General features: G+C 34.8%; 1 protein-coding gene across 1 annotated transcript; it reads left to right on the top strand.

Moving 5' to 3' along the window:
* The first annotated feature begins 37,901 nt into the window (after positions 1-37,901).
* Positions 37,902-60,032, top strand: LOC112735057 (uncharacterized). The gene is made up of 4 exons (XM_025784628.1): positions 37,902-38,508; positions 38,709-39,138; positions 39,283-39,574; positions 59,700-60,032. Exons 1-4 carry the CDS (start codon positions 37,902-37,904, stop codon positions 60,030-60,032), a joined length of 1,662 nt encoding a protein of 553 aa, XP_025640413.1.
* The last annotated feature ends 12,057 nt before the right edge of the window (positions 60,033-72,089 follow it).

Raw genomic sequence — 72,089 nt, forward strand, 5'->3', positions numbered from 1 at the left:
ATTTTCCTAATTTAAATAAAAGAATTTAATCATATAATATAAAAATTAAAAAATAAAAAATTTGGTTTTTTAAGATTTTTTATTTTTTTAAAATATTTTTTATTTTTTTATTCACCGAAAAAAGCTACACCTGTACAATTGACTTTTTTTTGCTGCACTTGTTCACAAATTAAGAATAAATTAATTAAAAAAATTAAAACTTCTCAATTTTTTTTATGTTTTGAATATTGTTAGAATTTTTTATTTTTCTACTGTTAGAAAAAAATTATTTTTTTGGTTTAAAAATTAAAAAAGATAATAAATTTAAAGATCTGTTGGTTACTAGATATTGTTGGACTTTATTTTAGTTTTCTAATTATTATAAAAAACATTTAATAATATAATTTAAAAATTAAAAAATAAAAAACTTAGTTTTTTAAAATTTTTTCTTTTTTAAAAAATATTTTTCTATCTTTTTATTTACCGGATAATACTACACACGGACAGTTAACTTTTTTTGCTCCAATTGTTCACAAATTAAGAATAAATTAATTTAAAAAATTTAAAATTTTCAATTTTTTATTTTTTGGATATTGTTAGAATTTTTTATTTTTCTAATGTTGAAAAAAAATTATTTTTTAGCTTAAAAAAAAAAAGAATTTACAGATCTGTTGATTACTCGATATTGTTGGACTTTATTTTATTTTCCTAATTTAAATAAAAGAATTTAATCATATAATATAAAAATTAAAAAATAAAAAATTTGGTTTTTTAAGATTTTTTATTTTTTTTAAATATTTTTTATTTTTTTATTCACCGAAAAAAGCTAGACCTGTACAATTGACTTTTTTTTGCTGCACTTGTTCACAAATTAAGAATAAATTCATTTAAAAAATTTAAAACTTCTCAATTTTTTTTATTTTTTGAATATTCTTAGAATTTTTTATTTTTCTACTATTAGAAAAAAATTACTTTTTTGGTTTAAAAAATAAAAAAGATAGTAAATTTACAGATCCGTTGGTTACTAGATATTGTTGGACTTTATTTTAATTTTCTAATTATTATAAAAAAATTTAATAATATAATTTAAAAATTCAAAAATAAAAAACTTAGTTTTTTAAAATTTTTTATTTTTTAAAAAATATTTTTCTATCTTTTTATTTACCGGATAATACTACACACGGATAGTTGACTTTTTCTTGCTGCAATTGTTCACAAATTAAGAATAAATTAATTTAAAAATTTAAAATTTTCAATTTTTTATTTTTTGGATATTGTTAGAATTTTTTATTTTTCTAATGTTGAAAAAAAATTATTATTTGAGCTTAAAAAAAAGAAATTTATAGATCTGTTGATTACTCGATATTGTTGGACTTTATTTTATTTTTCTAATTTAAATAAAAGAATTTAATCATATAATATAAAAATTAAAAAATAAAAAATTTGGTTTTTTAAGATTTTTTATTTTTTTTAAATATTTTTTATTTTTTTATTCACCGAAAAAAGCTAGACCTGTACAATTGACTTTTTTTTGCTGCACTTGTTCACAAATTAAGAATAAATTCATTTAAAAAATTTAAAACTTCTCAATTTTTTTTTATTTTTTGAATATTCTTAGAATTTTTTATTTTTCTACTATTAGAAAAAATTTATTTTTTTGGTTTAAAAATTAAAAAAGATAATAAATTTAAAGATCTGTTGGTTACTAGATATTGTTGGACTTTATTTTAGTTTTCTAATTATTATAAAAAACATTTAATAATATAATTTAAAAATTCAAAAATAAAAAACTTAGTTTTTTAAAATTTTTTATTTTTTAAAAAATATTTTTCTATCTTTTTATTTACCGGATAATACTACACACGGATAGTTGACTTTTTCTTGCTGCAATTGTTCACAAATTAAGAATAAATTAATTTAAAAATTTAAAATTTTCAATTTTTTATTTTTTGGATATTGTTAGAATTTTTTATTTTTCTAATGTTGAAAAAAAATTATTGTTTGAGCTTAAAAAAAAGAAATTTATAGATCTGTTGATTACTCGATATTGTTGGACTTTATTTTATTTTTCTAATTTAAATAAAAGAATTTAATCATATAATATAAAAATTAAAAAATAAAAAATTTGGTTTTTTAAGATTTTTTATTTTTTTTAAATATTTTTTATTTTTTTATTCACCGAAAAAAGCTAGACCTGTACAATTGACTTTTTTTTGCTGCACTTGTTCACAAATTAAGAATAAATTCATTTAAAAAATTTAAAACTTCTCAATTTTTTTTATTTTTTGAATATTCTTAGAATTTTTTATTTTTCTACTATTAGAAAAAATTTATTTTTTTGGTTTAAAAATTAAAAAAGATAATAAATTTAAAGATCTGTTGGTTACTAGATATTGTTGGACTTTATTTTAGTTTTCTAATTATTATAAAAAACATTTAATAATATAATTTAAAAATTCAAAAATAAAAAACTTAGTTTTTTAAAATTTTTCTTTTTTAAAAAATATTTTTCTATCTTTTTATTTACCGGATAATACTACACCCGGACAGTTGACTTTTTTTTGCTGCAATTGTTCACAAATTAAGAATAAATTAATTTAAAAAATTTAAAATTTAAAATTTTTTATTTTTTGGATATTGTTAGAATTTTTTATTTTTCTAATGTTGAAAAAAAATTATTTTTTTAGCTTAAAAAAAAGAGAAATTTACAGATCTGTTGATTACTCGATATTGTTGGACTTTATTTTGTTTTCCTAATTTAAATAAAATAATTTAATCATATAATATAAAAATTAAAAAATAAAAAATTTGGTTTTTTAAGATTTTTTATTTTTTTAAAATATTTTTTATTTTTTTATTCACCGAAAAAAGCTAGACCTGTACAATTGACTTTTTTTTGCTGCACTTGTTCACAAATTAAGAATAAATTAATTTAAAAAATTTAAAACTTCTCAATTTTTTTATTTTTTGAATATTCTTAGAATTTTTTATTTTTCTACTGTTAGAAAAAAATTATTTTTTTGCTTTAAAAATTAAAAAAGATAATAAATTTACAGATCTATTGGTTACTAGATATTGATGGACTTTATTTTAATTTTCTAATTATTATAAAAAAATTTAATAATATAATTTAAAAATTCAAAAATAAAAAACTTAGTTTTTTAAAGTTTTTTATTTTTTAAAAAATATTTTTCTATCTTTTTATTCACCGGATAATGCTACACCCGGACAATTGACTTTTTTTGCTGCAATTGTTCCCAAATTAAGAATAAATTAATTTAAAAATTCAAAAATTTTAATTTTTTATTTTTTGGATATTTTTGAAATTTTTTGTTTTTGTACTATTAGAAAAAAATTTATTTTTTTAGTTTAAAAATTCAAAAAAATTTACAGATTTGTTATTTACTAGATATTGTTGGACTTTATCTTATTTTTCTAATTTAAATAAAAGAATTAATCATATAATTTAAAAATTCAAAAATAAAAAAATTAGTTTTTTTTATATTTTTAATTTTTTTACAAAATATTTTTTTTACCTTTTTATTCACCGGATAATGCTACACCCGGATTGTTGACTTTTCTTGTTGCACTTGTTCACAAATTAAGAAAAAAATTAATTTAAAAAATTTAAAATGTTTAAATTTTTTATTTTTTGGATTTTTTTAGAATTTTTTATTTTTCTACTTTTGGAAAAAAATTGTTTTTTCGATTAAAAATTAAAAAATAATAAATTTACAGATCTGTTATTTACTAGATATTGTTAGTCTTTATATTATTTTCCTAATTTAAATAAAAGAATTTAATATTATAATTTAAAAATTCAAAAAAAAATTTGGTATTTTAAATTTTTTATTTTTTAAAAATATTTTTTTATTTTTTTATTTACCGAATAATGCTACACCTGTACAGTTAACTTTCTTTGCAGCACTTGTTCACAAATTAAGAATAAATTAATTTAAAAAATTTAAAATTTTTCAATTTTTTATTTTTTGGATATTTTTAGAATTTTTTATTTTTTTACCGTTGGAAAAAAAATTATTTTTTTAGTTTAAAAATAAAAAAATAATAAATTTACAGATCTGTTGTTTACTAGATATTGTTGGATTTTATTTTATTTTCGTAATTTAAATAAAAGAATTTAATCATATAATTTAAAAATTCAGAAATAAAAAACTTAGTTTTTTAAAATTTTTTCTTTTTTAAAAAATATTTTTCTATCTTTTTATTTACCGGATAATACTACACCTGTACAATTAACTTTTTTTTGCTGCACTTGTTCACAAATTAAGAATAAATTAATTAAAAAAATTTAAAACTTCTCAATTTTTTTATGTTTTGAATATTGTTAGAATTTTTTATTTTTCTACTATTAGAAAAATTTTTTTTTTGTTTTAAAAATTAAAAAAGATAATAAATTTAAAGATCTGTTGGTTACTAGATATTGTTGGACTTTATTTTAATTTTCTAATTATTATAAAAAACATTTAATAATATAATTTAAAAATTCAAAAATAAAAAACTTAGTTTTTAAAAATTTTTTCTTTTTTAAAAAATATTTTTCTATCTTTTTATTTACCGGATAATACTACACCCGGACAGTTGACTTTTTTTTGCTGCAATTGTTCACAAATTAAGAATAAATTAATTTAAAAAATTTAAAATTTAAAATTTTTTATTTTTTGGATATTGTTAGAATTTTTTATTTTTCTAATGTTGAAAAAAAATTATTTTTTTAGCTTAAAAAAAAGAGAAATTTACAGATCTGTTGATTACTCGATATTGTTGGACTTTATTTTGTTTTCCTAATTTAAATAAAAGAATTTAATCATATAATATAAAAATAAAAAATTTGGTTTTTTAAGATTTTTTATTTTTTTAAAATATTTTTTATTTTTTTATTCACCGAAAAAAGCTAGACCTGTACAATTGACTTTTTTTGCTGCACTTGTTCACAAATTAAGAATAAATTAATTTAAAAAATTTAAAACTTCTCAATTTTTTTTTATTTTTTGAATATTCCTAGAATTTTTTATTTTTCTACTATTAGAAAAAAATAATTTTTTTGGTTTAAAAATTAAAAAAGATAATAAATTTACAGATCTGTTGGTTACTAGATATTGCTGGACTTTATTTTAATTTTCTAATTATTATAAAAAAAATTTAATAATATAATTTAAAAATTCAAAAATAAAAAGTGATGCATTTGCATCTTTGCTATATTAGCTAGTTAGTTTAAGTAATTTTAGCTTAATTTCATTCACTTTCTTTGAAATAAACAAGCATTTGTGTGAGTTTTCTCTCCATGCATTCATGAACCAAGAACTAGTGTAATTTGGCCATATTTGGGCAAAGAATTCAAGGAGTTGACAAATGAATTAGCATGAATGAATCTCTTGAAAATTGTTGCATAGAATGGCAAAACTTTGAAGCAAATTCTTTGGTTAATGATAGGTAATGAAGCAAGAAGGTCAAGCTAGTAAGAATTAGAGCAAGAAAGATTGGGGACATAGCAAGCTTGGCAAGGAGGAAGAGACTTGGGAGTTGCCAACGTGCATTATCACTTGAGTGTTTGGCAATAACGCCAAGTAGTCCTGGAAGGTGAATTTGAAGCCCCAAGCAAGTTACCAACTTGAATTTACAATGGCGTGTTTGAGGACAACTCCAACAATCCAAAGCAAGCCAAGAAGAGCGGGTTGGCACGTTGCCAACTCCCCAAACTAATAGCGTGTTCCATAGCAACGCCAGAGAGCAAAAACCTGGAAGGAAGTAGCTCCCTAGCACGTTGCTAATGCCACCAACAAGGGCGTGTTTGGTGACAACGCCAGCAGCAAGAAGGCTTGGGTAGGAAGGGTGTGAAGCACGTTGCCAACGCCAAATTCTGAAGGCGTATTCCTTGGCAACGCAGCAAGCAACCTTGGGAAGCTAGTCCAAAGCCTCGAGCACGTTGCCAGCCTAGAGATGAGGGGCGTGTTTGAGGACAACGCAGGCAAACAACGCTGAATATAAAGACTTGGCCCAGGAAAGGGAGATGCACGTTGCCAACGCCAAATTCTGAAGGCGTGTTCCTTGGCAACGTAGCAAGCAAAGCTTGGTGCCATAGGGAAGGCTCGAGCACGTTGTTGGGCTGGGAGAGCATAGGCGTGTTCCAAGGCAACTCCAAGCAAGGAAGCAGCCCTGGAGAAGTCATCGAGCGTTGCCAACTTGGAAGAAAGGGTGCGTGTTCAGCAATAACTCCAGCAAACCTGGCAGCATGACCTTGCCTCCTTCAAGGATGCATAACTCGAGCTACAAATCTCTAAAGGAGGTGATTTCAGTGGAATTGGAAAGTAGACATCAAGAGCTTTCCAACCATATATCATAGTATGGAGTTAGCATTCATTCGAAGCTTCAAAAGCTGGCTTCATTTGGAGCCTCAGAAAGGAGCACGTTGCCAACGTGGTTTCTATAGGCATGTTTAATGGCAACGTGGGAAGCAATGTTTGGAGCCAGGAAAGAGCATCGAGCACGTTGCCAACTCAAGAAAGCATTGGTGTGTTTGGAAACAACGCTGAGAAGCTTTGGATGGTGAAGAATGAAGGTAGCACGTTGGCAACTTAGAAATACAAGGGAGTGTTTGCCAAAAACGCTGGTGAGCTTGGTAGCCTGACCTTACCTCCTTCAATGGAGTATATCTTGAGCTACAAAGCTCCAAATGAGGTGATTCCAATGGCATTTGAAAGTAGACATCCAGAGCTTTCCAATGATATATCATGGTATGGGTTTGACATTTGTTTGAAGCTTTAAAATCGGGCTTCATTTGGAGCCTCAAAAACTGAACACATTGGCAACTTGGAAGAGCAAAGGCGTGTTTGCTAACAACGCCCGCGATTTTGGCAGCCTGACCCTGTCTTCTTCAAACAAGAATAACTTGAACTACAGAGATCCAATTTGAGTGCTTCTAAGTGCATTGGAAAGAAGACATTATGAGCTTTCCAATGATTTATAATAGTCGATATTGAAGCAAAGGATTGAAGCTCAAAGTTTAGGCAACATTAAGCATGAAAAGTGAAACCAAGAAGAAGAAGAGCCAAGTGTTTGACAACAACTTGGGCTAGCAACGCCCATCACCAAACCTCAGCCCAGGGGGGACTAACACACACGTTGCCAACTTGCTACAACACTAGCGTGTTTGCCAGTAACGCCACTCAATGGGCCAGAATTGATGACAACTTGCTCTGCTTCCTCTGTTCCTCACAAAGGCCAGCAACACTTCTTCCGTGGAGCCAGGAATTCACAAGGATAAAGCCCACATTGCTAGCCCAATTAAAGATCTCTGAAGGAGTTTTAAGAGTAGTATAAATAGAGAAGAGTTTGATACTTTGAAGATTTTTTTGGGAACTTATTTTTGGGACTTTTGGACACTTAGACATTTTTCTATTACACTAGCATTTTTACTCTTTACTTTTTCTCACCGGTCTTCTATTTTGTTTTTCTTGCAACTTTGAATTTCAGTTTTAAGAACTTCTTCTTCTTCTTCATTCTTCTCTACACTTAGTTTAATTTTCATCTTTGCAATTGTTGTTGAAATTGGAGCTATGATTCACTAAACCCCATTTTCATTAGGGGGAGGAGCTCTGCTCATTTGAATGGATTGATAACTTTTCTTTTCCTTCTCAATTCAAGTGGTTCATCTAAGAGGAAACTCTTGTTCTTCACAGATTCAATCACCATTGAGAGAGGGATTAATCTATATGAATTATGTGGTAAGTTTGAGAAATGAGTCACATAATTCAATTTAGAGTTCATTCTTTCATGATTTCCTTAATCAATACACTTTGGTTGGTATGTGAGATGTGATGTGTATTTTCGGAAAACAAATTCCAAACACACAAAACTCACTGGCAAGTGCACCGGGTCGTATCAAGTAATAATAACTCATGTGAGTGAGGTCGATCCCACAGGGATTGAAGGATTGAGCAATTTCAGTTTAGTGGTTGATTTAGTCAAGCGAATCAAGATTTGGTTGAGTGATTTGTGATTAACAGAATTTAAATTGCATGGAAAGTAAAGGGAATGGGTAAATTGCATGAAATTAAAGAGAACAGAAAATAAAGTGCTGAATCTTAAAGAACAAGAAATTAAATGGCAGAAACTTAGAACGCAAGAAATGTAAATTGAAGAATCTTAAAGTGCAAGAAATGTAAATGGCTTGAATTGTAAAGAGAATTGGGAATTGGATTTGCAGAAATTAAACAAGGAAAAGAAAAATTTAACAAACAGGAATGTAAAAGCTGGATTCAATTAAACCGGATCTTAAATGAAAATGAGAACAAGCTTGGTGTGACAACGAAACAAGGAAATTGAAATTGAAAGCTATAGATCTCAGGACTCAAGAGACTAGATAGCCAAGTCTAGATCTCACTGCCTTCCTAGATCCAGCAAGAACAATTGCAAAGGAAATGAAGAAATGTAAATTGCAGAAGAGTAGAAGCCGAAGCAGTTAACTGAAATGGAAATTCAATTATGCAGAAAATTAATCGAGATCTCAAGGTGAGATTGAAACAGAAGTTCTTCAATTCTCCACCCAAGATCCGAAACAAGAAAAGTAAAAAGTGCTCAAACAAGAACAAGGAAGAAGAGAGATCAATTCTCCTCCCTAATTCTCTTGAATTCTAAAAACAACAATGCAAAAATATCCAGGTGCTCTCCACTGTAAGTGTTCTCAAAATTTTCTAAGGAAAAAGCTCCCTTTAAAACTTAAATCCTAAGCTATTTATACACTTTCTTCAAATGGTCTTCAAGCCTTGAATTGGGCCTTTGCTCTTGATGGAATTGGGTTGATAAGAGTCTCTGTTGATTGCTCTTGGAGTTGGAGAGAAACCCATTGTGAACCGGGTCAAGAATTGTAAAAGTTTGAGGCAAACTTTTACTCAAACTTTTTATACCAAATGGCTTCACTTGCTGCTACCAACGTTTGGGCTAAAGTTTGAGGTCAAACTTTTGCTCAAACGTTGGTTCCCTTGTGTATATGTGTGGCGCCAACGTTTGCCAAAAAGTTTGAGGCAAACGTTGGCGCAAGCTTTTCTCCTCCAGGGTGTAGGTTTTGTGATGCCAACGTTTGCCAAAAAGTTTGAGGCAAACGTTGGCTCAAGCTTTTTTTCCAAAAGTTTGAGCTAAAGTTTGAGGCAAACTTTGGCTCAAGCTTTTTTCCTCTGGGGTATTTTCAATTCTTCCAAAAGTTTGAGCTAAAGTTTGAGGCAAACTTTGGCTCAAACTTTTTTCCTCTGGGATGTTTTCAACTCTTCCAAAAGTTTGAGCTAAAGTTTGAGGCAAACTTTGGCTCAAACTTTTTGTTCTCTCTTGCTCCTAGCCATTCCTTCTTCCTTCAACCTTCTTCAAAACTCTTTTCACCTATCATCAATCAATCAAAACAATCAAAGCTATGCCCCAAATCATAAGATTGTGTTTCTTTCATAATATATGACAATTATAGCATAAAATCTCATGAAAGTGCATGAATTCATCCATGGTTGATTGAATCAAAGGAAACATGGAAATCTACCCAATTGGCTTGCTTATGGCTTAAGAAAGTGCATAAAATCAATTGAAAACAAAAGAAAAAGGCTAGTGAAACTAGGCTAAGATGACTTGTCATCACAACACCAAACTTAAAGCTTGCTTGTCCCCAAGCAAGAAAAGAATTATTGAGAAGAAAGAATGAAATGGAAGAGGATGTTCATGCTAGCAGAGTATTATTGGTAGTTCATGGGGTTTTATGTGGATAAGTAAACACTCACTTCTTATTGACTTTTAGGCCTAGAAAGTCTCCTTCAAGCATCAAGCAACACACTGCTATGACCTCTCATTATTCCTTTGTCCTTGACTATTGTTTTTCTCTATAAGCTTTAGTTCAGTGTCATGTGTAACAAGTTCTTTTCTTTCCTTATACTTGACACATTATTCACTATAGACACTTGGCTCACATTCCTTCTTAAAACATTGATGCCCAACACCTCTTTGGGTTACTAAATGCCTTGTAGTTAGGTTGCTCTTGATAGTGGACTTTCAGCTGATGATCCCGGGTTAGTTAACCTAAGTCACCGAGTGTTGATGCACTCCAAAGAACTTAATAATCCAAGCAGATCCTAGTACAAAGACACCACAGGCATATATTCTAAGGTTCAAGCTATTGGTGTCTAGCTTTACTTTTTTTTTTCTTTTATTCTATTGCCAATTTTTGGCCTTTTCTGTTCTCTGTTTGTTTTTCTTTTTAACCAAGGACTTTTATTTGATTGAGATTCATAGACAGTAGGCCACTTTCTACTTAGAAGGAGACATCCTAGTTCTCTTATTCACTAAAAGTGAGCTATCATACAATCACACATACATACCACGACTTACTTTTATTGTACTTCTATCTAACAGAGAACTGTCTCACTTCATATTCAAACATTTCTTTTATTGAATTAAAGATGCAGGGGACAAAGCATGCTTTTTGTTAAGTGAAAGTAAACACACAAGCATACACTTAGACTAGCTTACTTATTTTAAGGGAAATAAACATAATGCAAAGACTATTTTAAACAGATAAGATGCATGCTTCTTTTTTTTTTGTTTTGATGAACAAGGAGCAAGTCCACCTTTCATTTGTCATGCTTTTTCTTTCTTCTTTCATACACTTGGTTGTTGGTGTTCTCTGTGTCCATGTCTGTTGTTTGTTGACCCTGCCAGAACCCAGCTCTATTCATCGCCTCCTCTACTCTATCTTCAAGTTTCATAGCATTGCTCACTTCTATCTCACTTCTCCCTTTGAAGAATTCATCGAAAGTTGGAAATGCTTGATCCATGTTGTGCAGATGCTCTCCAATATAGTTCAGTTTGATTTGACTATTTATGTTGTAGTCAGCTTGGACTTCATATCTTGCATCTTGGAGGGTTGTGAACTCTTTGAGAGCCCTCAAATTTTCGGCTTGCATTTGTGCCATCTTTCCAAATGATTCGTGAGATTGAAAGGCATGCTCCTCTTGCATCACGAAGAATTTTGACTCAAACTCACTTTGTCTGTTCATCATTCTTAGTTGCCGTTCCTCTTGCTCTTGTTGGTTTTTCATGTACAGTGAATGGTATTCCTCTTGCCTTTCTTGAATTCTCATGTACTGTTGTGATAATCTTCCAATTGCTTCCTGCATCTGAGTCATATCCAGAGTGTTATGTGGTGGAATGTGTTGCTGTTCCTCTTCCTCTTGTGGCTCTTCTTCCTCTTGTAACTCTTCTTCCTCCATTGGTTCTTCTCTTTGCCTTCTTCCATGTGGTCTTCGGCCTTGATGTGCTTCAGTAACCATCATCATTCCTTCAATGGTTATAGGCATGCCCTGGTTCAACCATGTTGGGTTCTCGTTCTCCATTGGCACTTTAGCTTTTGCGCACAACCTCATAATGGTGCTTGGGTAGTACAACCAAGACCCGGCCGAGTTCTTCTCTGCAAGTTTTTGAATGTCTTTTGCAAGGATTTCATGAACCTTCACTTCTCCTCCCTCCATGATGCAATGCAACATAACAGCTCTCTTCCTGTTGACTTCTGAGGTGTTTACTGTGCCCAGAATTGACCTTTTTAATAGCTCATACCATCCCTTTGCTTCAGGGATAAGATCTCCTCTCCTCAGGTATTTATATTTGTTTTTGGCATCTCCTTCCCACGATGAGTTCTCCATACAAATATCTCTAGAAATTCTATCATAATCCGGATCTCCATTTACCCTTTGGTGGTATCCCAGTTCACCAAAGCGGACTGATTTTAGTCCCAAGACTTTCTTGATGGCATCTGAACTAAAGTCTACTTCCATCCTCCGTACATAACTCTTGTACGTTGGGGCTTCATCTGTGTTGAGTCTTGGGATGTTGGCATAGAACTCTCTTATGATATTTGCATTGACCCGAGTGATAGGTGAGATGAGTTCTTCCCATTTCCTCTTTCTAATCTTGTCCTTCATTTCTTGGCACCCTTCATCTGGTAGCAAGAGTGGAACCTCTGGATATATCTTCTTCTCATTCATCCATTGAAGTTGTAATTGATGGTACCAAGATCTAAATCTCCATCGGTCATATTCAGGTGTACTTGATGCGTATTTTCGGAAAATGAAAAATGAATTCCAAACACACAAAAACTAACCGGCAAGTGCACCGGGTCGTATCAAGTAATAAAACTCACGGGAGTGAGGTCGATCCCACAGGGATTGAAGGATTGAGCAATTTTAGTTTAGTGGTTGATTTAGTCAAGCGAATCAAGAGTTGATTTGAGTGGTTTGTATTCGACAGAAGCTAAATTGCATGAAATAAAAAGGGAGAAGGGTAGATTGCAGAAAATTAAAGAGCAAAGAAAGTAAATAAGCTGAATCTTAAAGAACAAGTAATGTAAATTTCAGAAACTTAGATTGCAAGAAATGTAAATTGCAGAATCTTAAAGTGCAAGAAATGTAAATGGCTTGAATGGTAAAGGGAATTGGGAAGTGGATTTGCAGAAATTAAACAAGGAACAATAAATTGCAACAAACAGGAATGTAGAAGATGGATTCAATTGAACCGGATCTTGACAAAAATGGAAATCAGCTTGGTGTAGCAACGAAACAGGGAAATTGAAATTTAAAGCTGTAGATCTCAGGACCCAAGAGACTAGATAACCAAGTCTAGATCTCACTGCCTTCCTAGATCCAGCAAGAACAATTGCAAGGGAAATGTAAATTGCAGAGAGAATAGAAGAAGAAGCAATGAACAGAAATTGAAATTTGATTATGCAGAAAATTAAACAAGATCCAAAGGTGAGATTGAAACAGAAGTTCTTCAATTCTCCACTTGAGATCCCAAGCAAGAAAAGTAAAGAGTGCTCAATAAGAACCAGGAAGAAGAGAGGTCAATTCTCCTCCCTAATTCTCTAGAATTCTAAAACAACAATTCAAAAATGTAAAGTGAATTCTCTACTGTAAGTGTTATGAAAATTCTAAAAGGAAGCTCTCTAAAAACTTAAATCCTAAGCTATTTATACACTTTCTTCAAATGGTCTTCAAGCCTTCAATTGAGTCTTTGTTCTTGATGGAATTGGGTTGATAAAGGCCTTGGTTGATTGCTCTTGGAGTTGGAGAAAGATCCATTGTGAACCGGGTTGAAAAACATAAAAGCTTGAGTAAAAGTTTGAGTAAAAGTTTGAGGTCAAACTTTTACTCAAGCTTTTTATACCAGCTGCCCCATTCTTGCTGCTACCAACGTTTGAGCCAAAGTTTGGGGTCAAACTTTTGCTCAAACGTTGGCCCTCTTGTAAAAGTGTGTTGCGCCAACGTTTGAGCAAAAGTTTGACCTCAAACGTTGGCGCAAGCTTTTTCCTCCAGGGTGTGCAAGAGTGGCGCCAACGTTTGAGCAAAAGTTTGACCTCAAACGTTGGCGCAAGCTTTTTCCTCCAGGGTATTGATTTTGTGATGCCAACGTTTGCCAAAAAGTTTGAGGCAAACGTTGGCTCAAGCTTTTCTCCCAAAAGTTTGAGCTAAAGTTTGAGGTCAAACTTTTGCTCAAGCTTTTTTCCTCTGGAATGTTTTTCAATTCTTCCAAAAGTTTGAGCTAAAGTTTAAGGTCAAACTTTTGCTCAAGCTTTTTGTTCTCTCTTGCTCCTAGCCATTCCTTCCTTCTTCAACCTTCTTCAAAACTCTTTTCACCTATCATCAATCAACCAAACACATCAAAGCTTTGCTTAAAATCATGAGTTTGTTATTCTTTTATAATATATGACAATTATAGCATAAAATCTCATGAAATTGCATTAATTCATACATGGTTGATTGAATCAAAGGAAACATGGAAATCTACCCAATTGGCTTGCTTATGGCTCAAGAAAGTGCATAAATCAATCGAAAACAAAAGAAAAAGGCTAGTGAAACTAGGCTAAGATGACTTGTCATCACAACACCAAACTTAAAGCTTGCTTGTCCCCAAGCAAGAAAAGAATTATTGAGAAGAAAGAATGAAATGGAAGAGGATGTTCATGCTAGCAGAGTATTATTGGTAGTTCATGGGATTTTCTGTGGATATGTAAACACTCACTTCTTATTGACTTTTAGGCCTAGAAAGTCTCCTTCAAGCATCAAGCAACACACTGCTATGACCTCTCATTATTCCTTTGTCCTTGACTATTATTTTTTTTTCTCTAAAAGCTTTAGTTCAGTGTCATGTGTAACAAGTTCTTTTCTTTCTTTATACTTGACACATTATTCACTATAGACACTTGGCTCACATTCCTTCTTAAAACATTGATGCCCAGTGATGACAAGTCATCCTAGCCTATTTTAGCTAGTCTTTTTCTTTTGTTTTCATTAGAATTATGCACTTTCTTGAGCTACAAGCAAGCTAATTGAGTAGATTTTCATGTTTCCCTTGATTGAACCAACCATATATGAATTTATGCCATTTCATGAGGTTTTATGCTATATTTGTTGCATATTATGAAAGATTGAATATCTCATGATTTTGAGCATAGCTTTGATGAGTTTGGTTGATTAATGATAGGTGAAGAAAGCTTGGAGAAAGGTTGAAGCAAAGAGGAATGGCTAGGAGTGAAGAGAGGACAATGGAATAAGTGAAATTGAACCAGGAAGTAAGAAGTTAGCCCCAACGTTAGCCCCCTAACTTGGAGGCTAACTTTGGAACTTGAAATTTCCTCCCTGGCCATCCCACGTTTGCGCCAATGTTAGCCCCCTAACTTGGAGGCTAACGTTGGCACATGAATTACAAAGGGAGAAGGGCCAACGTTAGCCCCAACGTTAGCCCCCTAACTTGGAGGCTAACGTTGGAACTTGAGAAGATCTCCCCTGGGCACCACGTTTGCGCCAACGTTAGCCCCCTAACTTGGAGGCTAACGTTGGCACATGAATTACAAAGGGAGAAGGGCCAACGTTAGCCCCAACGTTAGCCCCCTAACTTGGAGGCTAACGTTGGAACTTGAGAAGATCTCCCCTGGGCACCAACGTTTGCGCCAACGTTAGCCCCCTAACTTGGAGGCTAACGTTGGCACATGAATTACAAAGGGAGAAGGGCCAACGTTTGCGCCAACGTTAGCCCCCTAACTTGGAGGCTAACGTTGGCGCCACTAGCACACAAAGCATTGCCAACGTTAGGGTCAAAGTTAGACTCCTAACGTTGGCACCAACGTCCATACCAGTAAATTATGGTTGCTGCTATGAAAAGTTGGAGCCAAAGTTAGACCCCTAACTTTGGCTCAAACTTTTGGTCCAACTTTGGCTAACTTCAAAACCGGTTCAATTGGTTCACTTTGGTTCTTCTTCAAACTTCAAGAGCAATCAACCAAGGCCTCTTTCAACCCAATTCCACCAAGAGCAAAGGCCCAACTCAAGGCTTTAAGATCATTTGAAGAAAGTGTATAAATAGTATAGAATTCAAGTTATTCGGGGAGCTTTCCTTTTGGAATTTTCATAATAGTTTTCGGAGAAGCTTTTGAACTTTAATTTCTTTGTTTCCATTGCTTTCAATTTCATTTTTACTTTTGTCTTGGATCTTGGATTAGAGAATTGAAGAAATTCTGTTTCAATCTCAATCTTGGATCTCTCTGTTTATTTACTGCTTAATTGAATTTCCGTTTCTGTTACTTACTTCTCATCTAATTCCTTTGCAATTTACAATTCCCTTGCAATTGTTCTTGTTGGATCTAGGAAGGCATTGAGATCTAGACTTGGTTTTCTAGTCTCTGGGTCATGAGATCTAAATTTCCATTTCAATTCCCTGTTTACTGCTTCTTATGTTCATTTACTTTTCTGCTTCATTTCCGGTTCAATCCCAATTCCCTTTTACTCTTCTGTTTGATGCAATTTAATTTTTCCTTGTTTAATTTCTGCAAATCCACATCCCAATCCCCTTTACATTTCAAGCAATTTACATTCCTTGCACTTTAAGATTCCGCAATTTACATTTCTTGCACTTTAAGTTTCTGTCATTTAATTTCGTGTTCTTTAAGTTTCAGCAATTTATTTCTTGTTCTTTTTACTTCAATGCAATTTAATTCTGCAAGTCACAAAACCATCAACCAAATCATGATTCGCTTGACTAAATCAACCACTAAACTAAAATTGCTCAATCCTTCAATCCTTGTGGGATCGACCTCACTCCCGTGAGTTTTTATTACTTGATGCGACCCGGTGCACTTGCCGGTTAGATTTGTGGTGTTTTGGAAGAGATTTATTTTTCCTCCAAAATATCTCATCAAGTTTTTGGCGCCGTTGCCGGGGATTGATTAGATTGACAATGACTAAGTGAGGTGGTAATCTAGATCAAGCACTTTTTCTTTATTTTTCTCTAATTTTGACTAACCCACTAATTGTTTGAATTTTTGCTTAAGCTAACTAAAACTTCATTCTAGCAGTAGATTGAAGTGTCACTGGTTTGTGTGCTCTTATGTTCTGCTTGTATGTCAGGTACAAGAAGAGCCATACCCAATTTTCATGAACAAGACGAAAGAACTCTCAGGAGGTTAAGGAGAGCTGAAAGAGTGAAAAGTATTGTTGGAGAAGAAGAATCAGACGAAGAATTCCAAGAGATGGATGAACATTTAACCAATCCACCAGGTGGAGAAGACAACAACAATGGCAACCCACCCCAGAGGAGAGTTTTGGCTTCCTATACCTTTGCAAATCCTAGACATTGTGGGAGCAGCATCTTGGCTCCAAATGTCAATGCTAACAATTTTGAACTCAAGCCACAACTCATCACTTTGGTTCAGAACAACTGCTCTTTTGGTGGAGGACCACTTGAGGACCCACACCAACATTTGTCCACTTTCTTAAGGATATGCAACACTGTCAAAACTAATGGAGTGCCCCCTGACAGTTACAAGCTGATGCTATTCCCATTTTCTCTCAGGGACAAGGCCACTCAATGGTTGGAATCCTTTCCAAGGGACAGCATCAACAACTGGGATGATTTGGTAACTAAGTTTCTTGCCAAATTTTATCCACCTCAGAGGATTATAAGGTTAAAGGCTGAGGTACAAATATTTACACAAATGGAGACCGAACCCATCTATGAGGCATGGGAAAGGTACAAGGCTCTGATCAGGAAATGTCCCCCTGCCATGTTCAATGAGTGGGAAAAGCTTCAAAACTTCTATGAAGGCTTAACACTGAAATCCCAGGAAGCTTTGGATCATTCAGCTGGAGGTTCCTTGCAACTCATGAAAACTGCAGAAGAGGCTCAAGAACTCATTGATATGGTGTCCAACAACCAATATTTCTTTGCTCATCAAAGAAGCCGCCAACCATCACAAAGAAGAGGAGTAATGGAACTAGAAGGAGTGGATTCAATCCTAGCTCAAAACAAGATGATGCAGCAGCAAATTCAACAACAATTTGAGCAAATGGCCAAGAGGATTGATAGTCTCCAAGTTGCAGCAGTTAACACTAGCCAACCATCAACCACATGGGGACAGAGTGAAGAAACTCAAGAAGAACAACAACAAGAGCAAGTACAGTATATGCACAACCAAGGACCAAATGAAGTGTATGGTGATACATACAATCCATCCTGGAAAAACCACCCAAACCTCAGATGGGGAGATAACCATACCCAAAACCAACAACCATGGCAGAGGAACTCAAACCAACACAACCCAAGAAGCAACCAAAATCATAACCAGCAGCAGACTAACCAAAACCCCTACAGAAACCCTCAAAACAACTACCCCAACCTCAACCAATACCAATCTAATAACCAATCCACCAACCAAAATGCCTACCATCCACCACCCACATCTCATAACCCACCTCAAATATCACCTGAAGCCCAAAGAATCACTCACTTGGAGGCCATGATAGACAAAATGTTGAAATACCAAGAAATGGTGGCCAAGAATCAGGAAGCCTCTATGAAGAGCCTAGAGAGACAGATGGGGCAACTCTCCAAGCAAGTATCTGTTGAGAGACCTTCAAACTCACTGCCCAGTGACACAATTCCAAATCCCAAGGAGGAATGCAAGGCAATACAATTGAGGAGTGGGAGAACATTGATAAGCAACAATGACACTACAAAGAAGCAAGCAGAGAACATCAAAGAACCAACGGAGGATGAGAAGCAAACAAAGGCAGATGAGGATGAGAAGCAAGTTGTGATGCCAAACAAAGGCACTGAGAAACTTAAAGAGAAGGACAACCAGCCACATAGCTCAAAGGAAGTAGCTCAGGGGCAGCAGCAAATAGGAAAAAGCATCACACCTCCACTGCCTTACCCTCAGAGGTTCAACAAAGAGGTTAAAGACCAGCATTTTCACAAATTCCTTGAGATTTTTAAGAAGCTGGAAATCAATATTCCCTTGGCTGAAGCACTTGAGCAAATGCCTCTATATTCCAAGTTTCTGAAGGATCTTATCAACAAGAAAAGAAGTTGGCTTGAAAGGGAAACCATATTACTCACCGAGGAATGCAGTGCTGTGATTCAACGGGGTATTCCACCAAAACTTAAGGATCCGGGAAGCTTTGTAGTCTCATGCACTATTGGCAAGATAATTCTCAACAAGGCTCTCTGTGACCTGGGTGCCAGCATCAATTTAATGCCTCTCTCAATGATGAGAAAACTTGCCATAGAAGAACTCAAACCCACCAGGATGTCACTAGTCATGGCTGACAGATCAATCAAGACACCTAATGGAATTGTGGAGAATCTGTTGGTGAAGATTGGGGAGTTTATTTTCCCAGCAGATTTTGTAATTTTGGACACTGAAGAAGAAGGAAACGACTCAATCATTCTGGGAAGGCCATTTCTACACACAGCAAGGGCCATCATTGATGTAGAAAAAGGAGAAATGACCTTCAGGGTCCATAATGAACAAATGATCATAAATGTGTTCAAATCAATGCAAAATGCTCCTGAGCAAGAGGATTACGTGAGAGTGGATATGATAGACAGTTTGGTGGAAGAAACATTGGAAGAAAATTTTCAAGAGCAAGAAGGAAATCAAGGGGCAACAGAGGAACAAGTGGCTGAGACCTCTACTGAGCAAAATGAAAGGCAAGATAAGAAAGAAGATATACCAAGACAAGAACTGAAACATTTACCCACCCATCTCAAATATGCATTCCTTGGCACATCGGAGAGTTTCCCAGTAATCATTAATTCATCCCTAACAAAGAAGGAAGAAGGAGAACTTCTTGACGTACTCAAAGCTCACAAAGATGCTTTAGGATGGACCATTGATGACCAGAAGGGAATCAGCCCTACAGTATGTATGCATAAGATCCTCTTGGAAGATAATTCCAAACCAGTGGTTCAACCGCAAAGAAGATTAAATCCCACAATGAAGGAAGTTGTCCAGAAGGAAGTCATGAAGTTGTGGAATGCAGGGATAATCTTCCCAATATCTGACAGCCCATGGGTAAGCCCGGTTCAAGTTGTACCAAAGAAGGGAGGGATGACGGTCATCACTAATGAGAAGAATGAGTTGATTCCTACTAGAACAGTGACTGGGTGGATAATGTGCATAGACTATAGAAGATTAAATGATGCCACCAGGAAGGATCATTTCCCTCTCCCATTCATTGATCAGATGCTGGAAAGGCTAGCCGGCCATGCCTATTACTGCTTTTTGGACGGATATTCTGGGTATAATCAAATCGTGGTGGACCCCAAGGACCAAGAGAAAACTGCCTTTACATGTACATTTGGAGTTTTTGCATATCGGAGGATGCCCTTTGGGCTCTGCAACGCCCCTGCCACATTTCAAAGGTGTATGCTCTCCATTTTCTTTGATATGGTCGAAAAATTTTTAGAAGTTTTCATGGATGACTTCTCTGTTTTTGGTGATAATTTCAATGCTTGCCTAAACCATTTAACCCTTGTCTTGAAACGGTGCCAAGAAACCAATTTGGTTTTAAACTGGGAGAAATGCCATTTCATGGTACCTGAAGGGATTGTTCTTGGCCATAAAGTTTCAAAAAAGGGGATAGAGGTTGATAAGGCAAAGGTTGAGATCATAGAAAAACTCCCTCCACCAATTAATGTGAAATCTGTTAGAAGTTTCTTGGGGCATGCCGGATTTTACAGAAGGTTTATCAAGGACTTTTCAAAAATAGCCAAACCTTTGAGTAATCTGTTAATGCTTGATAACCCTTTTGTTTTTGATGAAAACTGCCAGCATGCCTTTGAAACTTTAAAAAATAGACTCACAACAGCACCAATCATCACACCTCCAGATTGGGAATTACCTTTTGAACTCATGTGTGATGCAAGTGATCTTGCAATTGGTGCTGTACTTGGGCAAAAAAAGGGAAATTTGCATCATGTCATATATTATGCAAGTAAAGTGTTGAATGAGGCCCAAAGAAATTACACCACAACAGAAAAGGAATTGCTAGCTGTAGTCTATGCATTTGATAAGTTTAGATCATATCTAGTAGGATCCAAGGTTGTGGTTTACACTGATCATGCTGCACTTAAGTATTTGATGTCAAAGCAGGATGCTAAACCAAGACTCATCAGATGGATACTGCTCCTACAAGAATTTGACATAGAGATAAGAGATAGGAAGGGCACTGAAAATCAGGTCGCTGATCATCTATCGAGGTTACCACATGAAACAAATAAAAAAGCATCCCAGCCCATAAATGAAAGCTTCCCAGATGAGTACCTTCTGCAAATCCAGCAAGCACCTTGGTTTGCTGACATAGCAAATTACAAAGTGGGAAGGAAGATACCGCAAGAGTTCTCTAAGCAACAGGTGAAGAAGTTGATCAACGAAGCAAGGAAATTTTCATGGGATGAACCCTTCTTGTTCAAAAGATGCTCTGATGGAGTAATCAGAAGGTGTGTTCCCGAAAGTGAAATTAGGGACATCTTGTGGCATTGTCATGGTTCAGCTTATGGTGGACACTTTGGCCCAGAAAAAACAGCCGCAAAAATACTGCAGAGTGGCTTCTATTGGCCAACTATCTTCAAGGATGCCAGAGAATATGTACACCAATGTAATGAATGCCAGAAAGCAGGAGGATTAACAAAAAGGAATGAGATGCTTCAAAATTTTATCTTAGAATTAGAATTGTTCGATCTATGGGGAATTGATTTTATGGGGCCTTTTCCTCCTTCTTATTCTTTTAGATATATCTTGGTAGCAGTGGAGTATGTTTCAAAGTGGGTGGAAGCCATAGCCACAACCACCTGTGATGCACAGATTGTCCTCCAATTCCTAAAAAAACACATTTTCACTAGGTATGGAGTGCCAAAGGGTCTTATTAGTGATGGCGGTAGTCACTTTTGCAACAAACAAATGGAGAAACTTCTCCACAAGTATGGAGTAATTCACAAAGTAGCCACACCTTACCATCCTCAGACTAATGGCCAAGCTGAACTTGCAAATAGAGAATTAAAGAAGATTCTAGAGAAAACAGTGGGAATCACAAGGAAAGATTGGGCTAGAAAGCTAGAGGATGCATTGTGGGCATATAGGATAGCTTTTAAAACTCCTATTGGCAAGTCACCCTTTCAGCTATTGTATGGCAAATCCTGCCACCTCCCTGTAGAGCTTGAACACAGAGCTTTTTGGGCCACTAAACTCCTCAACCTTGATCCCCAAGCTGCAGGAGAAAAAAGGCTGTTACAACTAAATGAGTTGGATGAATTCAGACTGGAAGCTTATGAAAATGCAAAGATATACAAGGAGAGAGCTAAGAAGTGGCATGACAAGAAGATCACAAAGAAGGAATTCAAGCCAGGATAGCAAGTGCTCCTGTATAATTCAAGGCTTAAAATCTTCCCTGGCAAACTGAAGTCTAAGTGGACTGGCCCATACTTGGTGACAAAGATTTTTCCCTATGGGAATATTGAACTACTAGATGAGGCAACGAAGAATCAATTCACTGTAAATGGTCACAGAGCAAAGTTGTATTTGGGAGGACAATGGGTTAAGGAAAAAGAGGTTCAACACCTACAGCCCTCTTAAAAAGAATTGAAAGGTGTCAAGCTAGTGACAATAAAAGAGCGCTTGTTAGGAGGCAACCCAACCTGAGGTAGTTTTCTTTTCATAGTTATTTCAATAAAAAGGTTAAATGATTGGTATGTATTGCAAGGAGCTAAGTTTGGTGTTTCACACCAAAACAAATTAAGGGAGAATAAAGGATTCTAAGTTTGGTGTTCCACCAAAATCTCACTTAAAAGCACATTCTCACCTTCTACACAAAGGGTTACTAGCTCTAAGCAATCTGATAAATCATTTAATCATTGTCTGTTTCTAGTTTTTAGTGAAGACTTAGGCTTTCTCATATGGTTATGCATAAGAAACATGGCAAGGGACTAAGTTTGGTGTTCACACACCAAAGTAAGTTCAAACGCCTACAAGAAAGTCTTGCACACTAACCAGTCATCTAAGGGCTTGAGAAACAAGCAACTTCCATTAACACTGCAGGAATTCAATCACTCTCTTGGGAGGACTACACACCATTAGCCAAGAGAAAGAAAAAGAAGCCACCAAGAGGTTGTATTGTCACTTAACTCCATCAGCATTGAATTGCTCTAAATTTGAAGTGTGAATATGCCCATCTTAACAGTGACTGTTAGTATAGTAGTCTGTACAGCATGTTTGTTTCTTTTAAAATAAGTAGGCTAGTTTATGTGTGTGCTTGTGTGTTTATTTTCACTTGACAAGAAGCATGTGTTGTCCCCTGCATCTTTAAATTCAATAAAAAGAACAGTTTGAATGTGAAGTAAAATAGTCTCTGTTAGTTAGAAGTGGAATAAAAGTAAGTGGTGGTATATGTGTGATTGTATAATAGCTCACTTTTAGTGAATAAAGAGCTAGGATATCTCCTTCTAAGTAAAGAAGTGGCCTACTGTCTAGGAATCTCAATTGAATTAAATTCCTTGGTTAGAAAGAAAAATAAAAAGAAGGAAAGAAGAAAAAGATAGCAAAAAAAAAAAAGTGGCAAAACAAAAGAAAAACAAAAAGGAACAAAGCGGGACACCAATAGCTTGAACCTTAAAATATATGCCTGTGATGTCTTTGTACTAGGATCTGCTTGGATTAGTAAGCTCTTAGGAGTGCCTCAACACTTGGTGACTTGGGTTAACTAACCCGGGATCATCAGCTGAAAGTCCACCATCAAGAGCAACCTAACTACAAGGCATTTAGTAGCCCAAAGAGGTGCTGGGCATCAATGTTTTAAGAAGGAATGTGAGCCAAGTGTCTATGGTGAATAATGTGTCAAGTATAAAGAAAAGAAAATGAACTTACTACACATGACACTCAAATAAAGCTTATGAACAAAGTAATAGCCAAGGATAAAGGAATAATGAGAAGTCATAGCAGTATGTCACTTGAAGCTTGAAGGAGACTTTCTAGGCCTAGGAGTCAATAAGAAGTGAGTTTTTGCATATCCACACAAAACCCCATGAACTATTAATAATACTCTGCTAGCATGAACATCCTCTTCCATTTCATTCTTTCTTTAAATCTTTTCTTGCTTGGGGACAAGCAAGCTTTAAGTTTGGTGTTGTGATGACAAGTCATCCTAGCCTATTTTAGCTAGTCTTTTTCTTTTGTTTTCATTAGAATTATGCACTTTCTTGAGCTACAAGCAAGCTAATTGAGTAGATTTTCATGTTTCCCTTGATTGAACCAACCATATATGAATTCATGCCATTTCATGAGGTTTTATGCTATATTTGTTGCATATTATGAAAGATTGAATATCTCATGATTTTGAGCATAGCTTTGATGAGTTTGGTTGATTAATGATAGGTGAAGAAAGCTTGGAGAAAGGTTGAAGCAAAGAGGAATGGCTAGGAGTGAAGAGAGGACAATGGAATAAGTGAAATTGAACCAGGAAGCAAGAAGTTAGCCCCAACGTTAGCCCCTAACTTGGAGGCTAACGTTGGAACTTGAAATTTCCTCCCTGGCCATCCCACGTTTGCGCCAACGTTAGCCCCCTAACTTGGAGGCTAACGTTGGCACATGAATTACAAAGGGAGAAGGGCCAACGTTAGCCCCAACGTTAGCCCCCTAACTTGGAGGCTAACGTTGGAACTTGAGAAGATCTCCCCTGGGCACCACGTTTGCGCCAACGTTAGCCCCCTAACTTGGAGGCTAACGTTGGCACATGAATTACAAAGGGAGAAGGGCCAACGTTAGCCCCAACGTTAGCCCCCTAACTTGGAGGCTAACGTTGGAACTTGAGAAGATCTCCCCTGGGCACCAACGTTTGCGCCAACGTTAGCCCCCTAACTTGGAGGCTAACGTTGGCACATGAATTACAAAGGGAGAAGGGCCAACGTTTGCGCCAACGTTAGCCCCCTAACTTGGAGGCTAACGTTGGCGCCACTAGCACACAAAGCATTGCCAACGTTAGGGTCAAAGTTAGACCCCTAACGTTGGCACCAACGTCCATACCAGTAAATTATGTTTGCTGCTATGAAAAGTTGGAGACTTTGGCTCAAACTTTTGGTCCAACTTTGGCTAACTTCAAAACCAGTTCAATTGGTTCACTTTGGTTCTTCTTCAAACTTCAAGAGCAATCAACCAAGGCCTCTTTCAACCCAATTCCACCAAGAGCAAAGGCCCAACTCAAGGCTTTAAGATCATTTGAAGAAAGTGTATAAATAGTATAGAATTCAAGTTATTCGGGGAGCTTTCCTTTTGGAATTTTCATAATAGTTTTCGGAGAAGCTTTTGAACTTTAATTTCTTTGTTTCCATTGCTTTCAATTTCATTTTTACTTTTGTCTTGGATCTTGGATTGGAGAATTGAAGAAATTCTGTTTCAATCTCAATCTTGGATCTCTCTGTTTATTTACTGCTTAATTGAATTTCCGTTTCTGTTACTTACTTCTCATCTAATTCCTTTGCAATTTACAATTCCCTTGCAATTGTTCTTGTTGGATCTAGGAAGGCATTGAGATCTAGACTTGGTTTTCTAGTCTCTAGGTCATGAGATCTAAATTTCCATTTCAATTCCCTGTTTACTGCTTCTTATGTTCATTTACTTTTCTGCTTCATTTCCGGTTCAATCCCAATTCCCTTTTACTCTTCTGTTTGATGCAATTTAATTTTTCCTTGTTTAATTTCTGCAAATCCACATCCCAATCCCCTTTACATTTCAAGCAATTTACATTCCTTGCACTTTAAGATTCCGCAATTTACATTTCTTGCACTTTAAGTTTCTGTCATTTAATTTCGTGTTCTTTAAGTTTCAGCAATTTATTTCTTGTTCTTTTTACTTCAATGCAATTTAATTCTGCAAGTCACAAAACCATCAACCAAATCGTGATTCGCTTGACTAAATCAACCACTAAACTAAAATTGCTCAATCCTTCAATCCTTGTGGGATCGACCTCACTCCCGTGAGTTTTTATTACTTGATGCGACCCGGTGCACTTGCCGGTTAGATTTGTGGTGTTTTGGAAGAGATTTATTTTTCCTCCAAAATATCTCATCACCCAGCACCTCTTTGGGTTACTAAATGCCTTGTAGTTAGGTTGCTCTTGATAGTGGACTTTCAGTTGATGATCCCGGGTTAGTTAACCCAAGTCACCAAGTGTTGATGCACTCCAAAAGAACTTAATAATCCAAGCAGATCCTAGTACAAAGACACCACAGGCATATATTCTAAGGTTCAAGCTATTGGTGTCTAGCCTTGTTTCTTTTTTTTTTCTTTTATTCTATTGCCCATTTTTGGCTTTTTCTTTTCTCTGTTTGTTTTTCTTTTTAACCAAGGACTTTTATTTGATTGAGATTCATAGACAGTAGGCCACTTTCTACTTAGAAGGAGACATCCTAGTTCTCTTATTCACTAAAAGTGAGCTATCATATAATCACACACACATACCACCACTTACTTTTATTGTACTTCTATCTAACAGAGAACTATCTTACTTCACATTCAAACATTTTTTTTATTGAATTAAAGATGCAGGGGACAAAGCATGCAGTTAGTTAAGTGAAAGTAAACATACAAGCACACACTTGGACTAGATTACTTATTGCAAAAGAAAATTGAATCTACTTGAACTAGATGAACACTTTAGCAAGACATAAATCAAAGCATTTCTCAACAGCAGAAGTTAAGTATAAATACAACCTATTGGTTTGCAGTTCTTTTGTTCTTCCTTCTGTTGTGCCCCTTTTGAGTCATGATGCATAATGTCTTCAAATGGTGGTTCATTCCCTACACAATTCTCAAAAGTTGCTTGCTTCTCAAGCCCTTAGGTGACTGGTTAGTATGCATGAATTGAGTGTGGCTTTTTGGATTCAATTTGGTGTGAGAACACCAAACTTAATTCCTTGCCACTGTCTCTAATGCAACAGGTTGTACATTTATAAATTCTTTTGGCCTTGCTAAAGGTTACGGAACCAAACTAAGAAGCAGTTAACTGGTTGAATAATTTGTCTGATTGCTTGGAGCTATCATTATGCAAGAGGTGAGAGTATGCTTTTAAATGAGATTTTGGTGGAACACCAAACTTAGAATCCTTCATTCTCCCTTAAATTATTTTGGTGTGCAACACCAAACTTAGATCCTTGCAATACAGACAAAACTACTCAACCTTTTTATTGAAACAGCTATGAAAAGAAAACTACCTCAGGTTAGGTTGCCTCCCAACAAGCGCTTCTTTATTGTCACTAGCTTGACATCTCGTTCTTTGATCATGGAGGCTGAAAAGCATAGTGCCTCAGCTTTTCTCCTCTTACTGTGAACTTCCTTCCGGTCTCCTTTTTGATGATCTCTAGGTGTTCAAGTGAAAGGACCCGGTTCACAGTGTAGTATTCAGATGATTGTGGGGACACCTTCATTGGTTGGGTGTTTAACACTACTTTATCCCCTGGTGAAAAGCCTTCAGTAGGGATCTTCTTGTTTCTCTACCCTCTTGGCCTCTTCTTCTTTTCTTTCTCAAAAGATACTCCCTGCCTTGGTGGTTCCTTATCTGAGATGTTGAATTTCTCATCTGGAGGTTTTGGATCTAGTTCCTCCTTGATTTCTTTGGTCTGTTGCACCATCTCTACTTCTTTCAAGCATGGATTTGGAAGTCTTGGAGCTAACTCATTGACTACCTCCTTCAAACTTTGATCTCTGGCCTTATCCTCCGTACACTCTTCTTCTTGAGTGGGCTCATGTGGGGTTTTAAAAACATGGAATGCTAGGTGCTCATCATGCACTCTCAGCAACAATTCCCCTTTTTCAACATCTATCAGTGCTCTGCCCGTAGCAAGAAAAGGCCTCCCTAGGATGATGGGGGTGTTAGGGTCCTCCTCCATATCCAGAATGACAAAATCAGCTGGGAGAAGGAATTTTTCCACTTTTACCAGTACATTCTCTACAACTCCAACTGCTTGCTGGATGGATTTGTCAGCCATTTGAAGGAGTATTCGTGTGGATTTCAGCTCACAAATTCGAAGTTTCCTCATTAGAGACAAAGGCATCAAGTTTATGCTTGCACCAAGGTCACAGAATGACTTTTCAATTGTTATGTCTCCTATGGTGCAAGGTATATAAAAACTCCCAGGATCATCTTTTTTCTCTGGTAACTCTCTTTGGAGAATAGCACTACATTCTATTGTCATCTCAACAATCTGTCCTTCCTTCAGGGATCTTTTCTTTGTGAGTACTTCTTTCATAAATTTGGCATATAATGGCATCTGTTCAAGTGCTTCTAAGAAAGGAATATTGATACTGAGAGTCTTGAATATATCCAGGAATTTTGAGTATTGCTTATCCTCGTTTTCTTTTTTGAACCTCTGAGGGTACGGAAGTTTGGGGACATCTGGCTTCACTCCTTCCTTCTTCTCTTGTAGCTGTGTTTCAAGGATGTCCTCATCCTTCCTTGAGCTTTTTGCATTCTTGGTCTTTTTCTCCTCTTCACTTCTCTCTTCTGTCTCTTCTTGTGGAACTTTTCTGTTGTGTTCTTCTTGATTGATGGCTTTCTTTTCCCTAGTCTTTTCACTTCCCACTATGATTGCTTTGCACTCCTCCCACTTTGTAGCTTTTCCTTTGTCTCTTTCAGTGACATTGGGGGAGGTAATTGCTCTCTTCTCATCCCTTTCTGAAATTTGCTTAGCCATTTGCTCCATATGCCTCTCAAGGTTTCTGATTGATGCTTCTTAGTTTTTCATGAGTTTCTCCATCATCATCTCCAGATTAGAGATTCTTTGAGAGTCTGGATTTGGTTGTGGTTGTGTAATGTGAGATGGTTGTGGCTGGAAGTTGTTTGAACTATTTGTGGAGTTATTTTGTGGGTGGAATATGGATGTGGAAGGTGGATGATGGTTGTTTTGGTTAGTGACTGAATTATTGGGTGGATAATAGCTAGAATTTGGGTGATCATTTTGGGGTTTTCTATATGGATTGTGGGTTATGTTTTGCTGGTTGTTGTTCTGGTTGCTTCTTGAGTTGTTTTGGTTTGAATTCCTTTGCCATGGTTGTTAGTTTTGAGTGTGGTTATCTCCCCATCTGAGATTTGGATGGTTCTTCCAGGATGGATTGTAGGTGTCACCATAAACCTCATTTTGGCCTGAACCTTGGTTGTGCACATATTGAGGTTGTTCCTGCTGCTGGACTTCTTGGTTTTCTTTATTTTGCCCCATGTGGTTGATGGTTGGCTTGTATTCACTGCTGCAACTTGCAAGCTATCAATCTTTTTAGCCATCTGCTCAAATTGTTGTTGAATCTGCTCCTGCATTATCTTGTTTTGAGCTAGGAGGGTGTCAACCCCTTCCATTTCTAACACTCCTTTCCTTAGTGATGGTTGGCGTTGTCTCTGATGAGCAAAGAAATATTGATTGTTTGCCACCATATCAATGAGGTTTTGGGCCTCTTCAGCTGTCTTCATGAGTTGCATTGAGCCTCCTGCTGAATAGTCAAGTGCCTCTTGAGCTTTCATTGTCAGTCCTTCATAGAAATTTTGGAGTTTATCCCATTCATTAAACATCTCAGGAGGGCACTTCCTGATTAGAGCTTTGTATCGTTCCCATGCCTCATACAAGGATTCAGCATCCATTTGTGTGAATGTTTGTACTTCAGTCTTCAATCTAATAACTCTTTGAGGTGGGTAAAACTTGGCAAGAAACTTGGTTACTAGATCATCCCAGTTGTTGATGCTATCTCTTGGAAATGACTCCAACCATTGAGTGGCTTTGTCTTTGAGGGAAAATGGAAATAGCAACAATTTGTAACTGTCAGGATGCATACCATTTGGTCTTCACTATGTTACATATCCTCAGGAAGGTGGATAGGTGCTGGTTTGGATCTTCCAAGGGGCCTCCTCCATAGGAACAATTGTTCTGCACCAAGGTGATGAGTTGGGGCTTCAATTCAAAGTTATTTGCATCGATATTTGGGGTAAGAATGCTACTCCCACAATGCCTTAGATTAGCAAGTGTATATGAAGCCAAGACTCTCCTCTGGGGTTGACCATTGTTGTTGGCCATTCTCACTGGTGGATTTGTTGGATTTGTTGAGTGTTCCTCCAATTCATGATATTCTTCATCTGATTCTTCCTCTCCAGCAACATTTTTTCTCTTGCTTCTCTTCTTAGCCTTCGGAGGATTCTTTCGTCAGTTTCATGAAAGGTAGGGATCTCTCTTCTTGTAACTGACATACAAGCAAAACATAAGAATCACACAACACCAGAAAGGCAATAACACTTCAATCCAGGGCTGAAGTGAAATATTAGTTAGCTTAAGCAAAAATTCAAACAGTTAGCGGGTTAGCAACAAAAATAAAGAAACAGAAAAGAAAAAGTGCTTGATCTAGATCTCCACTTCACTTAATCATTGTCAATCTATTTCAATCCCCGGCAACGGCGCCAAAAACTTGATGGTGTTTTTGCGGAAAATGAAAAACGAATTCCAAACACACAAAACTAACCGGCAAGTGCACCGGGTCGTATCAAGTAATAAAACTCACGGGAGTGAGGTCGATCCCACAGGGATTGAAGGATTGAGAAATTTTAGTTTAGTGGTTGATTTAGTCAAGCGAATCAAGAGTTGATTTGAGTGGTTTGTATTCGAAAGAAGCTAAATTGCATGAAATAAAAAGGGAGAAGGGTAGATTGCAGAAAATTAAAGAGCAAAGAAAGTAAATAAGCTGAATCTTAAAGAACAAGTAATGTAAATTTCAGAAACTTAGATTGCAAGAAATGTAAATTGCAGAATCTTAAAGTGCAAGAAATGTAAATGGCTTGAATGGTAAAGGGAATTGGGAAGTGGATTTGCAGAAATTAAACAAGGAACAATAGATTACAACAAACAGGAATGTAGAAGATGGATTCAATTGAACCGGATCTTGACAAAAATGGAAATCAGCTTGGTGTAACAACGAAACAGGGAAATTGAAATTTAAAGCTGTAGATCTCAGGACCCAAGAGACTAGATAACCAAGTCTAGATCTCACTGCCTTCCTAGATCCAGCAAGAACAATTGCAAGGGAAATGTAAATTGCAGAGAGAATAGAAGAAGAAGCAATGAACAGAAATTGAAATTTGATTATGCAGAAAATTAAACAAGATCCAAAGGTGAGATTGAAACAGAAGTTCTTCAATTCTCCACTTGAGATCCCAAGCAAGAAAAGTAAAGAGTGCTCAATAAGAACCAGGAAGAAGAGAGGTCAATTCTCCTCCCCAATTCTCTAGAATTCTAAAACAACAATTCAAAAATGTAAAGTGAATTCTCTACTGTAAGTGTTATGAAAATTCTAAAAGGAAGCTCTCTAAAAACTTAAATCCTAAGCTATTTATACACTTTCTTCAAATGGTCTTCAAGCCTTCAATTGGGCCTTTGTTCTTGATGGAATTGGGTTGATAAAGGCCTTGGTTGATTGCTCTTGGAGTTGGAGAAAGATCCATTGTGAACCGGGTTGAAAAACATAAAAGCTTGAGTAAAAGTTTGAGTAAAAATTTGAGGTCAAACTTTTACTCAAGCTTTTTATACCAGCTGCCCCATTCTTGCTGCTACCAACGTTTGAGCCAAAGTTTGGGGTCAAACTTTTGCTCAAACGTTGGCCCCCTTGTAAATGTGTGTTGCGCCAACGTTTGAGCAAAAGTTTGACCTCAAACGTTGGCGCAAGCTTTTTCCTCCAGGGTGTGCAAGAGTGGCGCCAACGTTTGAGCAAAAGTTTGACCTCAAACGTTGGCGCAAGCTTTTTCCTCCAGGGTATTGATTTTGTGATGCCAACGTTTGCCAAAAAGTTTGAGGCAAACGTTGGCTCAAGCTTTTCTCCCAAAAGTTTGAGCTAAAGTTTGAGGTCAAACTTTTGCTCAAGCTTTTTTCCTCTGGAGTGTTTTTCAATTCTTCCAAAAGTTTGAGCTAAAGTTTAAGGTCAAACTTTTGCTCAAGCTTTTTGTTCTCTCTTGCTCCTAGCCATTCCTTCCTTCTTCAACCTTCTTCAAAACTCTTTTCACCTATCATCAATCAACCAAACACATCAAAGCTTTGCTTAAAATCATGAGTTTGTTATTCTTTCATAATATATGACAATTATAGCATAAAATCTCATGAAATTGTATTAATTCATACATGGTTGATTGAATCAAAGGAAACATGGAAATCTACCCAATTGGCTTGCTTATGGCTCAAGAAAGTGCATAAATCAATCGAAAACAAAAGAAAAAGGCTAGTGAAACTAGGCTAAGATGACTTGTCATCAGTACTTTCTTCCACCATGGGATCTTTTCCTTTTCTTCGTTTGGTTCTTGAGGAAGAGGCCATGATTACTTGGTTGGTTGATCTCTTTGGGGTTAAAGGGAGTGTGAGGAAAGTTGGAGATTTTGACAAGAAAAGTAATTGAGGCTGAGCTTATATGATGAAGAATGATGATGGGAATGGAGTTTGAATGGTTAGAGTGTAGGGAGTGTGCAACTCTTCGGTTATGTGCATGGCTTGAAGGTGGTGTGTTATTTAAATGAACAATGGAAGGCTAGGATGCAATTGGATACTATATGAATCAAAGGTGTGCATGTGAGGGTGAATGAAGACAAAACTTGCTTCTTCAATGGTCTTTAACGTGATCATTCCAAGGAGTGGCAGATTCACTTTTTTTGAGACATGTGATGGGATTTTGTCCTCATGCTATGCTCTCCCTTTGTCTTGTGTCTTTCATTGAGTGTTCTTTGACCACCTAGTCATCACAACAAGACATCAAAGATCAACATTATCAAACCGTGGCAAGAATGCTTCCTTTATTCACAACTATATGAACTCTTATTTCTTATATCCATTCTAACCGTGACTTTTCTTGGAGGACACCAAACTTAATGTTTGGTCATATAGTTTAAAAATGTTTCTTCCTCCAACTAGTGTTCTTGAAATCCCAATGTCACTCTTGGTTAAATGTTTATAAGAAATGCTTTTCATTATAATTTTTCTTTTTCTCTTTTTTTTTTCATGAAGGATCAATTGTGTCCCTTAATCAGTGCATCAAGGTTTGATGAACACTAAACTTGTCTCTTGTTAAGGGGTAAATGTGAGATGCCAGTAATTACTCACAATTGATGCCTTCATCACAGAATATGATTTCTTTTCAATTGAAAAGTCTCAGAAAGTGACAACGTATGATCATTGGTGCATGATTTTTAATTTTCATGAAAAGAGAAACACCAAACTTAGTGTTTGGTCATATGCTTCATCAGGATAACTAAGCATATGGTATGAAAATATTTGTAACACTGGTTTGGTGTGCTTGAAGGCACACCAAACTTTAGAAGTCTTAGCATATGTTTCAAAACAATGCATGCATTCATTAAGTACGTTCATGAAAAGAACAAATCATGCTCAGGTGATCATAGCTTATTAAATTTAAAATGACATAAATCTTAAATCATGGGTTGCCTCCCTGATGGGATATTTTCATGGAAAAACGAATTTCTCCAAAACACCCAAACTTAACCGGCAAGTGCACCGGGTCGCATCAAGTAATAATAACTCACGGGAGTGAGGTCGATCCCACAGGGATTGAAGGATTGAGCAATTTTAGTTTAGTGGTTGATTTAGTCAAGCGAATCAAGATTTGGTTGAGAGATTTGTGATTTGCAGAATTTAAATTGCATAGAAAGTAAAGGGAATGGGTAATTGGCATGAAATTAAAGAGAACAGGAATTAAAGTGCTGAATCTTAAAGAACAAGAAATTAAATGGCAGAAACTTAGAACGCAAGAAATGTAAATTGCAAAATCTTAAAGTGCAAGAAATGTAAATGGCTTGAATTGTAAAGGGAATGGGGAGTTGGATTTGCAGAAATTAAACAAGGAAATGTAAAATTGCAACAAACAGAGAAGTAAAGGATGTCTTGAATCAAACTGGATCTTAAAACAGAAATGTAAATAAGCATGAAAACAGTAAACAGGGAATGGGAAATGGGAAATCCGGATCTCAGGACCCAAGAGACTAGAAAACCAAGTCTAGATCTTAATGCCTTCCTAGATCCAACAAGCACAATTGCAAAGGAAATTGTAAATTTCAAAGAAATTAGATGAAGAAGCAAGTAACCGAAACTGAAATTCAATTAAATAGAAAATTAAACAAGCTCCCAAGGTGAGATTGAAACAGAATTTCTTCAATTCTCCACCCAAAATCCAAGACAAGAAAAGTAAAGAGTGCTGAGCAAGAACAAGGAAGAAGAGAGATCAATTCTCCTCCCAAATTCTCTTGAATTAAACAACAATGCTAAGAAATGTAAAAGTGAGCTCCAAGCAAAACCGAAAAAGAAAGCTATTCTGAAAAACTAAAAGGGAAGCTCCCTTTAAAACTTAAATCCTATGCTATTTATACACTTTCTTCAAATGGTCTTCAAGCCTTCAATTGGGCCTTTGCTCTTGATGGAATTGGGTTGATAGAGGCCTTGGTTGATTGCTCTTGGAGTTTGGAGAAGAACCGAATTGAACCGGGTTGGAATCATGAAAGCTTGAGTAAAAGTTGGAGTAAAAGTTAGGGGCTAACTTTTGCTCCAACTTTTCACATCAGCACCCTTGTTTTGTGATGCATTTGCATCTTTGCTATATTAGCTAGTTAGTTGAAGTAGTTTTAGCTTAATTTCATTTATTTTCTTTGAAATAAACAAGCATTTTAATGAGTTTCATCTCCATGCACTCAAGTACCAAGAACTAGGTGGAATTTGGCCATACTTGTGCAAATGATTCAAGGAATGCATAAATGAATGATTATGAATGAATCCCATGTAATTGATTGCATGAATTGGTAAGACTTTGAAGCAATTTCCTTTGTCAATGATAGGTGATGAAACAATAAAGTATGGAAGCAAGAATGAAGCAAGCAAGTGGCCAACAATCCATTCAAGAATAGCAACTAGCACGTTGGCAACTTGGAATTCAAGTTGCCAACGCCAATGAAGCATCACTTGAGGAAGAGCACAAGCAACCTTGCAAGAAAGTGGTTTCCTATGAAGACTATGCACGTTGCTAACTTGGAGTTACATTGGAGTGTTTGGTAATAACTCAAGAAGCAAGTTGGGCAAGAAGAAGAGCAAATGTTGGCGTTGCCAACTTGGAGAAAGGGTGAGTTGTTGAAGGCAACGCCAAGCACCCTGGAGAGTAGATGTTGACGTTGCCAACTTGAGAGAAAGGGTGAGTTATTCAAGACAACGCTGAGCTAGAAGAATTTGGCCAAGGAGAAAGTGTCGAGGGCGTTGCCAACGCCAGAAACAAGGGGCGTGTTCCTTGGCAACGCACACAAGCAAGGCTTGGCCCTGGAGGAAGGGGAGCTGGCGTTGCCAACGCCAGGAACCATAGGCGTTATCCAAGGCAACGCCAAGCAACAAGAATGAAGCCTGGAGGAGTAGTCAAGCACATTGCCAACTCCAGGAAGAGCTGGAGTGTTTGGTGACAACGCCCAAGCATGGAGAATGCCCAGAAAAAGGAGCCAACGTTGCCAACTTGGAGATATAGGGGCGTTATCCACAACAACTCCAGAAAGCTGGCAGCCTGACCTTACCTCCTTCAATAGAGTATATCTTGAGCTACAAAACTTCAAATGAGGTGATTCCAACGGCATTTGAAAGTAGACATCCAGAACTTTCCAACCATATATCATAGTATGGAGTTGGCATTCATTTTGAAGCTTCAAGAGCTGGCGTTACCAACGCTGGAAACAAGGGCGTTTTCACCAAAAACGTGTGCGATTTTGGCAGCCTGACCATGTCTACTTCAAACGAGCATAACTTGAGTTATAGAGATCCAAATTGAGTGATTCCAGTTGCATTGGAAAGCTGACATTCAGAGCTTTCCAACCATATATAATAGTCTATAGTGGAGCACGAAATGGAAGCTCGAATCAGAGTCATCTTTAGGCCCCAAAAACAAGAAAATGAGGTTGGAATTGAAGGAAGCTACAAGGCAACCCTGGAGAAGAGTCGAGCACGTTGGTAACGTGCTGTAAAGGGAGCGTTGTTAGCAATAACGCCAGCCCATTGTTGCAGCCTTGGGAGGCTTGGCACGTTGCAAACTTGGGAGAAAGGGGGCGTTATCCACAACAACTTGGCAGCTTGACCTTACCTTCTTTGAGGAAACATAACTTGAGCTAGAAAAATCCAATTGAGATGATTCCAAGTGCATTAGAAAGAAGACACTCTGAGCTTTCCAATGATGTATGATAGTCCATATTGAAGCAGAGGATTGACACTCAAATTCTGGGCAACATTAGGCATGAGAGAAGAGTCAAGAAGAAGAAGAGCAAGTTGTTAGCAACAACTTGGGCCAACAACGCCCAAGTCTCAAAGCTCACTCCCAGGAAAACCACATGCACGTTGCCAACGTGCATTAAGCCTGGAGTTATTGCCAACAACGCCCCTCAATGGGCCAGAATTGATGACAACTTGCTCTGCTTCCTCTGTTCCTCACAAAGGCCAGCAACTTCTTCCATTGAACCAGGAATTCAACAAAGAGAAAGCCCACATTGCTAGCCCAAATTAAAGATCTCTAAAGGAGTTCTAGGAGTAGTATAAATAGAGAAAAGTTTGAGACTTTTGGGGACTTTTATTTTTTTAGCAAATTTTACTCTTAGACACTTTTACTTTTACACTTAGAGTTTTTTTTGTTTTTCACTTTTTCTCACCGGTTTGCTATTTTGTTTTTCTTGCAACTTTGAATTTCAGTTTTCTTCTTCATCTTCTTCATTCTTCTCTACTCAATTCTCATGTTTACTTTTGCATTTTGTTGTTGAATTTAGAGCTATGATTCACTAAACCCCACTTTCATTAGGGGGAGGAGCTCTGTTTATTGGATTGAATTGATGAACTCCTCTTTTCCTTCTCAATTCAAGTGGTTAATCCAAAGAGGAAACTCTTGTTCTTCAAAGATTCAATCACCATCGAGAGAGGGGTTAATCTATATGAATTGTGTGGTGAATTTGAGGAATGAGCCACATTATTCAGTTTAGAGTTCATCCTTTCATGATTTCCTTAATCAATACACCTTGGTTGGTATGTGAGATGTAACCTTCCTTGGTTGAGATTATGGGAGTTGTGTGGCTTGGATTAGAAATTGAGCTTCATCTCTTCTCATGAACAATTAGATCACGAGAGTGGCAATTGGTTATGTTGAGAGAAATTAGATCACCAAGAGATTGGGATCCAATTACCCACAACTTGCCATGGATCTATACCCATGATTGAGAAGGAATTGATCAACATCAATTCATGAAAATTTGCATCTCCAATCCCTAATGATCTCCCCATCATTAAGTCTCATCTCTTTTGTTCTTTAGTTATTTCGAATACCCATTACCCAATTCCCTTTTACATTCTTGCAATTTACTTCCCTGCTCTCTATAATTCAGCACTCTACTTTCTTGCAATTTACTTTTGATGTCATTTAAGTTTCTTGCACTTTAAGTTTTAGTCATTTACTTTTATTTTCTTTCTTCATTGCAATTCTTTAGATTCCTTGTTATTTAATTTTTGCAATTAAGTTCAAAAATCACAAATCTCATGAAATCAAAACCATGTTTGCTTGACTAAATCTACCATTTAACTAAAGTTGCTTAATCTACCAATCTCCGTGGGATCGACCTCACTCTTAGTGAGTTTTATTACTTGATACGACCCGGTATACTTGCCGGTAATTACGTGAAATTAGATTTTTACGTATCAAGTTTTTGGCGCCGTTGCCGGGGATTGAAAAAGATTGACAATGATTAAGTGAAATGAAGATCTAGATCTAGCATTTTTTTTTGTGTTCTCTAGCTTTTTACTAACACACTAACTGTTTGAATTTTTGCTTAAACCAACTAACATTTCACTCCAGCCATGGATTGAAGTGTTGTTGCCTTTCTGGAGTTGTGTGATTCTTATACTTTGGTTGTATGTCAGGTACAAGGAGAACTATACCCACTTTCTGTGAACAAGACGAAAGAACCCTCAGGAGATTAAGAAGAGCTGAAAGAGGGAAATACATTGTTGGAGAAGAGGATTCAGAAGAAGAAGAACAAGTCATGGAGGGCACTTCACATAATCATGCTGAGGGAGTTGCCAACAAGAACAACCCAGAAGGAGTTGCCAACAATAACAACCCACCTCAAAGGAGAGTTCTAGCTTCTTACACCCTCCCAAATCCAAGACACTGTGGGAGTAGCATACTTGCCCCCAATGTTCATGCAAACAATTTTGAATTGAAGCCTCAACTCATCACTCTTGTGCAAAACAATTGTTCCTATGGAGGAGGCCCACTTGAGGACCCAAATCAGCACTTATCTGTCTTCCTAAGAATTTGTGAAACTGTCAAGACAAATGGTGTGCCTCCAGATGTTTACAAGCTACTATTGTTCCCATTCTCTTTGAGAGACAAGGCATTTCAATGGCTAGAAACATTTCCCAAGGAGAGTATCAACACTTGGGATGACCTGGTGAATAAATTCCTATCCAAATTTTATCCACCTCAGAGGATCATAAGGTTAAAAACAGAGGTGCAAACGTTCACTCAAATGGATGGGGAAACATTGTATGAGGCATGGGAAAGATACAAAGCTCTGCTTAGAAAATGTCCACCTGAGATGTTCAGTGAATGTGATAAGCTTCAAAATTTCTATGAAGGGTTGACTGAAAAATCTCAAGAGTCTTTGGATTACTCTGCAGGAGGCTCACTACAATTGATGAATACAGCCGAAGAAGCTCAGAATCTCATAGACATGGTGACAAATAACCAATACTTCTTTGCTCATCAAAGGCAACGCCAACCTATGCAAAAGAAGGGTGTATTGGAACTAGAAGGAGTGGACACTATCTTGGCACAGAACAAGTTGATGCACCAACAGATCCAGCAACAAATGGAAATGATGGCTAAGAGAATAGATAGCCTCCAACTAGCTTCAGTGAGCACAACAAATCAAGCTTCAATTGAATGGGGTCAAAATGAAGCAGGCAATATTGAGCAGCAACAAGAACAAGTTCAATACATGCAAAATACCTCAAATCCTTCTCAAAATGACTTCCATGGTGACACATACAACTCATCTTGGAGGAATCACCCCAACCTGAGATGGGGTGACAATCAAAATTCATGGCAGAGAAACCACAATTTCAACAACTCCCGTAACACAAACAACCAAAATCATTCACCCAGTAACACTAACCAATACAAAAACTCACAAAACACATATCATCCACCTCATAACAACTCACAACTCACCAAAATAACTTTTCCACACTTCCATTCAACTCACAAAATAACCACCTCAATGCTCCAAACAACCTCCACCAGCAACCATCACCTACCATACAACCGCATCCAGATTCCCAGAGGATCTCTAACTTAGAGATGTTAATGGAGAAACTCATCAAGACTCAAGAGATGGCAAGACAAGATCAAGCTCTGACACTCAAAAACCAAGATGCATCTATGAAAAATCTTGAAAGACAAATGGGACAAATGGCCAAACATATCACAGAGATAGGTGAGAAGCGAGCACTCCCTAGTACCACTGAAGACAACCCAAGGGACACAGGAAAAGCCATAAAATGGGAGGAGTGCAAAGCAATCACTCTGAGAAGTGGGAAGAAGGTGGAGACAGAAGCCATCACTAAAGAAGAGCACAACAAAGAAGGCTTAAAAGAGGAGGTGAGGGAACAAAAGCAGGAGCAAGAAACCTCTACACAAAGTGATAAATTAGCTAAGAAGGAGGAAATGAAATCATATCAACCAATGATTCCATACCCTCAAAGGTTCAAGGGAGAGAACAAAGAGAAGCAATACTCCAAATTCTTGGAGATATTCAAGACACTACACATCAACATCCCTTTCATAGAAGCACTTGAACAAATGCCATTGTATGCAAAGTTCATGAAGGAATTGTTAACAAAGAAAAGATCCTTGAAGGAGGGACAAATGGTTGTAATGACCACGGAGTGTAGTGCCATCATCCAGAAAGGATTACCAAGGAAGAGGAAGGACCCAGGGAGCTTTCATATCCCCTGCACCATAGGCAACATAACAATTGAGAGAGCATTTTGTGACCTTAGTGCAAGCATAAATCTGATGCCTCTATCTTTGATGAGGAAGCTTCAGATTCATGAATTGAAACCCACAAAAATAGCCCTTCAAATGGCGGACAAATCCATTCAGCAAGCACTTGGGGTTGTGGAGAATGTATTGGTGAAGGTGGACAAATTTTTCCTCCCAGTTGACTTCGTCATTCTAGACATAGAGGAAGATGACAACACTCCCATCATCCTAGGGAGACCTTTCTTAGCTACTGCCAGGGCATTGATAGATGTTGAAAAAGGAGAATTGATGCTAAGGGTGCATGAAGAGCATATAGTATTCCATGTCTTCAAGAATTTGCAAGATTCCACCCAAGAGGAGGAGTGTATGAAGATTGATTCCATAGACCCAAACATAAAAGAGGCACCTGATGAAACGCTTCCAATGCACCTAAGCTCATGCTGGAAAAGAAAGGAAGAGGTAGAAGTGCTGCAACAAGCTCAAAGAATAGAGGAGAAGCTACAATCAAAGTGTGCATTTGAGACTCTCAGCAAGGACATTCTAAAAATTGAGGCCCCAAAACCTGAACAGCCTCCTGAAAAAGAAAAGAGCCCCAAGAAGAAAGTGCCAAGAGGATGGAGAAACAAGAAAATCCCCACTGAAGATTTCTCACCAGGGGATAAAGTGATGCTAACTTACCAACCAATGGAAACATCTCCACACTTTTCTGGATATTACACAGTGAACAAAATCCTCTCACTTGAACATGTGGAAATCATCAAGAGAGACACTGGAAGGAAGCTCACGGTGAGAGGGGAAGGATTAAGGCACTATGATCATCATCCTCCCTAAAGAGGGACAACCGTCAAGCTAATGACGATAAAGAAGCGCTTGTTGGGAGGCAACCCAACCTGAGGTAGTTTTCTTTTCATAGCTAGTTTAATAAAAAGGTTAATTAGTTTTATCCATGTTGTAAGAAGCTAAGTTTGGTGTTGCACACCAAAACAATATAAGGGAGAATGAAGGATTCTAAGTTTGGTGTTCCACCAAAATCTCATCATAAAACATATTCTCACCTTCTGCATAATGCTAGCTTCAAGCATTTAGATAAACTAGTTAACTATTTTACTGTTTCCTAGTTTTTAGTTCTATTACCTTTGGCAAAGAAAAAGAAGTTCCATATATGGTTGATTTGATGCATGAGAACCATCGGCAAGGTACTAAGTTTGGTGTTCCCACACCAAAGTAAGTTCAAAAGCCCACAAATAATTCATGCATGCTAACCATTCTTCAAGTGCTTGGGGACAAGCAACTTTCAAAGTTCATTGTAGGCAGTCACTTCAATCTTGGGAAGGATTAAGCATCATCAATCAAAGAGACAAAGAAGGATGTAAAGACTAACAATGATGATGATAAGGAGTAAAGCAAGTGAACTCCAAAAGGTTGTATTGTTAAGTGATTGTCTTTTACTTAAAACTGTTATGATTGAAAGTGATATTGTACCCCTGTTTATCTGCTTAGTATGACTTTTTTTGTAGTTCAATAACTAAGATGTTTGATATTTCATAACACCATACTCTTGAAATTGCTTGCACTCAATATCTATAAGAATGCAAACAGAAAACATTTCTTTGAAAAAGAATGATTGAGGAATCAAAAATTTTGTTTTGAGGCAAGCAAAAGATTAAGAGAAGTGGTGGTTCTAGTTGTATGAATGTGTATTGAGGTTGCATGTTTGTGAAAACCTGCATGGGAGCTCATAGGCAGGAAATAGAGTTCAAAGAAGTATTGTGGAGATTCTCAAACATCTTTTGATCCAAGAAGCAGCAAAAAAAAAAAAAGGACATGGCAAAAGGCTCTGAGCATCAATTACTAGGAAGAAAAAGAAAGAAATAAGAACTCAAAGAGTTATTATCCTAGTTAAATGCTTGTGGTAGAATTGTGTCAAAGAGAGAGGCTTGAGCAAGTAAATCCTAAGGGGTGCTTCAACACCTAATACCTTAAAACCAACTGGTTTGGGAGTATTGATTGAAAGCTTATCTAAAGAGCCGCTTTGAGACATGACACTTAGAGTCAAGGCCAAGACACAAAAACTATAAGCTGCTTCAAGGTGATTACCTATAGAGAGATTTCCATGATATCATTTGAATGAAAGTCCTAAGATCTAAGACTTCCGAAATGTAGGGACTAATAAGCACTGAAATCCTTGCATGAGCATATAATTCAGAGTTCACCCCACTATCACTTAATCACTTCACTCACCAAGGCATTACAAGCTATCCCTCAACTTGTTCCAATTAAAAGAAACCTTTGTGCATAGTTCTTTTCTTGCTTGAGGACAAGCAAGGTTTAAGTTTGGTGTTGTGATGCATTTGCATCTTTGCTATATTAGCTAGTTAGTTGAAGTAGTTTTAGCTTAATTTCATTTATTTTCTTTGAAATAAACAAGCATTTTAATGAGTTTCATCTCCATGCACTCAAGTACCAAGAACTAGGTGGAATTTGGCCATACTTGTGCAAAGATTCAAGGAATGCATAAATGAATGATTATGAATGAATCCCATGTAATTGATTGCATGAATTGGTAAGACTTTGAAGCAATTTCCTTTGTCAATGATAGGTGATGAAACAATAAAGTATGGAAGCAAGAATGAAGCAAGCAAGTGGCCAACAATCCATTCAAGAATAGCAACTAGCACGTTGGCAACTTGGAATTCAAGTTGCCAACGCCAATGAAGCATCACTTGAGGAAGAGCACAAGCAACCTTGCAAGAAAGTGGTTTCCTATGAAGACTATGCACGTTGCTAACTTGGAGTTACATTGGAGTGTTTGGTAATAACTCAAGAAGCAAGTTGGGCAAGAAGAAGAGCAAATGTTGGCGTTGCCAACTTGGAGAAAGGGTGAGTTGTTGAAGGCAACGCCAAGCACCCTGGAGAGTAGATGTTGACGTTGCCAACTTGAGAGAAAGGGTGAGTTATTCAAGACAACGCTGAGCTAGAAGAATTTGGCCAAGGAGAAAGTGTCGAGGGCGTTGCCAACGCCAGAAACAAGGGGCGTGTTCCTTGGCAACGCACACAAGCAAGGCTTGGCCCTGGAGGAAGGGGAGCTGGCGTTGCCAACGCCAGGAACCATAGGCGTTATCCAAGGCAACGCCAAGCAACAAGAATGAAGCCTGGAGGAGTAGTCAAGCACATTGCCAACTCCAGGAAGAGCTGGAGTGTTTGGTGACAACGCCCAAGCATGGAGAATGCCCAGAAAAAGGAGCCAACGTTGCCAACTTGGAGATATAGGGGCGTTATCCACAACAACTCCAGAAAGCTGGCAGCCTGACCTTACCTCCTTCAATAGAGTATATCTTGAGCTACAAAACTTCAAATGAGGTGATTCCAACGGCATTTGAAAGTAGACATCCAGAACTTTCCAACCATATATCATAGTATGGAGTTGGCATTCATTTTGAAGCTTCAAGAGCTGGCGTTACCAACGCTGGAAACAAGGGCGTTTTCACCAAAAACGTGTGCGATTTTGGCAGCCTGACCATGTCTACTTCAAACGAGCATAACTTGAGTTATAGAGATCCAAATTGAGTGATTCCAGTTGCATTGGAAAGCTGACATTCAGAGCTTTCCAACCATATATAATAGTCTATAGTGGAGCACGAAATGAAAGCTCGAATCAGAGTCATCTTTAGGCCCCAAAAACAAGAAAATGAGGTTGGAATTGAAGGAAGCTACAAGGCAACCCTGGAGAAGAGTCGAGCACGTTGGTAACGTGCTGTAAAGGGAGCGTTGTTAGCAATAACGCCAGCCCATTGTTGCAGCCTTGGGAGGCTTGGCACGTTGCAAACTTGGGAGAAAGGGGGCGTTATCCACAACAACTTGGCAGCTTGACCTTACCTTCTTTGAGGAAGCATAACTTGAGCTAGAAAAATCCAATTGAGATGATTCCAAGTGCATTAGAAAGAAGACACTCTGAGCTTTCCAATGATGTATGATAGTCCATATTGAAGCAGAGGATTGACACTCAAATTCTGGGCAACATTAGGCATGAGAGAAGAGTCAAGAAGAAGAAGAGCAAGTTGTTAGCAACAACTTGGGCCAACAACGCCCAAGTCTCAAAGCTCACTCCCAGGAAAACCACATGCACGTTGCCAACATGCATTAAGCCTGGAGTTATTGCCAACAACGCCCCTCAATGGGCCAGAATTGATGACAACTTGCTCTGCTTCCTCTGTTCCTCACAAAGGCCAGCAACTTCTTCCATTGAACCAGGAATTCAACAAAGAGAAAGCCCACATTGCTAGCCCAAATTAAAGATCTCTAAAGGAGTTCTAGGAGTAGTATAAATAGAGAAAAGTTTGAGACTTTTGGGGACTTTTATTTTTTTAGCAAATTTTACTCTTAGACACTTTTACTTTTACACTTAGAGTTTTTTTTGTTTTTCACTTTTTCTCACCGGTTTGCTATTTTGTTTTTCTTGCAACTTTGAATTTCAGTTTTCTTCTTCATCTTCTTCATTCTTCTCTACTCAATTCTCATGTTTACTTTTGCATTTTGTTGTTGAATTTAGAGCTATGATTCACTAAACCCCACTTTCATTAGGGGGAGGAGCTCTGTTTATTGGATTGAATTGATGAACTCCTCTTTTCCTTCTCAATTCAAGTGGTTAATCCAAAGAGGAAACTCTTGTTCTTCAAAGATTCAATCACCATCGAGAGAGGGGTTAATCTATATGAATTGTGTGGTGAATTTGAGGAATGAGCCACATTATTCAGTTTAGAGTTCATCCTTTCATGATTTCCTTAATCAATACACCTTGGTTGGTATGTGAGATGTAACCTTCCTTGGTTGAGATTATGGGAGTTGTGTGGCTTGGATTAGAAATTGAGCTTCATCTCTTCTCATGAACAATTAGATCACGAGAGTGGCAATTGGTTATGTTGAGAGAAATTAGATCACCAAGAGATTGGGATCCAATTACCCACAACTTGCCATGGATCTATACCCATGATTGAGAAGGAATTGATCAACATCAATTCATGAAAATTTGCATCTCCAATCCCTAATGATCTCCCCATCATTAAGTCTCATCTCTTTTGTTCTTTAGTTATTTCGAATACCCATTACCCAATTCCCTTTTACATTCTTGCAATTTACTTCCCTGCTCTCTATAATTCAGCACTCTACTTTCTTGCAATTTACTTTTGATGTCATTTAAGTTTCTTGCACTTTAAGTTTTAGTCATTTACTTTTATTTTCTTTCTTCATTGCAATTCTTTAGATTCCTTGTTATTTAATTTTTGCAATTAAGTTCAAAAATCACAAATCTCATGAAATCAAAACCATGTTTGCTTGACTAAATCTACCATTTAACTAAAGTTGCTTAATCTACCAATCTCCGTGGGATCGACCTCACTCTTAGTGAGTTTTATTACTTGATACGACCCGGTATACTTGCCGATAATTGCGTGAAATTAGATTTTTACGTATCATTTTGCTGATACCAATGTTGGGGCAAAAGTTAGGGGTCTAACTTTTGCTCCAACGTTGGCCTCCCCTTGCATATTCATGGCGCCAACGTTAGCCAAAAAGTTAGGGGCTAACGTTGGCGTAAACGTTTGCTAGTCCAGGGAGAGTTTTTCATGCGCCAACGTTAGCCAAAAAGTTAGGGGCTAACGTTGGCGCAAACTTTTTGTGCATCCAGGGAGTGTTTTTCATGCCAAAAGTTAGCCAAAAAGTTAGGGGCTAACTTTTGGTCCAGCTTTTGCCCAAAAGTTAGCCAAAAAGTTAGGGGCTAACTTTTGCTCTAGCTTTTGCTTCCTGGTTCATAATTAATCCAAAAGTTTGAGGCAAACTTTTGCTCAAGCTTTTTGTTCTCTCTTCCTCCTAACCCTTCCTTCTTGCATCAACCTTTCTCCAAGCTTTCTTCACCTATCATTAATCAACCAAACACATCAAAGCTATGCTCAAAATCATGAGATATTCATTCTTTTATAATATGTGACAATTATAGCATAAAACCTCATGAAATAGCATGAATTCATACATGGTTGATTAAATCAAAGGAAACATGAAAATCTACCCAATTGGCTTGCTTTTGGCTCAAGAAAGTGCATAATTCAATTGAAAACAAAAGAAAAAGGCTAGTGAAACTAGGCTAAGATGACTTGTCATCACAACACCAAACTTAAAGCTTGCTTGTCCCCAAGCAAGAAATGATTTATTGAGAAGAAAGAATGAAATGGAAGAGGATGTTCATGCTAGTAGAGTGTTATTGGTAGTTCATGGGGTTTTATGTGGATATGCACACACTCACCTCTTATTGATTCTTAAGCCTAGAAAGCCTCCTTCAAGCTTCAAGTTCATACTGCTATTATTTTGTTCATAAGCTTTATTTGAGTGTCATGTGTAGCAAGTTCATTTCCTTTTCTTTATACTTGACACATTATTCACTATAGACACTTGGCTCACATTCCTTCTTAGAACATTGATGCCCAGCACCTCTTTGGGCTACTAAATGCCTCGTAGTTAGGTTGCTCTTGATAGTGGACTTTCAGCTGATGATCCCAGGTTAGTTAACCCAAGTCACCGAGTGTTGATGCACTCCAAAGAACTTAGTAGTCCAAGCAGATCCTAATACAAAGACACCACAGGCATATATTCTAAGGTTCAAGCTATTGGTGTCCTGCTTTGTTTCTTTTTGTTTTTCTTTTGTTCTGCCACTCTTTGGCTATTTCTTTTTCTCCCCTTTTTTTTTTCTTTCTTTTTGTTTTTCCGTCTAACCAAGGACTTTTATTTGATTGAGATTCATAGACAGTAGGCCACTTTATACTTAGAAGGAGACATCCTAGTTCTTTTATTCACTAAAAGTGAGCTATTATACAATCACACACACACACACACCACTTACTTTTATTATACTTCTATCTAACAGAGAACTATCTCACTTCACATTCAAACATTTCTTTTATTGAATTGAAATTGCAGGGGACAAAGCATGCATTTTTGTTAAGTGAAAGTAAACACACAAGCACACACTTAGACTAGCTTACTTATTTTAAGAAAATTGATTCTACTTGTACTAGATGAACACTTTAGCAAGATATAAATCATAGCATCTCTCAACAACTGAAGTTAAGTATAGATACAACCTATTGGTTTGCAGTTCTTTTGTCCTTCTTTTTGTTGATCCCCTTTTGAGTCATGGTGCATTATGTCTTCAATTGGTGGTTAGTTCCATGCACAATTCTCAAAAGTTGCTTGCTTCTCAAGCCCTTAGGTGACTGGTTAGTATGCATGAATTGAGTGTGGCTTTTGGATTTAATTTCGTGTGGGAACACCAAACTTAATTCCTTGCCACTGTCTCTAATGCAACAGGTTGTCTTAACAACAATTCTCAGGATTTTAAAAACATGGAATGCTAGGTGCTCATCATGCACTCTTAACAACAATTCTCCTTTTTCAACATCTATCAATGCTCTGCCCGTAGCCAGGAAAGGCCTCCCCAGGATGATGGGAGTGTTAGGGTCTTCATCCATATCCAGGATGACAAAATCAGCTGGGAGAAAGAATTTTCCCACTTTTACCAACACATTCTCCACAACTCCCAGTGCTTGCTTAATGGATTTGTCAGCCATTTGGAGAACTATTCGTGTGGACTTCAGCTCAGAAATTTGAAGTTTCCTCATTAGAGACAAAGGCATCAAGTTTATACCTGCACCGAGGTCACAAAATGACTTCTCAATTGTTATGTTTCCTATGGTGCAAGGTATGTAAAAACTCCCAGGATCATCTTTCTTCTCTGGCAACTCTCTTTGGAGGATAGCACTACATTCCTTTGTCATCTCAACAATCTGTCCTTCCTTCAGGGATCTTTTCTTTGTGAGTACTTCTTTCATAAATTTGGCATATAATGGCATCTGTTCAAGTGCTTCTAAGAAAGGAATATTGATGCTGAGAGTCTTGAATATATCCAAGAATTTTGAGTATTGCCTATCCTCGTTTTCTTTTTTTAACCTCTGAGGGTACGGAAGTTTGGGGACATCTGGCTTCACCCCTTCCTTCTTCTCTTGTAGCTGTGTTTCAAGGATGTCCACATCTTTCTTTGAGCTTTTTGCATTCTTGGTCTTTCTCTCCTCTTCACTTCTCTCTTCTGTCTCTTCTCTGTTGTGTTCTTCTTGATTGATGGCTTCCTTCTCCCTAGTCTTTTCACTTCCCACTATGATTGCTTTGCACTCCTCCCACTTTGTAGCTTTTCCTTTGTCCTTTGGATTGGAGATTGTATCACTTGGGATAACATTGGTTAGCCGTTCAGCTTGTTTGGCCAATTGTCCCACTTGTCGTTCAAGGCTCTTCATGGTAGCTTCATTTCTCTCTTGCATTTTGACCAAGCTTTGAGTGGACTGAGCAATTGCTTGTATGGCTGCCTCAAGACTTGAAATTCTACTTTCATGTAGGGGTAGTGTGGTAGTTTTGGGGGTTAGATGTTGGTGCGGAAATGCTATTTTGATGAGTTTGTGGATTATGGTGGGGTGGTTGATATGTATTTTGTGGTTTCTTGTATTGATTATTATTAGCGTTTTGCTGGTCGTGGTTTGAGTAAGTTGTGTTTCTTGAGTTGTTTTGGTTTGAGTTTTTCTGCCACGGTTGCTGGCTGTGGGTGTGGTTATCTCCCCATTTGAGATTTGGATGGTTCTTCCAGGATGGATTGTAGGTGTCACCATAAACCTCATTTTGGCATGAGCCTTGGTTGTGCACATATTGAGGTTGTTCCTGCTGCTGATTTTCTTGGTTTTCTTCATTTTGTCCCCATGTGGTTGATGGTTGGCTTGTATTCACTGCTGCAACTTGTAAACTATCAATCTTTTTAGCCATCTGCTCAAATTGTTCTTGAATCTGCTGCTGCATTATCTTGTTTTGAGCTAGGAGGGTGTCAACCCCTTCCATTTCTAACACTCCTTTCCTTAGTGATGGTTGGTGTTGTCTCTGATGGCCAAAGAAATATTGGTTGTTAGCCACCATGTCAATGAGGTTCTGAGCTTCTTCAGCTGTCTTCATGAGTTGCATTGAGCCTCCTGCTGAATAGTCAAGTGCCTCTTGAGCTTTCATTGTCAGTCCTTCATAGAAATTTTGGAGTTTATCCCATTCATTAAACATCTCAGGAGGGCACTTCCTGATTAGAGCTTTGTATCATTCCCATGCCTCATACAAGGGTTCAGCATCCATTTGTGTGAATGTTTGTACTTCAGTCTTCAATCTAATAACTCTTTGAGGTGGGTAAAACTTGGCAAGAAACTTGGTTACTAGATCATCCCAGTTGTTGATGCTATCTCTTGGAAATGACACCAACCATTGAGTGGCTTTGTCTTTGAGGGAAAATGGAAATAGCAGCAATTTGTAACTGTCAGGATGCACACCATTGGTCTTCACTGTGTTACATATCCTCAGGAAGGTGGATAGGTGCTGGTTTGGATCTTCCAAGGGGCCTCCTCCATAGGAACAATTGTTCTGCACCAAGGTGATGAGTTGGGGCTTCAATTCAAAGTTGTTTGCATCGACATTTGGGGTAAGAATGCTACTCCCACAATGCCTTGGATTAGCAAGTGTATATGAAGCCAAGACTCTCCTCTGGGGTTGACCATTGTTGTTGGCCATTCTCACTGGTGGATTTGTTGGATTTGTTGAGTGTTCCTCCAATTCATGATATTCTTCATCTGATTCTTCCTCTCCAGCAACATTTTTTTCTCTTGCTTCTCTTCTTAGCCTTCGGAGGATTCTTTCGTCTTGTTCATGAAAGGTGGGTGTGGGTCTTCTTGTACCTGACATACAAGCAGAACATAAGAAACACACAAACCAGTGACACTTCAATCTACTGCTAGAATGAAGTTTTAGTTAGCTTAAGCAAAAATTCAAACAGTTAGTGGGTTAGTTGAAAATTAGAGAAACAGAAAATAAAAATACTAGATCTAGATCTCCACTTCACTTAATCATTGTCAATCTAATCAATCCCCGGCAACGGCGCCAAAAACTTGATGGGATATTTTCGTGGAAAAACGAATTTCTCCAAAACATCCAAACTTAACCGGCAAGTGCACCGGGTCGCATCAAGTAATAATAACTCACGGGAGTGAGGTCGATCCCACAGGGATTGAAGGATTGAGCAATTTTAGTTTAGTGGTTGATTTAGTCAAGCGAATCAAGATTTGGTTGAGAGATTTGTGATTTGCAGAATTTAAATTGCATAGAAAGTAAAGGGAATGGGTAATTGGCATGAAATTAAAGAGAACAGGAATTAAAGTGCTGAATCTTAAAGAACAAGAAATTAAATGGCAGAAACTTAGAACGCAAGAAATGTAAATTGCAAAATCTTAAAGTGCAAGAAATGTAAATGGCTTGAATTGTAAAGGGAATGGGGAGTTGGATTTGCAGAAATTAAACAAGGAAATGTAAAATTGCAACAAACAGAGAAGTAAAGGATGTCTTGAATCAAACTGGATCTTAAAACAGAAATGTAAATAAGCATGAAAACAGTAAACAGGGAATGGGAAATGGGAAATCCGGATCTCAGGACCCAAGAGACAAGAAAACCAAGTCTAGATCTCAATGCCTTCCTAGATCCAACAAGCACAATTGCAAAGGAAATTGTAAATTGCAAAGAAATTAGATGAAGAAGCAAGTAACCGAAACTGAAATTCAATTAAACAGAAAATTAAACAAGCTCCCAAGGTGAGATTGAAACAGAATTTCTTCAATTCTCCACCCAAAATCCAAGACAAGAAAAGTAAAGAGTGCTGGGCAAGAACAAGGAAGAAGAGAGATCAATTCTCCTCCCAGATTCTCTTGAATTAAACAACAATGCTAAGAAATGTAAAAGTGAGCTCCAAGCAAAACCGAAAAGAAAGCTATTCTGAAAAACTAAAAGGGAAGCTCCCTTTAAAACTTAAATCCTATGCTATTTATACACTTTCTTCAAATGGTCTTCAAGCCTTCAATTGGGCCTTTGCTCTTGATGGAATTGGGTTGATAGAGGCCTTGGTTGATTGCTCTTGGAGTTTGGAGAAGAACCGAATTGAACCGGGTTGGAATCATGAAAGCTTGAGTAAAAGTTGGAGTAAAAGTTAGGGGCTAACTTTTGCTCCAACTTTTCACATCAGCACCCTTGTTTTGCTGATACCAACGTTGGGGCAAAAGTTAGGGGTCTAACTTTTGCTCCAACGTTGGCCTCCCCTTGCATATTCATGGCGCCAACGTTAGCCAAAAAGTTAGGGGCTAACGTTGGCGCAAACTTTTGCTAGTCCAGGGAGAGTTTTTCATGCGCCAACGTTAGCCAAAAAGTTAGGGGCTAACGTTGGCGCAAACTTTTTGTGCATCCAGGGAGTGTTTTTCATGCCAAAAGTTAGCCAAAAAGTTAGGGGCTAACTTTTGGTCCAGCTTTTGCCCAAAAGTTAGCCAAAAAGTTAGGGGCTAACTTTTGCTCCAGCTTTTGCTTCCTGGTTCATAATTAATCCAAAAGTTTGAGCTAAAGTTTGAGGCAAACTTTTGCTCAAGCTTTTTGTTCTCTCTTCCTCCTAACCCTTCCTTCTTGCATCAACCTTTCTCCAAGCTTTCTTCACCTATCATTATTCAACCAAACACATCAAAGCTATGCTCAAAATCATGAGATATTCATTCTTTTATAATATGTGACAATTATAGCATAAAACCTCATGAAATAGCATGAATTCATACATGGTTGATTAAATCAAAGTAAACATGAAAATCTACCCAATTGGCTTGCTTTTGGCTCAAGAAAGTGCATAATTCAATTGAAAACAAAAGAAAAAGGCTAGTGAAACTAGGCTAAGATGACTTGTCATCACTCCCATGGAGCGCTCTTTTATTGTCATTAGCTTGACACTGGGGCTTTCTTTTATGGTGGTTGATGATTGTAGTGCCTCAACTTATCTCCCCTGACTGCGATCCTCCTCTTTGTTCCTTGGTGTTCAATTTCAGCATGCTCTAATGAGAGTATATTGCTGACAGTGTAGTAATCATCAGTCTGTTGGCTTGCTCCTAGTTGTTGATAAATCAATTGCACTTTATCACCTTTAGAAAGCCCTTCTATTGGAATCTTTCTGTTCTTCCAACCTCTTTTTATTTTGTTTCTGTGTTTCTTCCTTTCTTTTGTTGATCTTTCTTCTCTGGCCGTAGGTTTACTTTGGAAATCTCTCTTCTTAGTGGCTAATATTCCAATATCCTCTTGAACTTCTTCATCCTTCTGCACAATCTTTTGCCTTGGGATGTTGCTGTGAATTGCCTTGTTGCTTTCTTCCTTTAACTGTGATTCTTCCTTGTCGAGTTCCATATAGTCTTTCTTCTCATTACTGAACTGCGCTTCTGGTAATACTTTCAGAGTGACACTCTTATCATGCATTCTGAGAGTTAATTCTCCTTGCTCTACGTCTATGATAGCCCTGGCAGTGGCCAAGAACGGTCTCCCAAGTATGATGGAGTCACTTTCATCCTCATCTGAATCTAGAACCACAAAATCTGCAGGGTATATGAATTTGTCCACCTTGACTAGAAGATTTTCAATTACACCCCTGGGGTATACCATTGACTTATCTACCAGCTCTAGAGACATCTGTACCAGTTTAACTTCCTCTATACGCAGCTTTTTCACCAAAGAGGAGGGAATTAAGTTAATACTTGCTCCTAGATCGCACATTGCCTTAGTGATGGTTAATTCCCCAACGGTGCAAGGCAGCAAAAAGCTCTTAGGGTCTTCAAGCTTAGGAGGAAGCCCTTTTTGAATCAAAGCCATGCATTCCTCAGTAAGCAGTATGGTCTCTTTCTCGTCCCAACTTCTTTTCTTGTTGATAAGCTCCTTCAAAAACTTGGCATACAGAGGCATTTGCTCAAGTGCGTCAGCCAAGGGAATATTGATCTCCAGCTTTTTGAAAGTCTCAAGGAACTTATGAAAATGTTGGTCCTTAGTCTCTTTGCTGAATCTCTGGGGATATGGCAGTGGAGGTGTGATGCTCTTTCCTACTTGCTGCTGTCCCTGAATCACTTCTTTTGAACCGTATGATTGGTTGTTCTTCTCTTTGAGTTTCTCAGTGCTCTTGTTTGGCATCACAACTTGATCCTTGGCTTCATCTGCCTTTGTTTGTTTTTCATCTTCTATTGGTCTTTTGCTGCTCTCTGCTTGCTTCTTTGTAGTGTCATTGTTGCTCATCAATGTTCTCCCACTCCTTAATTATATCGCCTTGCATTCTTCCTTAGAATTTGGGATTGTGTCACTCAGCAGTGAGCTTGAAGGTCTCTCAACAGAAATCTGCTTGGAGATTTGCCCAATCTGCCTCTCTAGGCTCTTCATGGAGGCTTCATGGTTCTTGGTTGTCATTTCCTGGTGTTTCCACATTTTGTCTATCAAAGTTTCCAAGTTGGTGAGTCTTTGAGATTCAGGTGATGCTTGTGGTGGGTTGTGAGATGTGGATGGTGGATGGTGGGCATTTTGGTTGGTGGGTTGGTTATTGGATTGGTAATGGTTGGGGTTGGGGTAGTTGTTTTGAGGTTTTTTGTAAGGGTTTTGGTTAGTTTGCTGCTGGTTGTGGTTTTGGTTGTTCCTTGAAGTGTTTTGGTTTGAGTTCCTCTGCCATGGTTGTTGGTTCTGGTTGTGATTATCTCCCCATCTGAGGTTTAGGTGGTTTTTCCAGGATGGATTGTATGTGTCACCATACACTTCATTCTGTCCAGAATTTTGGTTGTGCATGTACTGGACTTGTTCTTGCTGCTGCTCCTCTTGAGTTTCTTCATTTTGCCCCCATGTGGATGATGGTTGGCTTGTGTTAACTACTGCAACTTGGAGGCTATCAATCCTCTTGGCCATTTGCTCAAATTGTTATTGAATTTGCTACTGCATCATCTTGTTTTGAGTCAAGATTGAGTCCACTCCTTCTAACTCCATTACTCCTCTCCTTTGTGATGGTTGGCGTTGCCTTTGATGCGCAAAGAAATACTGATTATTAGCCACCATGTCAACAAGTTTCTGGGCTTCCTCAGCAGTTTTCATCAGTTGTAGTGAACCTCCAGCAGAATGATCTAGTGCCTCTTGAGATTTCAATGTCAGGCCTTCATAGAAATTTTACAGCACGTCCCATTCATTGAACATCTCTGGAGGACACTTTCTGATTAAGGCTTTGTACCTCTCCCATGCTTCATACAAGGATTCGGCATCTAATTGTGTGAATGTCTGTACCTCGGTTTTCAGCCTGATGACTCTTTGGGGTGGATAGAATTTGGCTAGAAATTTAGTCACCAAGTCATCCCAACTAGTGATGCTTCATTGGGGAAAAGTTTCAAGCCATTGTGCGGCCTTGTCCCTTAATGAGAACGGGAACAGCAGAAGCTTATAAGTTTCAGGATTCACGCCATTGGATTTGACAGTGTCACAAATCCTTAAGAAGGTAGATAGATGTTGATTTGGATCCTCCAATGGTCCTCCCCCAAACGAGCAGTTGTTTTGGACCAATGTGATGAGTTGTGGCTTCAGTTCAAAGTTATTTGCATTGACATTAGGGGTGAGAATGCTGCTTCCACAATGTCTAGCATTTGCAAAGGTATAGGAGGCCAGTACTCTCCTCTGTTGTGGGTTATTGTTAACCCCTCCTCCTGGATTAGATGGATCTCCTTCCATCTCGTGATATTCTTCCTCAGATTCTTCCTCTCCAACAATATTTTTCCTCTTTCAGCTCTTCTTAACCTTCTAAGAGTTCTCTGGTCAGTTTCTGATAAAATAGGAATGGATCTCCCTGTGCCTGACATACAAACAACAAAAGAAACACCACCAGTAACACTTCAATCTATTGCTAGAATGAAGTTTAGTTTAAGCAAAATTTCAAACAGTTAGTGTGTCAGTCAAAAATTAGAGAAACAGAAAAGAAAAAGTGCTTGATCTAGATCTCCACTTCACTTAATCATTGTCAATCTATTTCAATCCCCGGCAACGGCGCCAAAAACTTGATGTGTATTTTCGGAAAACGAATTCCAAACACACAAAACTCACCGGCAAGTGCACCGGGTCGTATCAAGTAATAATAACTCACGTGAGTGAGGTCGATCCCACAGGGATTAAACGAATTAAGCAATTTCAGTTTAGTGGTTGATTTAGTCAAGCGAATCAAGATTTGGTTGAGTAATTTGTGATTAACAGAATTTAAATTGCATGGAAAGTAAAGGGAATGGGTAAATTGCATGAAATTAAAGAGAACAGAAAATAAAGTGCTGAATCTTAAAGAACAAGAAATTAAATGGCAGAAACTTAGAACGCAAGAAATGTAAATTGCATAATCTTAAAGTGCAAGAAATGTAAATGGCTTGAATTGTAAAGGGAATTGGGAATTGGATTTGCAGAAATTAAACAAGGAAAAGAAAAATTTAACAAACAGGAATGTAAAAGCTGGATTCAATTAAACCGGATCTTAAATGAAAATGAGAACAAGCTTGGTGTGACAACGAAACAAGGAAATTGAAATTGAAAGCTATAGATCTCAGGACTCAAGAGACTAGATAGCCAAGTCTAGATCTCACTGCCTTCCTAGATCCAGCAAGAACAATTGCAAAGGAAATGAAGAAATGTAAATTGCAGAAGAGTAGAAGCCGAAGCAGTTAACTGAAATGGAAATTCAATTATGCAGAAAATTAATCAATATCTCAAGGTGAGATTGAAACAGAAGTTCTTCAATTCTCCACCCAAGATCCGAAACAAGAAAAGTAAAAAGTGCTCAAACAAGAACAAGGAAGAAGAGAGATCAATTCTCCTCCCTAATTCTCTTGAATTCTAAAAACAACAATGCAAAAATGTCCAGGTGCTCTCCACTGTAAGTGTTCTCAAAATTTTCTAAGGAAAAAGCTCCCTTTAAAACTTAAATCCTAAGCTATTTATACACTTTCTTCAAATGGTCTTCAATCCTTGAATTAGGCCTTTTCTCTTGATGGAATTGGGTTGATAAGAGTCTCTGTTGATTGCTCTTGGAGTTGGAGAGAAACCCATTGTGAACCGGGTCAAGAATCGTAAAAGTTTGAGTAAAAGTTTGAGGCAAACTTTTACTCAAACTTTTTATACCAGATGGCTTCACTTGCTGCTACCAACGTTTGGGCTAAAGTTTGAGGTCAAACTTTTGCTCAAACGTTGGTCTCCTTGTGTATATGTGTGGCGCCAACGTTTGCCAAAAAGTTTGAGGCAAACGTTGGCGCAAGCTTTTCTCCTCCAGGGTGTAGGTTTTGTGATGCCAACGTTTGCCAAAAAGTTTGAGGCAAACGTTGGCTCAAGCTTTTTTTCCAAAAGTTTGAGCTAAAGTTTGAGGCAAACTTTGGCTCAAGCTTTTTTCCTCTGGGGTGTTTTCAATTCTTCCAAAAGTTTGAGCTAAAGTTTGAGGCAAACTTTGGCTCAAACTTTTTTCCTCTGGGATGCTTTCAACTCTTCCAAAAGTTTGAGCTAAAGTTTGAGGCAAACTTTGGCTCAAACTTTTTGTTCTCTCTTGCTCCTAGCCATTCCTTCTTCCTTCAACCTTCTTCAAAACTCTTTTTACCTATCATCAATCAATCAAAACAATCAAAGCTATGCCCCAAATCATAAGATTGTGTTTCTTTCATAATATATGACAATTATAGCATAAAATCTCATGAAAGTGCATGAATTCATCCATGGTTGATTGAATCAAAGGAAACATGGAAATCTACCCAATTGGCTTACTTATGGCTTAAGAAAGTGCATAAAATCAATTGAAAACAAAAGAAAAAGGCTAGTGAAACTAGGCTAAGATGACTTGTCATCAAGATGTAACCTCCCTTAGTTGAAATTCTGGAAGTTGTGTGGCTTGGATTAGAAATTGAACTTCATCTCTTCTCATGAACAATTAGATCACGAGAGTGGCAATTGGTTGTGTTGAGAGAAATTGAGTTACCAAGAGATTGGGACTCAATTACCCACAATTTTCCATGGATCTATACCCATGATTGAGAAGAAATTGATCAACATCAATTCATGAGAATTTGCATCTCCGATCCTTAATGATCCTTTCCATCATTAATTCTCATTTCTTTTGCTCTTTAGTTGTTTGAATACCCATTACCCAATTCCCTTCTACATTCTTGCAATTTATTATTCTTGTCATTTACATTCTGTTTCTCTATTTCTTGCTATTTACTCTTTTGTTCTTTAAGATTCTGCAATCTTTACTTTCTTGCAATTTATCTTAAATGTCATTTAAGTTTCTTGCATTTTAAGTTTCAGTTATTTACTTTCATTTTCTTTCTATATTCTAGTTCTTTAAATTCCTTGCCATTTAAATTTTTGCAATTATGTTCAAAAATCACAAATCTCTTGAAATCAAAACCATGTTTGCTTGACTAAATCTACCATTTAACTAAAGTTGCTTAATCTACCAATCTCCGTGGGATCGACCTCACTCTTAGTGAGTTTTATTACTTGATACGACCCGGTATACTTGCCGGTAATTACGTGAAATTAATTTTTTACGTATCAAAAAACTTAGTTTTTTAAAATTTTTTATTTTTTAAAAAATATTTTTCTATCTTTTTATTCACCGGATAATGCTACACCCGGACAATTGACTTTTTTTGCTGCAATTGTTCCCAAATTAAGAATAAATTAATTTAAAAATTCAAAAATTTTAATTTTTTTATTTTTTGGATATTTTTGGAATTTTTTATTTTTCTACTATTAGAAAAAATTTTATTTTTTTAGTTTAAAAATTAAAAAAAATTTACAGATTTGTTATTTACTAGATATTGTTGGACTTTATCTTATTTTTCTAATTTAAATAAAAAAATTAATCATATAATTTAAAATTCAAAAAAAAATTTAATTTTTTTAGATTTTTAATTTTTTTCCAAAATATATTTTTACCTTTTTATTCACCGGATAATGCTACACCCGGATTGTTGACTTTTCTTATTGCACTTTGATGACAAGTCATCTTATCCTAGTTTTACTAGCCTTTTTCTTTGTTTTTATTTGGTTTTATGCACTTTCTTGCATTCTAAGTAAGTAATTTGGAATGGAAATTCATAACTTCTTTGAATCAAACAACCACCATTTAATTGATGCTAAATCATGAGGTTTGAGCTAAATTTAATTGATTTTTTATTGATTTATAAACCTTGTGAATTTGGCGATACTTTGATTGGTTGTTTTGATTACTTGTAGGTGAAGAAAAGAAAAAAATAAGAAAAGTGTAGCCTAAGGAGCATGATCTAAGCAAAGAAAGAAAAGTGTGGCACAAGAAAAGGAAGCGTGGCTTAAGGAAGGAAAAGCATAAGTGCATTCAAGAATCAAGAGCCAAGCTCTTGTGGAGAGCTTTCCTTCAAAGAATCAAGAGCCAAGCTCTTGGCAAAGAGCTTTGAAGCTCTTGCCAAAGAGCTTTTTCGTGCATGCCATGAGAAAAATCAAGGAAGAAAAGCTCACTAATGCACTCACCAAGACTTGAACCCATGACCAAGAGGAGGGGGCCAGCGCTACTTCACAAGGAAAACAAGCCAAAATTGGCTTGTTTTCACTCACCAAGGTTCGAACCAAGTACCTCAAGGAAGCAAGGCCTTGTGCGCCACTTATTTGCCAAGGAAAATTAACTTGTTTTCCTTCACCAAGGCTTGAACCAGGGACCTCAAGGAAGCAAGACTTTGGGGGCTTCTCTTGTGCCAAGGAAATTAGCTCCACAAGTGCTCCACCCAAGATTTGAACCAAGGTCCTCAAGGACAAGTAAAGCTCTTGCCAAGAGCTTTGTTCTCTTGTCACAAGGGACCGTGCGCAACACATTGGAAGGGAAGGGAACCAAAGCTCTTGGCCAAAGCTCTTGCCAAGAGCCGAACTCTTCCCTGGGAGGTGCACCATGGGCCAAAAATTCACTAAAAATCCAAATTAATTCATTTCTTCACCAAATTTTAGAGCCCATCCAAATTCTTAGATCCAAATTAGAAAGTGTATAAATAGGAGCTAGTTTGATGTAATTGAGACTTTTGAATCTTTTACCTTTTGACACTTTTAGAATTTACTTTGGAATTTTTCTTTTGAATTTTCATTTTCATTTCTGAAGTTAGATCTTAGAGAATTGGGAAGGAGAATTGATCTCTCTTCTTCCTTGTTCTTGCTTGAGCACTCTTTACTTTTCTTGCTTTTGATCTTGGGTGAAGAATTGAAGAAATTCTGTTTCAATCTCACTTTGAGATCTCTTGTTTCCTTCTACTGCATAATTGAATTTAAATTTCTGTTTTCTGCATCTTCTCTTATTCTTCTTCTACACTTTCTGCATTTTACTTTTCTTCATTTCGTTGGCAATTAATCTTGTTGGATCAAGGAAGGAGTTGAGATCTAGACTTGTTATCTAGTCTCTTCCACCCCTGAGATCTTCAACCATCTTTTACTTTGCTGCAAATTAAGCATTGCTTTCTCTGTTTTTAATTTCTCAAGCATTTCTACTTTTCTGTTTAAATCTAATTTACTGCAATTCACTTTCTATTTTTCTGTTTTGCTGCAATTTACTTCCTCTTGCTTAAATTCTGCAAATCCCAACTCCCAATCCCTTTTACAATTCAAGTCATTTACATTTCTTGCACTTTAAGATTCAGCCATTTACATTTCTTGTAATCTAAGTTTCTGCAATTTACATTACTTGTTCTTTAAGATTCAGCTTATTTACTTTCTTTGCTCTTTAATTTCCTGCAATTTACCCCTTACCCTTTATATTTCAAGCAATTTAGCTTCTGCAAATCACAAATCACTCAACCAAATCTTGATTCGCTTGACTAAATCAACCACTAAACTAAAATTGCTCAATCCTTCAATCCCTGTGGGATCGACCTCACTCATGTGAGTTATTATTACTTGATGCGACCCGGTACACTTGCCAGTGAGTTTTGTGTTGGATCGTTTTCCACATCATCAAGTTTTTGGCGCCGTTGCCGGGGATTGATTAGATTGACAATGATTAAGTGAGGTGGAGATCTAGATCTAGCATTTTTATTTTCTATTTCTCTAATTTTGGATTAACCCACTAACTGTTTGAATTTTTGCTTGAACTAACTGAAACCTCACTTTAGCAACACAGTGAAGTTTTCTTGGTTTCTCTGGCTTCGTATGATTCTCACACTCCAGCTTATTGAATATACGAGAGAAGCAATTCTCTCTTACTAATTTTTCAAGCCTATCAACTGTTTGATACATTGTGTCAGCTGAACCTTTCAACCACATTTTGGACATGAATGTATTCAATCTTCATTTGGACTATTTGTGATTGTGCAGATCATGGAGAAGAACCCAACGAATCCCAGTCAGCATGGTAGTAATATCCCCACCTTAAATGACAAGCAACCACTCATCACCATGAACGACATTGCTCAGTGGTTTGAAGCTTTCCCACAAGGAAACATCATCGGATGGGAAGAACTAATGAGTGAACTCCTAGCCAAGTTGAAACCACCTCAGGGAATTGTTAAACCAGAAGCAGAAGTGCAACCATTCGCACAAGAGAAGGAAATTGAAGGTATTCGCGCAATCATGGCCCAAAGCGAGCAGATACATCAACAGCTTAAGCAACAATTGGAGCTGATTAACAGAAAAATAGAGGAACTGTAACATGCTGTGGCAAATGCACAGAACTCACCTCAAAATCCCCATTGTTGGAATCAACTTGAAAAAAATTCTGAAGTAATTAACTATGAGCAAAAAAGTTATGAGCGATCACACTCTCCAGACAGCTCCTCAAGCATGTTCCAACGTAGGACTCAGAATGATGTATACAACCCACCCTGGAGAACTCAATCCAACTGGAGGGGGGTTGAAAACCAAAATCAAAAACCAAGGGACTTCAACTGCAACAACCCCAACTTCAAAAACCAATATAAAAACCACCCCCACAACAACAATCATCACACACCATCCCAATACACACACTTCCAACCCCGTCCTATCTCACCAATCGCCCAAAATGACTCTCATCAACCATCACAGTTGACACAACCACAACCAATTCCAAACTCTCAAAGACTCTATGTTCTAGAAATGATGATGGAAAGATTCATAAAAATTCAAGAAATGATGGCAATAGAGCAGGAAGAAGTAAAGAAACATCAAGAGATGATAAGCAAGAACCAAGAGGCCTCACTCAGAAGACTTGAAAGGCAGATGGAACAACTGGTTCAAAACCTTGCTGAATTGGGTGAGAAGAAGGGGACTCTGAACCCAAAGAGCCATGAAAAGGATGCTGGGTTGAAAGAGAAGGGAGTCATGGAGGAAAGTAAGAAGGCTATGTAAAGAGAAACAGAGGGACGGAAGCCCATAGCAAGAGGAGGAAACCTAAGGCAACAGAAGCCTCAACTTCCATGAGCACAGAATGAAGGATGTCAAGCTAGTGACAATAAAAGAGCGCTTGTTGGGAGGCAACCCAACCTGAGGTAACTTTCTTTTCATAGCTATTTCAATAAAAAGGTTAATTAGTTTTATCTATATTGCAAGAAGCCAAGTTTGGTGTTGCACACCAAAACAATCTAAGGGAGAATGAAGGATTCTAAGTTTGGTGTTCCACCAAAATTCCATCACAAAATATGTTCTCGCCTTCTGCATGATGCTAGCCTCAAGCACTTAGATGGACTAGTTAACTATTCTGTTGTTTCCTAGTTTTCAGTTTTATTGCTTTTGAAAAAGAAAAAAAAAAAGGTTTCACACATGGTTAATCTGATGCATGAGAACCATTGGCAAGGTACTAAGTTTGGTGTTCCCACACCAAAGTAAGTTCAAAAGCCCACAAATAACTCATGCATGCCAACCATTTTTCAAGTGCTTGGGAACAAGCAACTTTCAATATCATTGCAGAGGATCATACAAGCTTTTGGAGGAATTAAGCATCGTCAACCAAAAAGAGGAAAAAGGAATGTAAAGACCAGCAATGATGATGACAAGGAGTAAAGCAAGCAAATTCCAAAAGGTTGTATTGTTCAGTGATTATTTTATATCAGATACTGCTATGATTGAAAGTGATATAATACCCCTGCCTGTCTGCATAATATAGTTTTTCTGTAATTCAATAATTAAGATGCTTGATTATTCACAACACTACACTTTTCAAACTTGCGAGCACTCAAGATTTCAAAAAAAAAAAAAAAAAGGGCACCACATGATAGTTCTTTGAAAAGAAGGATTGAGGAATTAAACAATTTTGAGGCAAGCAAAAGATTAGGAGAAGTGGTGGTTCTGGTTGTGTAATTATGCATTGAGGTTGCATGCTTATGAAAACTTGCATGGGAGCTCATAGGCAGAACATAGAGTTCAAAGAAGTATTGTGGAGATTTTCGAACATTTATAGATCCAAGAAGCAGCAAACAAAAGAAAATAAAGAAAATACAAAAACAAAAGAACGTGGCCCAAGGCTCTGAGCATCAATTATTAGGCAGAAAAGAAGAAAGAAACAAGAACTCAAAGAGTTGCTATCCTAGTAAATGGTTGTGGTCGAATGTGTCAAAGAGAGAGGCTTGAGCAAGTAAATCCTTAGGGGTGCTTCAACACCTAATACCTTAAAACCAACTGGTTTAGGAGTATTGATTGAAAGCTTATCTAAAGAGCCGCTTTGAGACATGACACTTAGAGTCAAGGCCAAAGCACAGAAACCACAAGCTGCTTCAAGGTGATTACCTATAGAGAGATCTCCATGATATTATTTGGATGAAAGTTCTAAGACCTAAGACTCCCAAGATGTAGGGACTAGTAAGCACTGAAGCCCTTGCATGAGCATATAATTTAGAGTTCACCCCACTGATACTTAATCACTTCACTCACAGGATAGTACATGTAATTCTTCAAATCCATTCTAATTGAAAGAACATTTGAGCATAATTCTTTTCTAGCTTGGGGACAAGCAAGTTTTAAGTTTGGTATTGTGATGACAAGTCATCTTATCCTAGTTTTACTAGCGTTTTTCTTTGTTTTTATTTGGTTTTATGCACTTTCTTGCATTCTAAGTAAGTAATTTGGAATGGAAATTCATAACTTCTTTGAATCAAACAACCACCATTTAATTGATGCTAAATCATGAGGTTTGAGCTAAATTTAATTGATTTTTTATTGATTTATAAACCTTGTGAATTTGGCGATACTTTGATTGGTTGTTTTGATTACTTGTAGGTGAAGAAAAGAAAAAAATAAGAAAAGCATAGCCTAAGGAGCATGATCTAAGCAAAGAAAGAAAAGTGTGGCACAAGAAAAGGAAGCGTGGCTTAAGGAAGGAAAAGCATAAGTGCATTCAAGAATCAAGAGCCAAGCTCTTGGCAAAGAGCTTTGAAGCTCTTGTGGAGAGCTTTCCTTCAAAGAATCAAGAGCCAAGCTCTTGGCAAAGAGCTTTGAAGCTCTTGCCAAAGAGCTTTTTCGTGCATGCCATGAGGAAAATCAAGGAAGAAAAGCTCACTAATGCACTCACCAAGACTTGAACCCATGACCAAGAGGAGGGGGGCCAGCGCTACTTCACAAGGAAAATAAGCCAAAATTGGCTTGTTTTCACTCACCAAGGTTCGAACCAAGTACCTCAAGGAAGCAAGGCCTTGTGCGCCACTTATTTGCCAAGGAAAATTAACTTGTTTTCCTTCACCAAGGCTTGAACCAGGGACCTCAAGGAAGCAAGACTTTGGGGGCTTCTCTTGTGCCAAGGAAATTAGCTCCACAAGTGCTCCACCCAAGATTTGAACCAAGGACCTCAAGGACAAGTAAAGCTCTTGCCAAGAGCTTTCAAGCTCTTGCAAAGAGCTTTGTTCTCCTGTCACAAGGGACCGTGCGCAACACATTGGAAGGGAAGGGAACCAAAACCCTTGGCCAAAGCTCTTGCCAAGAGCCGAACTCTTCCCTGGGAGGTGCACCATGGGCCAAAAATTCACTAAAAATCCAAATTAATTCATTTCTTCACCAAATTTTAGAGCCCATCCAAATTCTTAGATCCAAATTAGAAAGTGTATAAATAGGAGCTAGTTTGATGTAATTGAAACTTTTGAATCTTTTACCTTTTGACACTTTTAGAATTTACTTTGGAATTTTTCTTTTGAATTTTCATTTTCATTTCTGAAGTTAGATCTTAGAGAATTGGGAAGGAGAATTGATCTCTCTTCTTCCTTGTTCTTGCTTGAGCACTCTTTACTTTTCTTGCTTTTGATCTTGGGTGAAGAATTGAAGAAATTCTGTTTCAATCTCACTTTGAGATCTCTTGTTTCCTTCTACTGCATAATTGAATTTAAATTTCTGTTTACTGCATCTTCTCTTATTCTTCTTCTACACTTTCTGCATTTTACTTTTCTTCATTTCGTTGGCAATTAATCTTGTTGGATCAAGGAAGGAGTTGAGATCTAGACTTGTTATCTAGTCTCTTCCACCCCTGAGATCTTCAACCATCTTTTACTTTGCTGCAAATTAAGCATTGCTTTCTCTGTTTTTAATTTCTCAAGCATTTCTACTTTTCTGTTTAAATCTAATTTACTGCAATTCACTTTCTATTTTTCTGTTTTGCTGCAATTTACTTCCTCTTGCTTAAATTCTGCAAATCCCAACTCCCAATCCCTTTTATAATTCAAGTCATTTACATTTCTTGCACTTTAAGATTCAGCCATTTACATTTCTTGTAATCTAAGTTTCTGCAATTTACATTACTTGTTCTTTAAGATTCAGCTTATTTACTTTCTTTGCTCTTTAATTTCCTGCAATTTACCCCTTACCCTTTATATTTCAAGCAATTTAGCTTCTGCAAATCACAAATCACTCAACCAAATCTTGATTCGCTTGACTAAATCAACCACTAAACTAAAATTGCTCAATCCTTCAATCCCTGTGGGATCGACCTCACTCATGTGAGTTATTATTACTTGATGCGACCCGGTACACTTGCCGGTGAGTTTTATGTTGGATCGTTTTCCACATCATCACACTTGTTCACATATTAAGAAAAAATTAATTTAAAAAATTTAAAATTTTTAAATTTTTTATTTTTTGGATTTTGTTAGAAATTTTTATTTTTCTACTTTTGGAAAAAAATTGTTTTTTAGATTAAAAATTAAAAAATAATAAATTTACAGATCTGTTATTTACTAGATATTGTTGGTCTTTATTTTATTTTCCTAATTTAAATAAAAGAATTTAATATTATAATTTAAAAATTCAAAAAAATTTGGTTTTTTTAAATTTTTTATTTTTTTAAAATATTTTTTTATTTTTTTATTTACCGAATAATGCTACACCTGTACAGTTGACTTTCTTTGCAGCACTTGTTCACAAATTAAGAATAAATTAATTTAAAAAATTTAAAATTTTTCAATTTTTTATTTTTTGGATATTTTTAGAATTTTTTATTTTTTTTACCGTTGGAAAAAATTTATTTTTTTAGTTTAAAAATAAAAAAATAATAAATTTACAGATCTGTTATTTACTAGATATTGTTGGATTTTATTTTATTTTCGTAATTTAAATAAAAGAATTTAATCATATAATTTAAAATTCAGAAATAAAAAACTTAGTTTTTTAAAATTTTTTCTTTTTTAAAAAATATTTTTCTATTTTTTATTTACCGGTTAATACTACATCTGTACAATTGACTTTTTTTTGATGCACTTGTTCACAAATTAAGAATAAATTACTTTAAAAAATTTAAAACTTCTCAATTTTTTTATGTTTTGAATATTGTTAGAATTTTTTATTTTTCTACTATTAGAAAAAAATTATTTTTTTGGTTTAAAAATTAAAAAAGATAATAAATTTATAGATCTGTAGGTTACTAGATATTGTTGGACTTTATTTTAATTTTCTAATTATTATAAAAAAATTAATAATTTAATTTAAAAATTCAAAAATAAAAAACTTAGTTTTTTAAAATTTTTTATTTTTTAAAAAACATTTTTCTATCTTTTTAGTTACCGGATAATACTACACCCAGACAGTTGACTTTTTTTGCTGCAATTGTTCACAAATTAAGAATAAATTAATTTAAAAATTCAAAAATTTTAATTTTTTACATTTTTTATATTTTTGGAATTTTTTATTTTTCTACTATTAGAAAAAAATTTATTTTTTTAGTTTAAAAATTTAAAAAAATTTACAGATTTGTTATTTACTAGATATTGCTGGACTTTATCTTATTTTTCTAATTTAAATAAAAGAATTAATCATATAATTTAAAAATTCAAAAATAAAAAATTTATTTTTTTTAGATTTTTAATTTTTTTCAAAAATATTTTTTTACCTTTTTATTCGCCGGATAATGCTACACCCGAATTGTTGACTTTTTTTGTTGCACTTGTTCACAAATTAAGAAAAAATTAATTAAAAAAATTTAAAATTTTTAAATTTTTAAATTTTTGGATTTTGTTAGAATTTTTTATTTTTCTACTTTTGGAAAAAATTATTTTTTAGTTTAAAAATTAAAAAATAATAAATTTACAGGTCTATTATTTACTAGATATTGTTGGTCTTTATTTTATTTTCCTAATTTAAATAAAAGAATTTAATATTATAATTTAAAAATTCAAAAAAAATTTAGTTTTTTTAAATTTTTTATTTTTTTAAAAATATTTTTTTATTTTTTTATTTACCGAATAATGCTACACCTGTACAGTTGACTTTTTTTGCAGCACTTGTTCACAAATTAAGAATAAATTAATTTAAAAATTTAAAATTTTTCAATTTTTTTTTAGATATTTTTAAAATTTTTTATTTTTCTACTGTTCAAAAAAAATTATTTTTTTAGTTTAAAAATAAAAAAATAATAAATTTACAGATCTTTTGTTTACTAGATATTGTTGGATTTTATTTTATTTTTGTAATTTAAATAAAAGAATTTAATCATATCATTTAAAAATTCAGAAATAAAAAACCTAGTTTTTTAAAATTTTTTATTTTTTAAAAAATATTTTTCTATCTTTTTATTTACCGGATAATACTACACCTGTACAATTGACTTTTTTTTTGCTGCACTTGTTCACAAATTAAGAATAAATTAATTAAAAAAATTTAAAACTTCTCAATTTTTTTATGTTTTGAATATTGTTATAATTTTTTATTTTTCTACTATTAGAAAAAAAAATTATTTTTTTGGTTTAAAATTAAAAAAGATAATAAATTTAAAGATCTGTTGGTTAATAGATATTGTTGGACTTTATTTTAATTTTCTAATTATTATAAAAAACATTTAATAATATAATTTAAAAATTAAAAAATAAAAAACTTAGTTTTTTAAATTTTTTTCTTTTTTAAAAAATATTTTTCTATCTTTTTATTTACCGGATAATACTACACTCGGACAGTTGACTTTTTTTTTTGCTGCGATTGTTCAAAAATTAAGAATAAATTAATTTAAAAAATTTAAAAATTTTAAATTTTTTATTTTTTGGATATTGTTAGAATTTTTTATTTTTCTAATGTTGAAAAAATTTTATTTTTTTAGCTTAAAAAAAAAAGAAATTTACAGATCTGTTGATTACTCGATATTGTTGGACTTTATTTTGTTTTCCTAATTTAAATAAAAGATTTTAATCATATAATAGAAAAATGAAAAAATAAAAAATATGGTTTTTTAAGATTTTTTATTTTTTTAAAATATTTTTATTTTTTTATTCACCGAAAAAAGCTAGAACTGTACAATTGATTTTTTTACTCTTAGTGAGTTTTATTACTTGATACGACCCGGTATACTTGCCGGTAATTACGTGAAATTAATTTTTTACGTATCAAAAAACTTAGTTTTTTAAAATTTTTTATTTTTTAAAAAATATTTTTCTATCTTTTTATTCACTGGATAATGCTACACCCGGACAATTGACTTTTTTTGCTGCAATTGTTCCCAAATTAAGAATAAATTAAATTAAAAATTCAAAAATTTTAATTCTTTTATTTTTTGGATATTTTTGGAATTTTTTATTTTTCTACTATTACAAAAAATTTTATTTTTTTAGTTTAAAAATTAAAAAAAAATTACAGATTTGTTATTTACTAGATATTGCTGGACTTTATCTTATTTTTCTAATTTAAATAAAAGAATTAATCATATAATTTAAAAATTCAAAAAAAAAATTTAGTTTTTTTAGATTTTTAATTTTTTTCCAAAATATTTTTTTACCTTTTTATTCACCGGATAATGCTACACCTGGATTGTTGACTTTTTTTGTTGCACTTGTTCACAAATTAAGAAAAAATTAACTTAAAAAATTTAAAATTTTTAAATTTTTTATTTTTTGGATTTTGGTAGAATTTTTTATTTTTTTACTTTTGGAAAAAAATTATTTTTTAGTTTAAAAATTAGAAAAATAATAAATTTACAGATTTGTTATTTACTAGATATTGTTTGTCTTTATTTTATTTTCCTAATTTAAATAAAAGAATTTAATATTATAATTTAAAAATTCAAAAAAAATTGGTTTTTTTAAATTTTTTATTTTTTTAAAAATATTTTTTTTATTTACCGAATAATGCTACACCTATACAGTTGACTTTTTTTGCAGCACTCGTTCACAAATTAAGAATAAATTAATTTAAAAAATTTAAAATTTTTCAATTTTTTATTTTTTAGATATTGTTAGAATTTTTTATTTTTCTACTGTTCGAAAAAAATTTATTTTTTTAGTTTAAAAATAAAAAAAAATTTACAGATCTATTGTTTACTAGATATTGTTGGATTTTATTTTATTTTTGTAATTTAAATAAAATAATTTAATCATATCATTTAAAAATTCAGAAATAAAAGACTTAGTTTTTTAAAATTTTTTATTTTTTAAAAAATATTTTTCTATCTTTTTATTTACCGGATAATACTACACCTGTACAATTGACTTTTTTTTGCTGCACTTGTTCACAAATTAAGAATAAATTAATTAAAAACATTTAAAACTTCTCAATTTTTTTTATGTTTTGAATATTGTTAGAATTTTTTATTTTTCTACTATTAGAAAAAAATTATTTTTTTGGTTTAAAAATTAAAAAAGATAATAAATTTAAAGATCTGTTGGTTAATAGATATTGTTGGACTTTATTTTAATTTTCTAATTATTATAAAAAACATTTAATAATATAATTTAAAAATTCAAAAATAAAAAACTTAGTTTTTTAAAATTTTTTCTTTTTTAAAAATATTTTTCTATCTTTTTATTTACCGGATAATACTACACTCGGACAGTTGACTATTTTTTGCTGCACTTATTCACAAATTAAGAATAAATTAATTTAAAAAATTTAAAACTTCTCAATTTTTTTTATTTTTTGAATATTCTTAGAATTTTTTATTTTTCTAATATTATAAAAAAATTATTTTTTTGGTTCAAAAATTAAAAAAGATAATAAATTTACAGATCTGTTGGTTACTAGATTTTGCTGGACTTTATTTTAATTTTCTAATTATTATAAAAAAATTTAATAATATAATTTAAAAATTCAAAAATAAAAAACTTAATTTTTTAAATTTTTTATTTTTTAAAAAATATTTTTCTATATTTTTATTCACTGGATAATGCTAAACCTGGACAATTGACTTTTTTGCTGCAATTGTTCCCAAATTAAGAATAAATTAATTTAAAAATTTTAAGTTTTTTATTTTTTGGATATTTTTGGAATTTTTTATTTTTCTTCTATTAGATAAAAATTTATTTTTTTAGTTTAAAAATTAAAAAAAAATTTACAGATTTGTTATTTACTAGATATTGCTGGACTTTATCTTATTTTTCTAATTTAAATAAAAGTATTAATCATATAATTTAAAAATTCAAAAATAAAAAATTTAGTTTTTTTATATTTTTAATTTTTTTCCAAAATGTTTTTTTACCTTTTTATTCACCGGATAATGCTACACCCGGATTGTTGACTTTTTTTGTTGCACTTGTTCACAAATTAAGAAAAAATTAATTTAAAAAATTTAAAATTTTTAAATTTTTTATTTTTTGGATTTTGTTAGAATTTTTTATTTTTATGCTTTTGGAAAAAAAATTATTTTTTAAATTAAAATTAAAAAAAATAATAAAATTACAGATCTGTTATTTACTAGATATTGTTGGTCTTTATTTTATTTTCCTAATTTAAATAAAATAATTTAATATTATAATTTAAAAATTCATAAAAAAATTGTTTTTTTTTAATTTTTTATTTTTTAAAAATATTTTTTTATTTTTTTATTTACCGAATAATGCTACACTTGTACAGTTGACTTTCTTTGCAGCACTTGTTCACAAATTAAGAATAAATTAATTTAAAAAATTTAAAATTTTTCAATTTTTTATTTTTTGGATATTGTTAGAATTTTTTATTTTTCTACTGTTGGAAAAAAATTTAATTTTTAGTTTAAAAATAAAAAATAATAAATTTACATATCTGTTGTTTACTAGATATTGTTGGATTTTATTTTATTTTCGTAATTTAAATAAAATAATTTAATCATATAATTTAAAAATTCAGAAATAAAAAACTTAGTTTTTTAAAATTTTTCATTTTTTAAAAAATATTTTTCTATCTTTTTATTTACCGGATAATACTACACCTGTACAATTGACTTTTTTTTGCTGCACTTGTTCACAAATTAAGAATAAATTAATTAAAAAAATTTAAAACTTCTTAATTTTTTTATGTTTTGAATATTGTTAGAATTTTTTATTTTTCTACTATTAGAAAAAAAATTATTTTTTTGGTTTAAAATTAAAAAAGATAATAAATTTAAAGATCTGTTGGTTATAGATATTGTTGGACTTTATTTTAATTTTCTAATTATTATAAAAAACATTTAATAATATAATTTAAAAATTAAAAAATAAAAACTTAGTTTTTTAAATTTTTTCTTTTTTAAAAAATATTTTTCTATCTTTTTATTTACCGGATAATACTACACCGGACAGTTGACTTTTTTTTGCTGCAATTGTTCACAAATTAAGAATAAATTAATTTAAAAAATTTAAAATTTTAATTTTTTATTTTTTGGATATTGTTAGAATTTTTTATTTTTCTAATGTTGAAAAAATTTATTTTTTTGTTAAAAAAAAAGAAATTTACAGATCTGTTGATTACTCGATATTGTTGGACTTTATTTTGTTTTCCTAATTTAAATAAAAGATTTTAATCATATAATAGAAAATAAAAAATAAAAATATGGTTTTTTAAGATTTTTTATTTTTTAAAATATTTTTATATTTTTTATTCACCGAAAAAAGCTAGAACTGTACAATTGATTTTTTTACTCTTAGTGAGTTTATTACTTGATACGACCGGTATACTTGCGGTAATTACGTGAAATTAATTTTTTACGTATCAAAAACTTAGCTTTTTAAAATTTTTTATTTTTTAAAAATATTTTTCTATCTTTTTATTCACTGGATAATGCTACACCCGGACAATTGACTTTTTTTGCTGCAATTGTTCCCAAATTAAGAATAAATTAATTTATTCAAAAATTGTAATTTTTTATTTTTTTATATTTTTCGAATTTTTTATTTTTCTACTATTAGAAAAAAATTTTTTTTTAGTTTAAAAATTAAAAAAAAATTTATAGATTTGTTATTTACTAGATATTGCTGGACTTTATCTTATTTTTCTAATTTAAATAAAAGAATTAATCATATAATTTAAAAATTCAAAAATAAAAATTTAGTTTTTTTAGATTTTTAATTTTTTTCTAAAATATTTTTTACCTTTTTATTTACCGGATAATGCTACACCCGGATTGTTGACTTTTTTTGTTGCACTTGTTCACAAATTAAGAAAAAATTAATTTAAAAAATTTAAATTTTTAAATTTTTTATTTTTGGATTTTGTTAGAATTTTTTATTTTCTACTTTTGGAAAAAAATTATTTTTTAAATTAAAAATTAAAAAAATAATAAATTTACAGATCTATTATTTACTAGATATTGTTGGTCTTTATTTTATTTTCTAATTTAAATAAAAAATTTAATATTATAATTTAAAAATTCAAAATAAATTTGTTTTTTTAATTTTTTTTTTTTTAAATATTTTTTTATTTTTTTATTTACCGAATAATGCTACACCTGTACAGTTGACTTTTTTGCAGCACTTGTTCACAAATTAAGAATAAATTAATTTAAAAAATTTAAAATTTTTCAATTTTTTATTTTTTGGATATTGTTAGAATTTTTTATTTTTTACTGTTGGAAAAAATTTATTTTTTAGTTTAAAAATAAAAAAATAATAAATTTACAGATCTGTTGTTTATAGATATTGTTGGATTTTATTTTATTTTTGTAATTTAAATAAAAAATTTAATCATATAATTTAAAAATTCAGAAATAAAAAACTTAGTTTTTAAAATTTTTTATTTTTTAAAAAATATTTTTCTATCTTTTTATTTACCGGATAATACTACACCTGTACAATTGACTTTTTTTGTTGCACTTGTTCACAAATTAAGAATAAATTAATTAAAAAATTAAAATTCTCAATTTTTTTATGTTTTGAATATTGTTAGAATTTTTTATTTTTCTACTATTAGAAAAAAATTATTTTTTGGTTTAAAAATTAAAAAAGATAATAAATTTATAGATATGTTGGTTGCTAGATATTGTTGGACTTTATTTTAATTTTCTAATTATTAAAAAAACATTAATAATATAATTTAAAAATTCAAAAATAAAAAACTTAGTTTTTTAAAATTTTTTCTTTTTAAAAAATATTTTTCTATCTTTTT

Source organism: Arachis hypogaea, chromosome 13, assembly GCF_003086295.3.
Source record: "Arachis hypogaea cultivar Tifrunner chromosome 13, arahy.Tifrunner.gnm2.J5K5, whole genome shotgun sequence".
Taxonomy (NCBI): domain Eukaryota; kingdom Viridiplantae; phylum Streptophyta; class Magnoliopsida; order Fabales; family Fabaceae; genus Arachis; species Arachis hypogaea.

What these genes read in the sequence shown, in the direction of transcription:
- LOC112735057 (XM_025784628.1), top strand. Translation starts at nt 37,902, where the DNA reads ATGGATGGGGAAACATTGTATGAGGCATGGGAAAGATACAAAGCTCTG. An exon ending in CCACAATTTCAACAACTCCC is followed by an intron (nt 38,509 to 38,708) that starts GTAACACAAACA and finishes AACCGCATCCAG; the next exon opens with ATTCCCAGAGGATCTCTAAC. An exon ending in ATGATTCCATACCCTCAAAG is followed by an intron (nt 39,139 to 39,282) that starts GTTCAAGGGAGA and finishes AACAAAGAAAAG; the next exon opens with ATCCTTGAAGGAGGGACAAA.